Raw genomic sequence first — 72089 nt, 5'->3', positions numbered from 1 at the left:
TGGAATAATCGATTACAACCTATCAGATTCTCCCATGCTTTACTAACACTTAGCATTTTCGACAGCTTTCAAATACAGTAAACTATATTAATCTTTAATCTTTTTACACATAACACGACCAAATCACATTTTCTTTCACACTTGACCAAGTGGTGCTACACTTTAAGGGCACCACAAGCGCATGGCACAACATAGAAGAGCCACCTCCACAGGACAAGACTCCGCAGTCCATCTGCATCTTAAGGATAAAGGACACTCTTTCGAGTGAAAATCATTTTTGTTTTTTTTAACATATATTTCTAGTTAAAGGAATTTAAGAGGCTTATCCCTCAAAACTGTAAATACAAAAAAGTTGCATAAAATAGTTTCCCACCACAGGAAATTTAGTTTGAGTGTCTTCATAGTTTTATTTTTGAAATACACCAATTTTTATACACTGCAGGAAAAACGAAAATGAATATTATAATGCAAATTTGCAAAAAAACAGCATATGTATCAAAAATAAACTATTTCCAACAGTGCAATTTGAGTCCTAAGCATCCCAGAAAGTATTCAGAAAAGCATAAAGTTAAACATAACTTTTAAAAATACCAGTACAGGCTTATAAGGTAAAAAACTACATTTCCGCGAAAATGACGTCACTTCCGGTTTCGGGCAGGTCGTGGCGGACATGCGATAGTTGTGTTATGAACAGCTGATCGGATCGGCAAAGCGTGGAATATTATGTTTTTGTTGCTGCAAGCGCTTTTTATGCGATTTTTTGGTGTATGTGGAAGGAAACTGTGACCTAGGACAAGCTGATGGTATAAGATGTAAGTACAACTCCTCCGGTTTCATATGCAAAAAGATTATTGCGCTAGCTTATGTGGTTCCGGTTCTACAGGGGTGCAACGATACTCGTATCGATATTGAACCGTTCGATACAGTGCTTTCGGTTCGGTACGCATATGTATGAACAATACAAAATTTGAATTTATTTTATCAACTTTCCTTCTGACGATGCTGTCTGTGTTGAGCGCTCAGTGGATCTGCGCTCGACAGTGCAGCCTAGGCGGAGTAGTCGAACGCAGATTCACTGAGCGCAGGGCAAGCTAGCGAGACAGAAGCTAAGCTCTCCTTGAAACATGGCAAATTGAACCTCCCCCACCCTCATTCAGATCTGGCGTTTGGAACTATTTTGGTTTTCATGTGATGTATGACCCTGAAGGTAAGCGCTCATGGACTAAAGTAAAACAGTATGTTGGATGTGCCATGCAATGCTCAATTACATGGGTGGGAACTAGTGCGTTAGCGCAGTTAACTCGTTAACGTGTTGGCCGTCCAGCCCCACGCACGGGGCGATCCGCGGTAGCTCGTTAACGGAGATTTGCCGTGTTGTGGCGTTAAGGTCATTTCAACGAGATTAACCTGAAAGCACTAGTGGGAACACAACGAATATGACTGCACATTTACGCCGACATCATCCTAGTGCAAAGACCAAAACAACAAGCATGCTACTAACTTTAGCCGTCATTTAGACAGCCGTTAGCACAGGATTCTCCTTATGCTGCTGAGAATATAGCCCAGAAGAAGCGGATAGTATAGCTTTTATTTTGGAAAGAGCCATTTCTCTGTAATAAACTCTCTTTTCCAAAGATGAGTGATTCCTCAATCAGATACAGGGCTCGCAATATCTCTAGCCCGACGTCCCGGGGCTAGTGATTTTTTCAGTCGGGCTACCAAAATCTATCTCTGCCGTGCCCGTCGGGCTATTGTAGGAAGGAAAAATATATGTCAATGCTTTTGCATTCTTTCGGAAATGTAGCTGGGTAATTATGTCATTGGCATCGGTGAGCCACTGTCAATATGTGACATATTGAAATCGCGTTTGAATTTGCGCTTGTTTTTTTGCTTTCACTTTGCAATCGCGCGAACTGTGTATAGAGAGCGACAGCACTGATCTGTGAGTGATGATAATTTGTGCACCAATTCCTCTGACATCGTCTTATTAATTGTTAGCTTACTATGCAAACATGACAAGTGAAATCTCCCGCAGCTTAAACATGTGAGAGGTTGATCGCGCAGAGAATCGCTGAGCTTATGTGAGTGCGTGTGTAAAAGCATTTCAGTTCTGCTGAGCCAAATAAGACAGGTCAGGGTGAAGAAGTGACAGCCAAAGAAAAGCTTACCACAAAACGGAAAAGTTATGACAAATCAGACTATAAGGCAAAAAGAAAGTGCAGCTTTATGGTTTCATGGACAAAATAATTTCTGTGGCTGCAATATGATGAGCTAAATAACCAGGGCTGCACATAAGTGGTGCGCAGGTGCACATTCGCTGTCAAAATAAAAAACGCGCACAAGATAAGAAGTTGCAATGCGTGTTTGCGTACATAAGATTTTCAGGAGGAGGACAGACATTTGTTTAGAACTCTTAAAGATGTCGAAGAAGCTCCTTTAAGCAATTACTGTGATGTTCCTCCACCTCCAAACAAATGTCAGAAGGAGTCCGAACCACAAAAGAAGCAGGTGGTTGCAGGAGGTGAGCTGGCTTCAAACAAATGATGAACGCACAGAGATGTGGTGCAGAATGTGCCGTGAAAATTTAATAAATGACAAATTAAAAAGGCATGAACATTTTTTTTTGTATCGAAAAAATATCGAACCATGACACCAAAGTATCGAACCGAACCGTGAATTTTGTGTATCGTTGCACCCCTAATAAACACACTAAAGCTTGATACAAGGATACAGGAGGAGCTCAAGGAGAGAACAATCATCAGCTTCTAATTCTGAATCGGTATTTCGTTTGAATGACCAGAAGCATACCAGGAAGTAGGTGTACTGAATTTTTCCCTTTAAATAATTTTATAGCCATTATTACACCTTTTAATTTTTCACATACGACGGCTCCAAACAAACCAAATCTGTCAAAGTTGTACGATGAAAAATCTTGTAAAAAATCCAGATCAAATATGCGGCTCCTCTGCTGTCCATTAGTCTGAGACCTTCTAGGAAGCTCACTGTGCCTTGTTTTTGTCATTGTGTAACTATTTCTGAATTTCTGCTGTGCCGAAGCTCAAAATTCCAACTGGAACTAAAATGACTTATTTTCTTCCTTATCTATTTTTGTAGCTTGTAAACATCTTTCTCACAGGTTAAAGACAAACAGATGGTTGGTGTTGCAAGTATTTTTCAGTGCAGTATTAATTAAAGCTTATAGCAGCTGATGCAACAGATTCACACTGACCTGCAATTAAGGAGAACACTTGAGAGTTTGGAGAGCTGGGGATATAGCAGCCTAACAAAGTGCTGCCAACTGCCATTAGAAATCCATCCCTCTCACTGGGATTTGTACTCATTAAAAGTTGCTTTGTGACATTTTGATTTAGATGGTTTTTTTCGCTCTTGTCTGTGTGCTTGTGTTTTTCTGGTGCTTGTGAAGTTCTCCTAAATGTGACGTTGGAGTAAGTCGACGAGCAAAATGTAAACACGAGAGGCTGGGTTTACCAGGTTATATACGGCCACGGTCTTTATGAACATAATGGCATGTTAAGTTAATAATAATCCGTCCTCTTTTTCGCTTGTCCAGAAGTGTGCAACAACTAACACGGGAAAAAGTACAGGTCAGTAGTCCATCACCAGGCAAATGCAGACAAACAACCACAAATCACAATGTCAAATTCAAAGAAGGGACAGAAGACATACAGTTTCCAACCAGGAGACCCACATCTACAACCTGGAGCTTTGAGGTGACAGGGAAGGAAGCTCACACGGGGAAGGAAGAAGAAAAGAAAAATCCATACAGCACCTGCAACGCAGAAATATAAAAAAATGTACAGATACGTGAGAGTCTGTGTATGTGTCTTTGTCATGAAATCTTCTTGAAAATGAGGGTGTGAAGCTTCAATATCGCCCCCTGGAGCTACAGGCAGACAGAGCTATATCCAGGAGTTCCCTAAAGAGTACCAAAGACATAAGGCAGGGGTGTCGAACTCCAGGCCTCGAGGGCCGTGTCCTGCAGGTTTTAGATCTCACCCTGGGTCAACACACCTGAATCAAATGATTAGTTTATTACCAGGCCTCTGGAGAACTTCAAAACATGTTGAGGAGATAATTTAGCCATTTAAATCAGCTGGACACGTCTAAAACCTGCAGGACACCGGCCCTCGAGGCCTGGAGTTTGGCACCTGTGACCTAAGGCCTCACATCTGGGCAACAACTGCTTGTCCATTCCAGGTGGAGTCACTGCATGTAGTGAACTGTAATGACTAGTTTAGTGTAATTAAAAAGGAGGGGCAGGTCGCCGCACAGCACAGCCAGCAAAGCCACATGATCACATTATAAAATCTGCTGGAAAACCATCGGGACCAGAGGTTTCACTGTTTGGGAGATGCTGCAGGTTCATGACATTCAGACAATGAAAGAGGTGAACTCAGAGCCTCAGGCTGTTCATTTAGTTTTGGTAGATTTATATTGCTAAATTCTTCAGTGGCTGCTTTACATGAATTAATCTGTGATGCGTATACAGCTTCATCATAAAACTCTCTAAAAATAATTTTTTATTTGTTGTGGGTCATGATTAATGTTTCCAGTTGAATCCTTAATAAAATTAATAGAAAACAAAACTTTTTGCCACGTTTGAAGTTCTCCAAAAACAGCCTTTATAGCAGAAATTCTTATTAAAGATTTAATTGAACTCCAGTTTCAGTTTTCTCAGTGTGTTAATTATATGTTCGTCTGGTGAGGCAGCACACACAACTTCTAATGGTGGATTTTTTTATTTTACTTCTAAAACAAGCATTTTTTCATTAGCTTTTTTCTTATGTGAACAGTAAGACATTATTTTGTCCTAAATTATCAACTTTCCTGTTTCCCAAAGAATACATGTGAAATCAGTGGGGTGCCATGTTCCCTCAGTGAGCTGTCATACTCGTGAGTTTGAGGAAGTGAACACCCCTACTTGTAATTTAAAACAACAACTTCTTTTCAAGTTCTATTAACATCTAACTGTCCCAGCTGCTGTGTATAATCATCACAATTCTTTCTTGTAAATTACGTTTGTGTTTAAATCCTCTGACAGTTTTTAATTTCTCTCTTACTATTCGCTTGTTGTTCATTTATCTCAGTAGTCACCGCTAACAGCTCCCTGTTAATGTGTTCTCCTGCACCACCCTAAAAGAAAAATCACTCTTAGTTTCAGTTTTTTGGTGTTTAGCTGAAGAAAACAATCATTACACCAAGTAAAAAAGACATCCACACATGCACCATACTTTGTTCCTTCATCTATGATCAAACCAACAATTACAGTATCACCAAGCTATTACATGAAAAAGAGCAAACTGGAGCCACTTCCATTTGCATGCAAATGGAAGTGGCTCCAGTTTGCACTGAGCTGAGAACATTGTGCAATACCACTGACATCACGTGCAATGAACAGATTTAATGCCTGTATTTTGATATTTTCGGTATGGGAGCATTTATTGGGACTTCACATTTCTTTCTACATTTCTTTACATTAGGACCATGCCACTTAATCCAGTCAGCCAAGCTGGTTTTTTATCTTTTAATCTGTCTAAAAATTTGACTTAGTCAGGGTCAAGCTGTTCCCAAATATAACTCACACTGAATTCTGTGTTTCAGTCTCCTATAAAAAGCAATCAATCCAAAGATCAAATGATCCTGTAAATAAGTTGCTTTCCCTGCCCCATCCTTGTGGACAAGTTCCTGCCATCCCTGTCTTAGGTTATCTTTCATTATTATTTTTTTGTACACTTTTTTTAATCCCCAGTAGGGAAATCACTCTCTCCATTTAACCCATTCGCTCAGTAGGGACAGTACCTTACTCAGGGTACCAAACGGCTACCTCAGGGCAAACACTCGCTATCCCCCCCCCCCCCCCCCCCCTTATTATACTCTCTATTTTCCTGCTTATGCTTATATTTACACCTAACAACAATTAATTCATGGTTTTTAATTTGGAATTGTGATTTCTTTTTATATAACATTATCAACACAAAACTTTTCTTAATACATTTCTACAGTTCTAATTTCATCCAAATTCCTAACAGTCCACTGAATCATCATTCCAATAATTGCACCTTACACTGTAAATTCCAGTACCTTACATAAATAAGTTAACTTGGCGAGGAACAATACAAGATTTTTAATAGTTTGTGTTAATTATACAGTGAAATTTTTAATGAGTGCTTACTGACTGTTAAGTGAAGACAGTTGTTTTACCAGTGGGAGGAAGTAATGCGCTAAACTATGCCTAGTCAGATGAAAAGAAGATGCTTAGTTATTTGGAAAGATGTGGATTTTAACCTTTTCTGAAGACCCTTTTTTTCCAAAAACAGTAGGGTGAGTAATTGAACTAGGAAGAAGTGGGATTCCCTCCGTTTCTCAGCTGATAAATAAAGTTTATTAAAGAATTAAACCCCACTCCAGGAGACTGATTCCAGAGTTCAAGCCATCGAGGTGATCCCGACTATATGTTCCTGTCAGCCCTGTCAGCCAAATGCTGGCCCTTCTTCAGTTCAGTTCAGTTCAGTTAATTTTTATTTCAAACATTTCAAACATGTGCCTTCACAATCATTACAAAATATCATTCCATTATTTGTTTGAAAAGGAGTAGGCTGAAGTATTTACTTATTTGTCCCTACCCCCTCAAGTTTTACCTCTCATTCATTTAATTTTTTTTTGTCTTAAATTAAACAAACAACATATGAAACATATGAAGTAAAACCACCAGAGAGGTGAAATTATATGTCCCAGCCACTAGCATCAGTCCACCATGGCCACCACTGCCCAACACATACTGCACATGTCCCTATGATGCTTCGTAGAAAGGTTGAGGCTTTTCCGAGTGGAAGAAAGGGTTGTTTCCCTGCACCTTCAGTCCAGGAAATGTGTCCTGACTGTCATCTGCACGTATGCACCAAGTGACAGTTCAGACTGCCCAGCCTCCTTGGAGTCGCTCAAGTGTTCTCCATCTGGTGACTTAGTGGTCCTACTGGGAGACTTATGTGGGCAATGACAGTGATACCTGGAGGGGCCTGAATGGCAGGAGCAGCCTGCCTGATCTGAACCTGAGTAGTGTTTGTTATTGGTTACGGGAGTCACAGTCTGTCCACAACAAAGGTGTGGATGCAAGGGAGTTGTTGCATGTCATGATGATAACCGCTGAACTAGATGATAGACACCAGTGTGTATCCTGTAGGAGGTGCTGTGGGAGTATGCGGTGTCTGTTGAGGTGGTCTGAGCATCTGACTAGGACACCTCCTGGGTGAGGGCGAGGGACATCTGTGATCCTCTGCTTAGGTTCTTGCCCGCATGATTACCCCTAACGCTCCCGGATAAGTGGAAGTAAATTAATAATTGGATTGTCATTAGTTATTATTATCTCTTCCGCAGCGTGCCTTTGTCCTGTTTTTCTCCCATCACCTCTAACCAGTTCATCCATAATATACATCCCCGTACTTTGCACTAAACCTTTATATTTATTTTCATCTAGTTACCTTTAAAAATGACTCGATGAAAGGAGCTTTTTATTTATCTCTATGAAAGCTCTCAGTTCACATATTCAATTTAACTCAGTTTCATTTATTCAGAACCAAATCACAACAACAGTGCCTCAAAGTGCTTTATATTGTAAAGACCCAACAGTAATACAAAAAAACACAGAAAATGTCAATGATCATATGACCCTCTGTGAGCAAGCGCTTTGGGAAGGAAACAGTGGGAAGGAAAAACCCCTTTCTAACCAGTGATGGTAAATTTGATTCTTTTACTGAATCGAGTTTTAATGAGTCACTCACCAAAGTGAATCGGGTTTTTTGAGTCATTTGATTCACTGAGTCAGTCGACCAGAGAGTGCAAAAAATGTACATTTTCACTCAAACTTAATTTGTTTCTCTTTTCATGTAAATCTCACTGCTAAGATGAGTGATTAAAAAAAAACAACTATTTTATAGAGCAAAAAAGAGCAAAAACATTTCTAAAATTAAGCAATTTCCTATCAAAATTGCTTAATAAACATTTATTTTGTTCATTTTTATTTTATTGGTATTTGCAGTCAGAATTATTGTCTAAAGGCGAAGAAAGATGCCCAACGGATTTACTTTACCAAATAGACCATCCCAGTCTTGCCATAATGGTCTATTTAATCACCTTTTATTGTTTATTTTATTTTATTTTCACTTGCTAAATATGGGACAGACTTGACTGGGGAAAAGAAAGGGGAGAAAGAAAGAGGGAAATAAAAACAGTGGGGAAGAGGGACGGGGATGAAGGGCAAAAAAAAACAACAACAACAACAACAAAATAAGCAGACAAAAAATACATATATCAATCACCTGGATCACCTGTTGAGAAATTTAAAAAAAGGAAAAGCAAGCAGAAGAAAAAAAAAAAGAGCAAGATAATAAACAACTCACAATGATCTATAACATCGTTACTATTTATAACAGCGCACAGTGTGCTTTGAGGTAGGAGCCAAAAAGGGTGTAGTTTGTGTGTGTGGGCACCCGTGTGTACACCTGTGAGCATGGACGCGCTTGTTTTTAAAAGGTTCCTTCATGTAATGATCTGCTAGAGCAGGGGTCGGCAACCTTTCTGATGACGAGTACCATCTAAAATTTCCTCAGAAGTCAAAGTGCCATATGATTGCATTAGCAATAATTTGAATAACGCTCTATATTAACAGTTACACACTATATAGAACCACTTTATAGAATTATAATTGTTCGCAGATGTTGGCAGCTGTCAGCGAATAGTTATCAGCTACTTTGAAACAAAAAAAAAAAAGACTTTTTATCCATAACAGCAAATGAACTGTACAACAGAAAATGCAAATGCTATTTATGGTCTCCTCACAACAGTGATAAGAAAAATAAACTGGGCCAATATGGCATGTTTGTTAATACACATGTTAATATGATCTCTGGTCTCACACTCCCACGAGTGTCCAGCATTCAGACGGCTACCTGAGAACACTCATGTGAGAGAAAATCTGCTCACACAGATATGTAGACATACATATACCAACAAGACAGCGTACATCACTGTCACAACAGTGTTTGTTTTCATTCAAAGGCTCTATGGCTTTAATACCTGGTGGGCCGGTCTCTAGTCAAAATGCCCGGGCCGATTTTTTGTCCCAGTCCAGCCCTGGGCATGACACGCAGTGAATTAATCTGAGAAGGTGCATTAAAAAAAAAATAAATGGCCGGTCCAGCGGTGCACATCGCAAATTAGCTCGCATAGACACATTAGTTGTGCTGCTTCTTAATGACAGTATCTTAGCTAACAACCCCAACTACCAGATTCAACTTGTAATTGGCTAAAAATAACTATATTAAAATAGCTTCAGGAGCTGTCCACTCAGCGCAGCATCAGCACCACAGAAATACACGGATACATCCGTAGACTCGAGACAGAATTCACAAGGCGTTTTCGGGACTTTCAGGTGTATGGACCAATGTTTTCTTTTCTGATTAAACCAGAAATCTTTAATGAGCAGCTGGGTTTGTCTCGCATTAACTGCCGGAGTTAAGGCTAGTTAATGCGACATCAAATTGCGGCTGATAGAACTGAAAAGCTCGACTCTGTGGGGTCAAAGTTTGCAGAACTACGAACGGAGCTGGAATCCATAGCTGTGCGTGGAGCTGCATTTCCACCTGCTGGACGTCACTACCTGACAAGTTTAACTGTCTTCAGAACATTGCAGAGGCCTTATTGACAGTATTTGGCTCTACATGTCTGTGTGAGCAGATTTTCTCTCACATGAGTCCTCAGGTAGCCTCTGAATGCTGGACACTCGGAGACCTGTGTCTGAGAGGGAGACCAGAGATCACATTAACATGTGTGTCTCTGTATTAACAAACATGCCATATTGGCTCAGTTTATTTGTCCTATCATTGTTGTGAGGAGGCCATAGATAGCATTTGCATTTTCTGTTGTACAGTTCATTTGCTGTTATGGATAAAAAGTTTCTTTTTTTTTGTTCCGAAATAGCTGATAACTATTCACTGATAGCTGCCAACATCTGCCAACAAATATAATTCTATAAAGTGGTTCTATATAGTGTGAAACTGTTAATATAGAGTGTTATTCAATTTATTGCTAATGCAATCATACAGCACACTGACTTCTGAGGAAATTTTAGATGCACTCGTCATCAGAAAGGTTGCCGACCCATGTCTTACAGTTTGTTTCAGTCTTTCCTAAATTACTCCAAATGTCCCTGTGTCCTCCTTTTCCTTTCCCTAGGTAAAGCTACCAGCCTTTTTCTCAAGACTCATATGATTTGCACACAGTGGTGTTTCAGTTGCAGGACCAGACTTCAAGTTCTTGTCATGGATCGCTGTGTGGCAGGCAGGAGGAGGACCCAAATTGCAAAACTCACAGACTCGGGGATGAACTCAAAAATCACAGCTTTAATGCTGGAGAGGCAGAACGTAGGAAATACAAAACTAAACTGGGAAAACTAAATACAAAGCTCGCCAAGGAACAGGGAGGAACACACACAACATGAGGGAGAACGCGACACAGAACTGAGGGAGACGCAGACATAAATACACAGAGGGTTAACGAGGGAAGTGGGAGCACACGGGGAACACAGGTGACACTGATAATCATAACAAGACACAGCAGGAGTGAACACCACACTGGCGGGAGACGGGCAAAGTAAAACAGGAAGTACAGAGGTTCAGACAGGAGGAGAGAGAGCACGGGGAAAACACAGACATAACGGGCTGGGGAAAACATAGAATAAACACAAAGAGAGACGAGGGCTCACAAATACACAGAGGGGCACACAGGGGGTGAGAGTCACGAAGGGAAAACACTTAGGGAACAACACACCAGGGCAACTCAGGAAACATGGCCTAAATAAGGAACAAAATACAAAAATACATGAAAACTAAGAATACTGGGCCCACATGGCCCAGGACCATGACAGTTCTTGATATTTAGCGATCTTAAAATTATTAATAAACTAATGGATTAATAATTAATCCATTCTAGTGTAAATAAACAAATTTCCCACGTGTGGGACTAATAAAGGTTATCTTATCTTATCTTAGCTTTCACAGGTTACTCCAGCCCTTTAAATCTAACAGACTCTTGAGGCCTATTTTTCAGGTCCCAAAAATGAACCCAGTTAATTACCAAGTGCACCGACTAAGAAAGGCGCTGCAATAACAGGTGTGGCTGGTAGGACTGGTGCGGCAAGCCTACTCAGGCTGTTCTTATCAGAGGTGGCAGGGAGACACCTAGACTGTGAGGTAGTTAGAACTGGGGGACCCCTCTCATGCACATTGGCTCCATCTGAACTCTGCATTGCCTGCTAGGTAACACTCATAGGATCAAAGATTAGGACTTAAATGTGTTAAATACATATTTTCTCATCTAAATGTCCACTGAAATGTGAGCCAGGGGGCGGTAATGCGCCTTAACATTGGTTGCCAACCAAGAAGAAGAAGAAGCTGTGAGCCAGGAGGGAGGGGGTGTCACTACCCGATCCGTACCGGAAACCCGATCGGTACCCTGCATGCGCAAATCTTACGTCACTTCCTCTCTTTGCCAACATTGCGACATTCAATATATTTGAATGATACGGTTAGCGCCCAGTTAGCTCCTAGCATTTCTCAACAGCTCTGCCTCATTTTCGACTGCCCGGGACATTTAAACAATGGATAATCCGTATCCACAACAAATTTTTGCTTTTCTCCTCAACAGAGAGCGTCCCCCGATTGAACAACAGCGCCGTAAAATAAGAAGAATGGCGCCTAATTACAGACTTAATAATATTGACTTAGCAATGTGTCACGTGAAGATTCAGCAGCCAGATGAAGTGTTTACTGACAATTGACAGTGATAGCGGACATCATCATCACTATTCCAACAATCCTCTCCTCACAGACAAGCATAAGCACACTCGACTATCACTAAATCAGATTTAACACACGTTTGTAATGACGATAATTCAGTTTATAATAGGGTTTATTCGCTCGGTCAGCAGGTGGCGTTGTCCTCGTACACTGGGGAGTAAACTGCCGTTAAACGAACAGAAGAAGAAGAAAACATCTGCACATGCGCGGTACGGATCGGGTAGACCCGATTTGTACGGTCCGACTTTGCACATGCGCAGTAAGGATCGGAGAGTCCTGATCCGTAACTTTCTTTTTATTTTTTGTTATTGTCTACATTGTACTGAAATGCTTCATTATTGCAAACATTTTAAGATATACTTGTTATTCTTAACATCTTAACAGATACTCTGACCCATAACTATCGTAAAACGCTACGACCGGAAGTAGAAACCTTTCGCGCATGTGGGGTACCGATCGGGTTTCCGGTACGGATCGGGTAGTGACAGGGAGTGAGTGAGTGATTTGTTTGTTCGCTCTATGATTCAGCACAGGAGGGAGGGGGTTAGTGAGTCCTGAGTGATTCGTTCGCTCTACGATTCAGCACAGGAGGGAGGGGGTCAGCGAGTCCTGAGTGAGTAGCTCAAATGTGCTGTTAGCATGTTAGCAGAGCGATGCTACTGTGAACCGAGGAGCTATTGTCTTGATGTGAGCTTCTACTCAGGGTTTTTTCTTCCAGTTCAGAGCAGAAATGTTTTTGATAAGAAACTGGCTGTTGTGTTTTCCTCCACAATTGTAATTATAAGCTAGATACATTGCTGCTAACAGCAACAGGGATGAGTCAGTGAGTCAGTTGGGCTTGTGAATCATGATTCATGAGTCAGTAAAGTGATTCTCGAGTACTGAACTCGATTCGTGCATCACTACTTCTAACCTTGGACAGAGCCAGGCTCAGGGAGGGGCGGCAATCTGCCGTGACCGGTTGGGATTAGGGGAGGAAGACATGCTGCGGAAGAGAGCCAGAGATTAATAATAACTCATAATTAAAAACAGTAATACATATAGTGATTATTAATATAGCATACATTATCTAGTGCAAGAGGCAAATGGTTTATGCCTTTTTTGTTTTAACTAAGATTACCTAATTAAAATTTACAGTGCTAACAGGTTTTAACCTGCTGTTACAGGTCTCACATGCCTTTGCAAACTTAAACATTTTCAGTTTTAAAAGAAAAATAAAACATAACGCTTTCAAGAAATGTTGTTTTAATTAAAAGTAACACAAATTAACATACAAATTAACAGAAATATAAATTATATTTTGTTACTAGAAGACCCTTCCCTTTTAGGTCAAACTGTCGTGGTTTGAGGTGTCACAGACAGATTCCATGAATTAAAGATGATCTTCCATGAACAACAAAACAAAATTAAGATGACAGGGCTGGGTCAGGTGAGCCTGAATCCTGCCTTAGTTATACAACAGTAGGCCTGGGCTGATGGGTGTTTCCCATGATGCACTGACAGGCAAGAGACAGAAGACTCAAAAAGTAACTAAACAGGGAACCAATGAACACAGTAATACTTTGAAGGCAGCAAAAACTAAAAAGGAAATATATATTCTATGCACTTTGTTAGAGTATTTATTATTGTACTGCTGTCAATATAGTTTTTAACGTACAGCTCAAACAACTCACCGATTCAGTAACTTCTTTTTAAGCTTTTAATTTATTCCTTATGCTATGACCTTATGTGAAAAAGACTTCGATGAAAAACGTGTCACTGTAAAAAAATGAACCATGATCTATCTAAAAAATATTTATGAATCTCAACTAAACAAGGTCTGAACGTAAACACACAATAAGACTGTATACTTGACTATTGTAATGCAGTTTTTAAAAAGAAATGAATATGTACAAGTCTCACGTTTTTTATGTTCAGATGTAGGTGACCGAATCAAACAATGCCAATGATTTAACATGCCAGGATTAAATCCCCTTTCCACATTCAGTTATGTCATTTAACTTAAACATTTAATATTTAATAATATAACAAATAATTACAAATTTGAAGAGTGAAGAATGTTGTGAATTCAGTTGTTAATATTTGCTATAGTAGATTCCTGCATATCAGATTTAGAAATGATAACATCCTCCTCTGTCACACCAACCTTGTGCATGTTCTCTATCATTACATCTATGAGCCTCCTCTGAGGACTTCCTCTTTTCCTTCTGTCTGGCAGCTCCATCTTCAACACATCCAATAAATCCACTATCCCTCCTCTGCACATGTCCAATCCATCTGAGCCTCACCTATCTCAATTTGTCTCCAAAATGCTCAGCCTGAGATGTACCTCTGATATACTCATTTCTAATCCTGTCCATGCTGGTCACTCCCAAAGAAAATATTAACGTCTTCACCTCTACCTCCTGTCATTTCCACCATCTACAAACCATATATCATACGAGGTGTAGCTGATACCCATCTGTCACAAATCACTCCAGCGTTCATCTCCACCCACTCCACCCTACCTGCACTCTCTTCTGCTTTGATGATGGACTGAAGAGTGCCGTCTTCAGTGCAGTATGCCTTTTACCTACATCTGTAAATCTCTGTACACAGAAGGAGGCAACTCTGTTACAGTGACTGAGATCAGCAGCAAAGTATCAGAGACAAATATGTGATAATGACTTGACTCTCTAATGTGCTCTAACTTGTGAAAAATGGTCACACTTTCACGGAGGGTTGTGGCTCCTCTTTATCACTTCACATTGCAGTAAGTAATGGGCACTGATAGCTACAAAGCCAGCAATCTATGCATGTATTTTCTTCAGATTTGCTCTTTATAGAGGCATCATAGGCACACAGACAGAATATTTCTTCGATTTGGAACAGGAGGTGGTTACCATTAATGATGGATGGAAAGTGAAACAAACGCATGCACATGCAGGGCACTTGAATCCACATTCACTGGACCCATTAATAAGATGATTGGGATTCAAAAATCATGCAGCTCTTTAGTCTTTATTTTGCGGCTCCGGGTGGTTTGGGAAAATAAATTAGAAGTATTTAGCTGAAGTGAATTTTATTTGTGTTTAGTTCTTTTTTTCACTTGTAGTTCTAAATTGGAAGATTATTGGGATTTTGAAATATAAAAATAAAATTATATCTTATTATTTTTTCATCGCTCAAAATAAGCGGCACACTCGCGGAAGCCGGTGTACCCGCCGAAACGCCGTGCATTTATCGAGACTTTCAACCCCAGCTAGGCCAATTATGGATCTTCGGATCCACATTATGTCAGCAGCTGTTCCCCACCGTGAACTAAACAAAAACAAACATAAAAGCAAACACCGCTCACGCCTCGGATGACAGCAGACACTGTGCGCAGAGGTTCGGGACCATAAGTCTTATTGTAAACATATCACGGCAGACCCGACGATGTTTGCATGAACACGCTTTTCAGCATCTCTTTATTGACCACTGTTCACACACGGTTGCTGTACGCACACAGCCGGCTGTAGCTCTTCAGCCCGACACAGACCAACACAACAGCAGAGAGAGCACAGATTTTAAGGTGATGAGGTGTGATTGCGGGTGCCGGTCAGGTGCGTCCGCCTCCCCTGCAGCGGCGCTGCAGACCACGCCCTGCCACACACATTAACCAGGTAAAATACATATTTCGGCAGAATTTTGCAAATATCTATTTTTTTTTAGCAGCATAGTGCTTTTTTTTCAATTATTTTTTAAAAGTCAGGTCAAGGCTCCAAAAGCCCAAAGGCGATATAAGTGTGGTGGCTCACAACAGTTTTTGTTTGCTGGATCATTTTAGTTCAGCTGGGTGTCTTTCCTTTTGTTATATTTCTTTAAGAGTTCAAAATGTGTTAATTACATAAATAAAATGTAATTTTCTCTGTAGCACTTCATGGATTTCATAAGCAACACACTTTAGTTGCTCTGTCGATTCTTTTAAAAAGCAGTTAAAAACTTTTCTTTTCAAACAAGCCTTTTGTTGATCTACGTATTTTATAATCTTTCCATTCTTTACATTTGATCTTTTACATTGTGTATAATGCCTATTTATTGTATTGTTTATTTTAATATTTGTGTACAGCGCTTTGTGACTGCCTGTCTATGAAAAGCGCTTAATAAATAAACTTTACTTACTTACGTTAGTTGTTCACACAAAGCATAAAGGTAAAAAAAATAAAAAATAAAAATAAAAAAAACACCCAGCACGCCCCTGCGGGCGGTTTATCCTTCAAGCTCGGGTCCTCTACCAGAGGCCTGGGAGGTTGAGGGTCCTGCGCAGTATCTTAGCTGTTCCCAGGACTGCGCTCTTCTGGACAGAGATCTCCGATGTTGTTCCCAGGATCTGCTGGAGCCACTCGCCTATCTTGGGAGTCACCGCACCTAGTGCTCCGATTACCACGGGGACCACCGTTACCTTCACCCTCCACATCCTCTCGAGCTCTTCTCTGAGCCCTTGGTATTTCTCCAGCTTCTCGTGTTCCTTCTTCCTGATATTGCTGTCATTCGGAACCGCTACATCGATCACTACGGCTGTCTTCTTCTGTTTGTCTACCACCACTATGTCCGGTTGGTTAGCCACCACCATTTTGTCCGTCTGTATCTGGAAGTCCCACAGGATCTTAGCTCGGTCATTCTCCACCACCCTTGGGGGCATCTCCCATTTTGACCTCGGGACTTCCAGGTTATACTCCGCACAGATGTTCCTGTACACTATGCCGGCCACTTGGTTATGGCGTTCCATGTATGCCTTGCCTGCTAGCATCTTGCACCCTGCTGTTATGTGCTGGATTGTCTCTGGGGCATCTTTACACAGCCTGCACCTGGGGTCTTGCCTGGTGTGATAGACCCCAGCCTCTATGGATCTTGTGCTCAGAGCTTGTTCTTGTGCTGCCATGATTAGTGCCTCTGTGCTGTCTTTCAGTCCAGCTTTGTCCAGCCACTGGTAGGATTTCTGGATATCAGCCACCTCCTCTATCTGCCGGTGGTACATACCGTGCAGGGCTCTGTCCTTCCATGATGGTTCCTCGTCTCCCTCCTCTTTCTTGGGTTTCTGCTGCCTGAGGTATTCACTGAGCACTCAGTCAGTTGGGGCCATCTTCCCAATGTATTCTTGGATGTTCGTTGTCTCATCCTGGACTGTGGTGCTGACACTCACCAGTCCCTGGCCCCCTTCCTTCCGCTTAGCGTACAGCCTCAGGGTGCTGGACTTGGGGTGAAACCCTCCATGCATGGTAAGGAGCTTTCTTGTCTTTATGTCAGTGGCTTCTATCTCCTCCTTTGGCCAGCCTATTACCCCAGCAGGGTACCTGATCACGGGCAGGGCGTACGTGTTGATGGCCCGGATCTTGTTCTTACCATTCAGCTGACTCCTCAGGACTTGCCTGACCCTCTGCAGGTACTTGGTGGTTGCAGCTTTTCTAGCGGCCTCTTCATGGTTCCCATTTGCCTGCGGGATCCCCAAGTACTTGTAACTGTCCTCTATGTCTGCAATGTTGCCTTCTGGTAGTTCAATCCCCTCAGTTCTGACTACCTTCCCTCTCTTTGTTACCATCCGACTACACTTCTCCAGTCCGAACGACATTCCAATGTCATTGCTGTATAGCCTGGTAGTGTGGATCAGTGAATCGATGTCTCGTTCACTCTTGGCATACAGCTTGATGTCATCCATGTACAGGAGGTGGCTGACAACTGCTCCGTTCCGTAGTCTGTATCCGTAGCCAGTCTTGTTAATGATCTCACTGAGGGGGTTCAGGCCTATGCAGAACAGCAGTGGGGACAGAGCATCTCCTTGGTAGATCCCGCACTTGATGGTGACTTGTGCTATGGGCTTGGAGTTGGCCTCTAGTGTTGTACGCCACATCCCTATTGAGTTCCTGATGAAGGCTCTTAGGGTCCCATTGATCTTGTACAATTCTAGGCATTCCAGTATCCAGCTGTGGGGCATTGAGTCATAGGCCTTCTTGTAATCAATCCAGGCAGTGCACAGGTTGGTCAGTCTGGTCTTGCAGTCTCGGCTGATTGTTCTGTCTACCAGTAGCTGGTGTTTTGCGCCTCTGGTATTCTTGCCAATTCCTTTCTGTGTCCCGCTCATGTATTGACCCATGTGCCTGTTCATCTTAGCCGATATGATGCCTGACAGGAGCTTCCATGTAGTACTGAGGCAGGTTATTGGTCGGTAGTTGGAGGGGACCGGTCCCTTCTTGGGGTCCTTGGGGATCAGGACCGTCCGGCCTTCAGTTAGCCATTCCGGGTGTCTCTCGTTAACTAGCAGCTGGTTCATTTGTGCTGCCAGACGCTCGTGGAGTGCAGTTAGCTTCTTCAGCCAGTAGGCGTGAACCATGTCGGGCCCTGGTGCTGTCCAACTCTTCATACTGGAGACCCTTTCTTGGATATCTGCCACTGTGATGGTTACTGGACCCTGTTCAGGGAGGTCGCTGTGGTCTGCCCTCAGATCCAATAGCCACTGAGCATTGCCGTTATGGGTTGCATCCTTCTCCCATATGCTCTTCCAGTATTGCTCCGTCTCCAGCCTTGGTGGTGCTGTTCTCTTATTGTTCCCTTGCCACTGAGAGTACACCTTTGCTGGTTCTGTGGAGAACAGCTGGTTTATTCTCCTGCCTTCTATCTCTCTGGTGTACCTCCTCAAGCGGCTGGCCAAGGCTGTGAGTCTTTGCTTGGCAGTTTCCAAGGCCTCAGGTATGGACAGCTTGCTGTATTTCTTAGGCACCTTATTTGTCGCACCTTTCTGCAACTCCGTTAGTTGGCTAACCTCTCTCCGTGCTACTTTGATCTTGCCCTCTAGCCTCATTCTCCATGGAGGGTACTGCCCCTTGTGGCTGTTCAACTTGTAGCCAAGCATCTCACTGATCACTGCTGCCGTATTGTAGATCAGCTTGTTAGTGTCGGTAATCGTGGTTGTAGGTATTGCCCGTAGTGCTGCATTAACATCATCTAGCAGACCTTCTGAGGGTACTTCACGTAATCTTGGTAACCGGCTACGGGGTATCCAGGTTTCAAGCTTGGCCATGATCCTATTTTTCAGGTCAGTTCCTCTCGCACTCAACAATCCTTCTCCTATCACACTTGGGGCTATGTACCCAATCTCGGGTGGGGGTGATGATATCTCCCCCCTGACCTGGCGTCCTGACTCCTCCTTGCCGTAGCATTTGTGTTGTACCTCGTCAATCTCTAGCTGTGAGAGTAGTCCCTTCTTTCGAATGTTGGAACACTGAGCTACTAGTTGTTTCGCCGTCATTGTGGATGTTGGGTATCGAAGAATCCATAGGTCCCTCATCCTATTCATGTAGCCCCTTCCGCCGGGGTTACTTGCGTAGTAGCATTCCAACAACGCCCTGTTTTCGTCCCTTGCCCACCGATGCCTTCTTGTTCCAGTAGCCCACTTTTCGTCAGGGTGCCCTGGTTCCTCAACACCTGACGCGGACCTTGTTGATCCGGGCGACGTCCGAGCCGGCATGCCTTCATATTTATCTGTCTCGCTCATGTCTGCGGTAGGCTTGCTTAGCATAGGGGGTCTAGCCTTAGGACCCTTACTGGATACAGACGCCCCAGGCAGGAATCGAACTTGCGATCCTCTGTTCCAAAGGCGTGTAGTCTAACCACTACGCTATCCAGCTGCTATGGGTATATATATATATATATATATATATATATATATATACACACACACACATATTAGGGGTGCAACGATACACAAAATTCACGGTTCGGTTCGGTTCGATACTTTGGTGTCACGGTTCGATATTTTTTCGATACAAAATAAAATGTTCATGCCTTTTTAATTTGTCATTTATTAAAATTATAAATATATATTTTAACTCAAAAGTACAGTTTTAAAATTTAACCCTAACCCTTGTGCGTGTTTTTTATTTTGACAGCGAATGTGCACCTGCGGACCACTTATGTGCAGCCCTGGTTATTTAGCTCGTCATATTGCAGCCACAGAAATTATTTTGTCCATGAAACCATAAAGCTGCACTTTCTTTTTGCCTTATAGTCTGATTTGACAAAGATACTTCCGGTTGAGTGAACGCTGGCGCGACTGGCTGCCGCTACTCACCGGCCGCCACTCACCACTATCGCTAACGTTAACGCTACTGGACTCTGGACTTTTGGACTTCTGTCCTACTCCTGTTTCTAAGGCCCACCGGTGTCCCTGCCCGGCTGTTCCTGTCCATGATGTGGCCTTTCAGGATCTATGTACTCTCAGTGTGGGTCTGGATCCTTATGTCATCGATCTACCGACTCGGCACTGGACTTCATCAATATACAGCTGATGAGCTCCTCCGGCTCCGCTTCTCTTTAGCTGCTCCGCCATTGGCTGCTCTTCATTTCCACACGGACATTGCCTTCCTCCCTCGCCGAAAGTACGTACATCGAGGCTCCCGTCGGTATTTCCATCAGGATAATTCCAAACCAATTCAGTCCTTCTGGTCCACCTCTGGTCGCTCTCAACGGAACCCCTGCAGGTCTATTGACCACAATGTTCTGACTGGTCTGCCTAGGTCGGCTAACACTCTCATCCAGTCCGACAGTATTCCTGTCAACTTCGGCCTGCTTAATATCCGTTCGCTTACGAACAAAGGACATCTCATCCAGGATCTCCTAACAGACCGTAAGTTTGACTTTTTCTGCTTGACTGAGACATGGCAACAGCCCAATGACTTTTCGCAACTCAACGACTCCACCCCCCCGGGGTTTGTTTACACCTGCCAACCTCGCGAGTCCGGCCGTGGTGGTGGCCTCGCGATAATCTATCGCGAGAACTGGAAAGTCTCGCCGCTGTCCGCCCCTACGTACAGCTCCTTTGAATCTGCTGTTTGTCAACTTTCAGGACCTACCCCAACTGTAATAGCTGTCATCTACCGCCCCCCCAAAATTTAATTCTGTTTTTATCAGTGACTTTGCCGATCTGCTGACCAATCTAGCTACTGTCTCCCCTAATATAATATTGCTGGGTGACTTTAACGTTCACGTGGACAACTGCGACCATCCTCTTACCAAGGACCTTCTATCCTGCCTTGATAGCTTCAGCCTTAAACAATACATAAACTTCCCTACCCACATTAAGGGCCACACTTTGGACTTAGTCTGCTGTTCTGGACTTACCCCTCCATCTGTACAGCTGACGAACTGCCAATTTCGGACCATCTACTTCTCTCCTTTAATGTTCACATGACCCTCTCTGTAATTAACAACCCCCGTATTATCTCTTTCCGGAATATTAAGAATATAAATCTTGATATCCTTTCCTCTGCTTTTTCTAGCTGCTTGTCTTCTAACAACTTAGCTATTCAAGAGGACCTGGTACTTTTTTATAATCATAGCCTTAGTAGTATTTTAAATTCCCTGGCTCCACAAAAAACCAGAACTGTACTTTTTTCTCGCTCTGCACCCTGGTACACCCCTGAACTCCGGCTACTGAAAGCTAAAGGCCGACAGCTTGAACGCCTCTATAAGAAAACTGGCCTTACTATTCATAAGGATATGTTTAATAACCACGTTCTGTTTTACCAGGAATGTATTAGTCAAACCAAATCTGCTTATTACTCTGCTATTGTCTGCTCAAGTAAGAACTCTACCAAGACCCTTTTCTCACTATTCAATTCTTTTAACAGGCCACCTGATTCTCTCCCTGCTCATCTCTATTCATCTAACTTCTGTGATGCTCTAATGCTATTCTTTATTGATAAAATTCATAAAATACACTTAGACCTGGACCCTAATGCTCAATGTAGCTTCTCTGTCCTAACTCCTCCCCCTTCTCACTTCCTCTCTGTTTTTCAACTTCCATCCTTAGCTGATATTGCTGATCTCATCCATAAATCAAAGCCTTCTACCTGCCAGCTCGATCCTATCCCCACTGTCCTCGTCAAAGCCTGCTTACTCCCTCTCCTTCCCCTCATATCTGCTATTATTCACTCTTCACTCACCACTGGAACTGTTCCTGCTTCCTTCAAAGTTGCTGCTATTACCCCAATTCTGAAAAAAACTGGTCTAGATCCCAACAACTTTAATAATTTTCGTCCTATCTCCAATCTACCATTTCTCTCAAAAATCCTTGAAAAAATAGTTGCTTCACAAGTCCATCTTCACCTAACTGATAATAACCTTTACGAACAGTTCCAGTCCAGCTTTCGTCCTTTACATAGCACTGAAACTGCTCTTATAAAAATAACAAACGACCTTCTTATAGCAGCTGATTCTGGTCTCCTCTCCATCCTTATCCTTCTTGATCTGAGTGCAGCTTTTGACACCATCTCTCATCCCATTCTCCTTAACAGATTAGCTTCTATTGGTCTCTCTCACACTCCACTAGCCTGGTTTAAATCATACCTATCTGACCGCACTCAGTTCATTCAATTAAAATCCTTCACTTCTCAGCTTTCTCCTTTATCCACTGGGGTGCCCCAGGGATCTGTCCTCGGGCCCCTTCTTTTCATCATCTACCTTCTTCCACTCGGACATATTTTTCGTAAATATAATATTCAGTTCCACTGCTACGCCGATGACACCCAGCTCTATCTCGCTACCAAACCTGACTCTACTCTTCCTCCACCCTCCCTCATCCTCTGTCTAGCTGAACTTAATTCTTGGTTCTCCTCCAACTTTCTTAAACTCAACAGCAATAAATCGGAACTTCTTCTGGTTGGCACCAAACGACTGCTATCCAGAATTAACAACTTCTCTCTCACCATCAATAACTCGCTGGTCCCTATCTCTCCTTCTGTGAAAAGCTTGGGTGTCATTCTCGATAGCACATTATCCTTTAACTCGCATATCAATAATATTACACGTGCAGCATATTTCCAACTCCGTAACATTAATCGCCTCCGCCCCTTCCTCACACCTCACGCAACTGCCATTCTCATCCATAATCTTGTTATCTCTAGAATTGACTACTGCAACTCATTATTATTTGGCCTCACACAAAAATCTATCAACAAGCTCCAACTTGTCCAGAACTCTGCTGCCCGTATTATTACTAGGACTTCTTCTACCCACCACATCTCCCCAATCCTGAAGCAACTTCACTGGCTCCCGGTCAAATTTCGCATCCATTTTAAAATAATTCTGTATACATTCAAGGCTATTCATTCTCTCTGACTTATTACAGATGAAGCTCCCATCCGGCTGCCTCAGATCTTCATCTTCTCTTTCTCTCTCTGTTCCCTCTGCTCGTCTGATCACAATGGGAGAGAGGGCCTTTAGTTGCTCTGCCCCTCGACTTTGGAATTCCCTACCCCCGGACCTCAGAAATATTAGCTCATTCTCTCTTTTTAAGTCCACCCTTAAAACTCATCTGTTTAAAATTGCCTATTCTTAAATTTCTGTATGTTTTAACTTTTATCTTCTATTTTTATCATTGTGTATATTTCCAGTTTTTATCTGTTGTACAGTGTCCTTGGGTGCTTTGAAAGGCGCTATTTAAATAAAATGTATTATTATTATTATTATTATTATTATTATTATTATTATTTGTCATAACTTCTCCGTTTTGTGGTAAGCTTTTCTTTGGCTGTCACTTCTTCACCCTGACCTGTCTTATTTGGCTCAGCAGAACTAAAATATATATCCTGCTGCTTTTACACGGACTCACATAAGCTCAGCGATTCTCTGCACGATCAACCTCTCACATGTTTAAGCTGCGGGAGATTTCACTTGTCATGTTTGCGTAGTAAGCTAACGATTGATAAGACGATGTCAGAGGAATTGGTGCACAAATTATCATCACTCACAGATCAGTGCTGTCGCTCTCTATACACAGTTCGCACGATTGCAAAGTGAAAGCAAAAAAACAAGCGCAAATTCAAACACGATTTCAATATGTCACATATTGTCACTTCCGGCGCCCCCCGTGTGCGGCAGCCTGTTACAGCAGCTCTGCTCATTCTGAGTTTCTTTCTTTCTTATCTTTTTTCTCGTAATTTTTTTGTAACTAACGTATTAGTAATTAGACTCTGCAACCATGTTCTACCGTTTTGTGCTAGTCCTGGTCGTTTTTCTCAGTTTATTTCTACTTTTTTCACCCGTGTCTGGGGACCCAGAGCAGAGATCCTTTGTTTACAGTAAGGATCAGCTGTTAGCGCTGCGTCCTGCAGCGGTACTGCCGGCGGACAGACCCGATATTCCCAGCGAGCTGAGGAGGAAAAGACGGGGGTGTCGTGCTGGGAAGGAGCGCCGTCGCCCGAGAAGGAGACGTTATCGACCATCTCTTCCTTCTGTAATTATTGGAAACGTAAGATCTTTGTCCAATAAGATGGATGAGCTCATGTCACTAACCTGGTCACAGAGGGAGTACCGGCAATGTAGCATCATGATGCTAACGGAGTCGTGGCTAACATCGCTAACTCCAGACACAAGCGTGACACTACCGGGATTCCAGCTGCTGCGAGCGGACAGGACCAGAGACAGCGGTAAGAGGAAAGGAGGGGGACTGGCAGTTTTTGTGAACGACAGATGGTGTAACCCTGGGCACATCACTGTAAAAGAGCAACTCTGCAGCAGAGACATTGAGCTGTTAGCCATTAGCATGCGTCCGTACTACCTGCCCCGGGAGTTCTCGCATGTTATCGCGATAACAGCGTATGTCCCCCCTCGGCCAATGCGGATGCAGCCTGTGACTCTCTCCACTCTGTGGTCAGCAGACTGCAAACACAATCACCGAGAGCCCTTCTCATAATATCAGGGGACTTCAATCATGCCTCACTGGACTCCACACTGCCCACCTTCACCCAGTATGTGACCTGCCCAACCAGAGTCAATAAAACACTGGACTTACTGTATGCCAATGCAGAAGAGGCATACAGTTCATCACCTCTCCCTCCCCTGGGCAGATCTGATCACAACCTGGTGCACCTTGTCCCTGTGTATGAGCCCTTAGTGCGCAGGGAGCCACCAGCCACCCGCACAGTACAGAGATGGTCAGAGGAGAGCGAGGAGGCTCTTAAGGATTGTTTTGAGTCGACTGTGTGGGAGGTGATTTGTGATGACCACGGAGAGGACATCGACAGCCTTACTATATGCATTACTGACTATATAAACTTCTGTGTGGATAACACTGTACCTACCAGGACTGTACGGTGTTTCTCCAACAACAAACCTTGGATTACCCCAGAAATTAAAACCGTCCTCAAGCAGAAGAGGAGGGCCTTCAAATCCAGAGACAAAGAGGAGTTGAAAAGGGTGCAGAGAGAGCTGAGGGGACTGATAAGGAATGGGAAGGAGAGCTACAGGCAGAAGATGGAGAACCAGCTTCAACAAAACAACGTTGGTGAAGTCTGGAGAGGCCTCAGAACCATCTCGGGCCACAAACAGCAGAACTCTCTGCCTGGGAGGGATGTGAGGTGGGCAAATGAACTGAATCATTTCTTCAACAGATTTGATTCAGCCATGAGGCAGTCTACAACATCGGCTGCAGACTCACCCACCCCCACTGCTGCTGTTCCACCTCAGACACTTCACACCTCCTCTATTCACCCTGCTCACTCCCCCCCACCCCCAACTGCAGCATCCAATACACACTCAACACAAGGCTCCAGCCTGTCTCTCTCAACCACCCAGGTTAGGAGAGAACTGAGGAGGATTAATGGCAAGAAGGCAGCGGGTCCAGATGGCATCAGCTCGAGGGTCGTCAGGTCCTGCGCGGACCAACTGTGTGGGGTGATGGAGCACCTCTTCAACCTGAGCCTGAGGTTGGGAAGAGTCCCACAGCTCTGGAAAACCTCCTGTGTTGTACCAGTGCCAAAGACTTCACGCCCCAAGGACCTCAACAGCTACAGGCCGGTGGCTCTGACATCCCACCTGATGAAGACCCTGGAGCGGTTGGTCCTGGCTCAGCTTCGGCGCCTAATAAGCTCATCACTGGACCCACTTCAGTTTGCCTACCAGCCTGGCATTGGAGCGGATGATGCCGTCATTCACCTCCTACATCTTTCCCTCGCTCACCTGGAGACCGCTGGAAGCACTGTGAGAATCATGTTCTTTGATTTCTCCAGTGCCTTCAACACTATTCTTCCCTCGGTTCTAAAGGACAAGCTGGTGAACTCTGGAGTGGACCATCACCTCACTACCTGGATCCTGGACTACCTCACCGACCGACCACAGTATGTGAGGACTCAGGGCTGTGTGTCGGACAGGGTCGTCTGCAGTACGGGGGCCCCACAGGGAACGGTTCTGGCTCCGTTCCTCTTCACCATCTACACTGCAGACTTCTCCCACAATTCCACCCAGTGCTTCCTGCAGAAGTTCTCTGATGACTCTGCAATAGTCGGCCTCATTACTGATGGGGACGACAAGGAGTACAGAGGTCTGACCCAAGACTTTGTGGACTGGTGCCAGCTGAACTACCTCCAGATCAACGCTAGTAAAACCAAGGAACTGGTGGTAGACTTCCGCAGGCACAAGCATTCTCCACTGCAACCACTGAACATCCAAGGTATGGACATTGAGGCTGTGGACAGCTACAGGTACCTTGGTGTTCATCTGAACAATAGACTGGACTGGACTCATAACTCAGACGCCCTCTACAGGAAAGGGCAGAGCAGGCTGTACCTGCTGCGGAGACTCAGGTCGTTTGGAGTGGAGGGCCCACTCCTGAAGACCTTCTATGACTCTGTTGTGGCTTCTGCTATCTTTTATGGCGTGGTCTGCTGGGGCGGCAGCATCTCTGCTGGGGACAGGAAGAGACTGAACAGGGTGATCCGAAGAGCCAGCTCTGTTCTAGGATGCCCTCTGGACCCAGTGGAGGTGGTGAGTGACAGGAGAACGGCGGCTAAGCTGTCATCCCTGATGGACAACATCTCCCACCCCATGCAGCAGACTGTGACAGCACTGAGCAGCTCCTTCAGTGGGAGACTGCGGCACCCACGGTGTGGGATGGAGAGATTTCGCAGGTCTTTCCTCCCCACTGCTGTCAGACTCCATAATAAAGACTTTAACTGATCAAGCACACACATCCATACATATGCAATAATACTAAGTGCAATAATCCTTTCTGTCGTCGTTGTATTTTTACTCAGTTGTATATAGTATTTGTATTTGTATTCTATTTTTATCTTATTGTATATTTATTTTATTTTATTCTACTGTATATAGTATTTTATTTTATTCTATTCTGTACAGTTGTGTACTGTATTTATTCTTATTGTATTCTAATTTTTGCCTCATAACTTTTGCACTGTCCACTCCTGCTGTGACAAAACAAATTTCCCACGTGTGGGACTAATAAAGGTTATCTTATCTTATCTTATCTTATATTGACAGTGGCTCACCGATGCCAATGACATAATTACCCAGCTACATTTCTGAAAGAATGCAAAAGCATTGACATATATTTTTCCTTCCTACAATAGCCCGACGGGCAGGGAAGAGATAGATTTTGGTAGCCCGACTGAAAAAATCGCTAGCCCCAGGACGTCGGGCTAGCGATATTGCAAGCCCTGTATCTGATTGAGGAATCACTCATCTTTGGAAAAGAGAGTTTATTACAGAGAAATGGCTCTTTCCAAAATAAAAGCTATACTATCCGCTTCTTCTGGGCTATATTCTCAGCAGCATAAGGAGAATCATGTGCTAACAGCTGTCTAAATGACTCGGCTAAAGTTAGTAGCATGCTTGTTGTTTTTGTTTTTGCACTAGGATGATGTCGGCGTAAATGTGCAGTCATATTCATTGTGTTCCCACTAGTGCTTTCAGGTTAATCTCGTTGAAATGACCTTAACGCCACAACACGGCAAATCTCCGTTAACGAGCTACCGCCGATCGCCCCGTGCATGGGGCTAGACGGCCAACACGTTAACGAGCTAACTGCGCTAACACACTAGTTCCCACCCATGTAATTGAGCATTGCGTGGCACATCCAACATACTGTTTTACTTTAGTCCATGACGCGCTTACCTTCAGGGTCATACGTCACATGAAAAACAAAATAATTCCAAACGCCAGATCTGAATGAGGGTGGGGGAGGTCCATGTTGCAAGGAGAGCTTAACTTCTGTCTTGCTAGCTTGCCCTGCGCTCTTCCTTCTGATTATGCTGTGTGTGTTGAGCGCTCAGTGGATCTGCGCTCGACAGTGCAGCCTAGGCGGAGTAGTCGAACGCAGATTCACTGAGCGCTCAACACAGACAGCATCGTCAGAAGGAAAGTTGATAAAATAAATTAAAAATTTTGTATTGTTCGATACATATGCGTACCGAACCGAAAGCACTGTATCGAACGGTTCAATATCGATACGAATATCGTTGCACCCCTAATATATATATATATATATATATATTAAAAAAAAAACACCCAGCACGCCCCTGCGGGCGGTTTATCCTTCAAGCTCGGGTCCTCTACCAGAGGCCTGGGAGCTTGAGGGTCCTGCGCAGTATCTTAGCTGTTCCCAGGACTGCGCTCTTCTGGACAGAGATCTCCGATGTTGTTCCCGGGATCTGCTGGAGCCACTCGCCTAGCTTGGGAGTCACCGCACCTAGTGCTCCGATTACCACGGGGACCACCGTTACCTTCACCCTCCACATCCTCTCGAGCTCTTCTCTGAGCCCTTGGTATTTCTCCAGCTTCTCGTGTTCCTTCTTCCTGATATTGCTGTCATTCGGAACCGCTACATCGATCACTACGGCCGTCTTCTTCTGTTTATCTACCACCACTATGTCCGGTTGGTTAGCCACCACCATTTTGTCCGTCTGTATCTGGAAGTCCCACAGGATCTTAGCTCGGTCATTCTCCACCACCCTTGGGGGCATCTCCCATTTTGACCTCGGGACTTCCAGGTTATACTCGGCACAGATGTTCCTGTACACTATGCCGGCCACTTGGTTATGGCGTTCCATGTATGCCTTTCCTGCTAGCATCTTGCACCCTGCTGTTATGTCCTGGATTGTCTCTGGGGCATCTTTACACAGCCTGCACCTGGGGTCTTGCCTGGTGTGATAGACCCCAGCCTCTATGGATCTTGTGCTCAGAGCTTGTTCTTGTGCTGCCATGATTAGTGCCTCTGTGCTGTCTTTCAGTCCAGCTTTGTCCAGCCACTGGTAGGATTTCTGGATATCAGCCACCTCCTCTATCTGCCGGTGGTACATACCGTGCAGGGGCCTGTCCTTCCATGATGGTTCCTCATCTCCCTCCTCTTTCTTGGGTTTCTGCTGCCTGAGGTATTCACTGAGCACTCAGTCAGTTGGGGCCATCTTCCCAATGTATTCTTGGATGTTCGTTGTCTCATCCTGGACTGTGGTGCTGACACTCACCAGTCCCCGGCCCCCTTCCTTCCGCTTAGCGTACAGCCTCAGGGTGCTGGACTTGGGGTGAAACCCTCCATGCATGGTAAGGAGCTTTCTTGTCTTTATGTCAGTGGCTTCTATCTCCTCCTTTGGCCAGCCTATTACCCCAGCAGGGTACCTGATCATGGGCAGGGTGTACGTGTTGATGGCCCGGATCTTGTTCTTACCGTTCAGCTGACTCCTCAGGACTTGCCTGACCCTCTGCAGGTACTTGGTGGTTGCAGCTTTTCTAGCGGCCTCTTCATGGTTCCCATTTGCCTGCGGGATCCCCAAGTACTTGTAACTGTCCTCTATGTCTGCAATGTTGCCTTCTGGTAGTTCAATCCCCTCAGTTCTGACTACCTTCCCTCTCTTTGTTACCATCCGGCTACACTTCTCCAGTCCGAACGACATTCCAATGTCATTGCTGTATAGCCTGGTAGTGTGGATCAGTGAATCGATGTCTCGTTCACTCTTGGCATACAGCTTGATGTCATCCATGTACAGGAGGTGGCTGACAACTGCTCCGTTCCGTAGTCTGTATCCGTAGCCAGTCTTGTTAATGATCTCACTGAGGGGGTTCAGGCCTATGCAGAACAGCAGTGGGGACAGAGCATCTCCTTGGTAGATCCCGCACCTGATGGTGACTTGTGCTATGGGCTTGGAGTTGGCCTCTAGTGTTGTACGCCACATCCCCATTGAGTTCCTGATGAAGGCTCTTAGGGTCCCATTGATCTTGTACAATTCTAGGCATTCCAGTATCCAGCTGTGGGGCATTGAGTCATAGGCCTTCTTGTAATCAATCCAGGCAGTGAACAGGTTGGTCAGTCTGGTCTTGCAGTCTCGGCTGATTGTTCTGTCTACCAGTAGCTGGTGTTTTGCGCCTCTGGTATTCTTGCCAATTCCTTTCTGTGTCCCGCTCATGTATTGACCCACATATATATATATATATATATATATATATATATATATATATATATATATACAGTGCTATCTTCATTTTAGATGTCAGTGTTTTCTTTTGCGTGGAAACCGGGTCCAAGTGGCTCTTTGGGTGTTAAAGGTTGCAGACCCCTGGTCTAGCTAAAGATCTGGATATGGGGTTTAGCCCTGCAGAAAATCAGTGGGGACAGAGCTTCTCCTTGGTAAATCATCAGCTTAATAGTTAATGGATCATCTTGAAATTGGTGTCTAGTGTTGTTTGCCATATCCCAGTTGAATTCTGGGTGAAGGCTCTTAGGGTCCTGTTGATCTTGTACAGTTTTAGGCATCCCAGGATCCATGTGCTATGCATTGAGTCAAGACTGTCTGGCCTTCGGTTAGCCATTCTATGTATCTTATACACTGTTAGGTGGTTCATTCGTGCTGCCATGGCGCGCAGTTAGCTTCTTTAGCTAGTTGGTGTGGATTATGTCAGAGTGGTGACATGTCAGGGTGTTGCTATCCAGCTCTTCATATTTGAGACTCTTTCCTTGGATATACCAGATGGTTACTGGCAAGGTTACCATAGTTAACTGAAACAAAAAAACCCTAAAACTTAAAAAACACTCATGTAAGACCTCTTTCAATACTTGGGATACAGATTTGAATGCTTACCTGGGTGCTGGACCAATAGCTAAGGTTCAACTACTAGAGCAAATTGGATGACTAATAAAACGCTCTGAGAACTTGGTTAGATTAACTTGTATTCACAAATGAATAATCTCATATACATACAATGAAAACAATAGCATTACATGAAAGGAAAAATTGGGCCCAAATCAGGGAAAATAATAAACAAAACACTCCCTCGGGCGATTTTGCTCAGTCTCTCTAGTGTCAGGCCACACCTTGAAGTGCGAGTCCAGCAATAAGGCTTCTCCTTGCAGGATACGCAAAGGAGAAATGAGGTGCAATTCTGTCCTACCACGTAAGTAGACTCTGTACAGTTCAAGGCTCGTCCAAAGAATTTAGTTTTGTTTTCCGACCAATCATCTCAAGGACTCATGGAGGGGTACATCCGAAAAAACCTGACCTGTATAACAGAATCAGAGTAACTTTCAGAAATCTCCACTTAGACATCCATACATATATTTTTTCCTATATTTTCTACATACATTCTAGCAAAGTTGCAGTTTCTGCCTCTCCAGTGTACAGAAAGAAAGACAAAATATCCCCAAACACTGACAATGATTATTTCTTACTAAAGTAAACAACAAAATGGGCTCTCCTGGAGCTTCAAAATGTTGATGGTGCAGCGTCATAGCACAAAAAAATCCCCACCACCTTTTCTTTAAACTGCATTCACTTCACAATAAATACAACTAGAGGTTTGATACACAAACATACAATCTCTACAGCATACATTTAACCTGCAGTCTTTACATACAGTGTTATAGGAAGCTAACAAAATCTAATATAAGGTTTGATCTTCACAATTGTACATTTACAACCACAGGCTAATAGCAATGGCCGCGATAGCTGTTAGCATGTCATCGTTGATCGCTTAACATCACAATATTCTTACTCAGAACAAGTTAACTCACCCAGAAGAATCCCAGCAATAGCAAAACTCCTCTCCAATTAAGAACAGTACCCAGACAGTTTATTTCCTCTATACAATCCGGATAAAGAAAGCCAACCATGTTTCACACTTGGAAAACCAAAGTTTTTTTCCTCTCCCTTTTTCCTGATCTCAGTAGCACCCCCCCCCCCCCCCCCCCCCAATATACTTCAAAGACCATCTGGACATCATAAACACCTGCTATTTAATTATTTCTCATCAAAACAATTTTACTTAATAAAGCTTAATAATGAACACAACTTTTCAACCTCACTCATAACATACTCAAACCATTAGTAACTCTCTGAGGTTACACTCACACTGTGAAACAGTAAAACTAACAAATGTTTTTGTGAACTTCAAAAGCTAACTAAAATAAAATACAAGTTAAGAGCAAACATCCTTATTTTTTGTATCTATTACGTTGGCAAAAACATTATTCCAGCTATTGAAAGACATGTTTATTGTCTGTCACACTATAGCTTAACTGCATTGGAAATGTTTTTTTTTGTTTTGTTTTTTGGTCTTTTTATTTTTCATTTTGTTTTTATAATACCTGCCCTTATTTTCCTAAATCTTACCTTCACATATGCCTTCACATAGTAATTCAAAAGACTAAAACGAACACTGGTACTACTAAAAACTAAACTAAAACTAAACATCTGCAAAAGAAATTCAACTCTGGAAATGAACTGAAACTAAACTGAATTAAAAAGTCAAAACATAAAAAATAAATAAATGAAAACCACTTAGAAAATAAAAAAATATATTATAACTCTGGTTACTGGACCCTGTTCTGCAGTTCTGATACTATCCCTCCATGTTACCCTGATCTTGGTCTCTAGTCTCCTACTCCATGAATCTTACTGCTCCTTGTGGCTGCTTATCTTTCTCTGGTATAGATCTGCTGGCTTGTTTTAGTTATGGCCTGTAATGCCGCATTCACATCTTCTTGTAGACTTTCACATAGTCTTGGTAGTCAGCCAAGGACGGTCCAGGTTTCCAGGTCAGCCATGATGTTTTGCACAGGTCAGCTGCTCTTGCATTCAACACATCAGTTGTTCTTGTGGCTTGGTACCAAATCTCGTGGGTGGAGATGATATTTCCCCCCTGACCTAACGTCCTGGCTCGCCCTTGCCCTAGCATATGTGTTCTACCTCACCAGTCATTTGCTGTAATAGCAGTTGCTTATTCCTAATCACGCAGCTAGCTGCTCAGTGTTCCGTGATTAGGGAGTAAAGTTTTATTCTTCATTTTCTCTGTTCAATTAAATGTTATTCCTGGTCCATAAAGACATGGACGGGCGAGTTTGTTGTGAAGGAACTTGATTGCCCTGCAAAGGGTCCCGACCTTCAATCAATAGAATACTTTTGGTAAGAAATTGGAGCAGACAATGCAAGCCAGGTCTTTTTGTCCAACATCAGTGTTTCACTTCTGAGAAAACTGTAAAAAAAAAATTCTCATAAACACTTCAGGAAACCCTGTGCACACACACTAACACATCCTCCAACCACACACGCCCATATTTTGCTCAATTGCGGTTTATTTCACACCTCAAACATTTAGTAAACAATTAAGCAAATACAAGTAATCTGCAATAAATTACAGGTAGTAATAAAATAAACGACTAACTCTTTTACGCTGCGTCCGCACCTACACGGGTATTTTTGAAAACGCAGCTGTTTCGTCCACGTGTTTCGAATCACCGAAAACTGAGCTTTTTTAAAACTCTTTTTTGCGTTTACGTGTGGACGAGGAATACAGAGTTCGTCATGCAGCGTCAAAGGTATGAGCCTTTTTTCACGTCACGCTGTGGCCACATTATTGTTTACATGACATGAATCGCAGAATGGCAGGTAGAGACAAAATACTGTTAATCTGACTGTCTGCAGGTTTTACACGCAGTTACTGTCCCTCCATTTACAAAGGCAGAGGCGTCACGGTGGGATTATTTTACTGTAGCTGTTTTTTTCCTGTGTAATAATATTCAACATTGCTATGAATACATTTTTCAAAAAATGCCTCTCTGTGCAAAATGGGTCTAAAAACATAAACAACTGTGGGATCCTGTTTGTCTGTGATTTGAACCGAGGGAACAAATCGTGGCAGGATCAGCCTGATGTTATTTGTATCCAGCTGTAACTTTACTGTATAAAGAGCAAACATCTCCAACATGTCAGTTAGTCATTACAACAAGTGTTTGTGAAAAATCAAGAATGTGAATGGCCCAGCGCTGCTCCCGACGCAGGGAAAACCAATCCTGCAGGGAGACCTACCTCGGCACTTGTGCAGGTGAAGCCAAAGGGAAGATTTGCTTCACCATATTTTCTAGTCTTTGGCTTAGAATGAAGTTGGTTTGGAAACATATTCAGCGATGCTTCATCTCCTGCTTTGCGTTTCTGTGGGCGCCCGTGCTAGCAGTGTACAAGCGTTTTGTTTTTTTCCTTTTCATACCGCCCCCCCCCTCCCCTGCAATGGCTCTGCGCCCCCCCTAGGGGGTGGGCCCCACACTTTGGGAAGGTCTGGTCTAAGGTTTTGTCCATTTTTAGTTGCATGCAATTTTGTTTCACTAATAAAGGTTCAGTAAGAAAGATTTATAATCACTCATCTGCTCCTTTCCTGGGTGTTCAGCTGCTAATTTGTTCATCACATCACTATCACTTTCCCATGTTGTTGATCTCAATACTGACATCATTACTATAATCGAATCATCTTCTTGCTTGCTTTCTTTAAGCCAATCAGCCACCATTCTGTGTGGTTTAAATCAGTGCTCTCCATCATTCTCCCTTTCAGACTCTTTTGTGAACCCTCCGTCTGGCTGACAAAAGTGCCTCAGAGCTCTATCCAAGCTTCCATCTTCTTCTTCACCACGACCAAAGTCTAGACTCGTGTCCTGAATCCTATCTCTGATGGGATCTGTTCTGCCATGATGGGTCGTCAGAATCTAATCGCCAAACACATTAATTTCTCTAGCTTAGTAAATCTTGTTAATTCTTCCAAATGAGCCCTCCATATTGAACTATAATATCTAGAAGCTGATTAGCGCATGTGCAGGTCTAATGGCACACTTGTACAAGTGTTACTCTACCAATCTTTGTCTTTAGTTCTCATCTTGTCAGACAAGCTCTCATCCACTTTACCACCCGCATGTTGTTCCCTTCCCAACGTGGCTCTAGGATTGTACAACCAAAGATGATCTAATAGTCATAAAGAACGTGTATTAGACAATAAATATGATCAATAATAGTGCAATAAATAATTTAAAAGAACATTATGAAAAAGCCTAAAAAACCTTTTTAAAATTTGCAGTTGCTGTAGATTAAAGTTTTAATTTGCACCCCTCACTACCGGGTGTATCCTAAAATGCGTTGAATTGTACAAGATTAATCAGGACTATAAGAATCATCAGGAATTTGATGTGGCGAACAACACTAGAGGCCAACTTCAAGCCAACTGCACATGTCAAGATGCCCCATCTCCACAGCTGTCTGCAGTCAGCACAGTAAAGATGATCAATAACAGTGTCATTAATATTTTAAAAGAAAATTTTAGCCTAAAAAACATGCAGTTGCTGTAGATTTAAGCTCAGGGTGTAGCCCACCTCTTGCCCTTTACTTGCTGGGATATGCCCCCCGCTCCAGAGCCTCTTGAGAATAAGTGGACGAAGACGGATGGCTGGATGGCTGGATGGATGAATGGCATTGCCTGTGTGGTCAGATTTGTTCCTTTAAAATCTGTTGTCACACAAATTCTGTTAATGCTATGCGTACTGACAATTTAAAATATTACACTCTTATGATTCAAATCCAGCGGCAATAATTACAGCAAGCTGTCCGCTGCTATGCTTTTTTTCAATCGTTTGATTTAAAGGCAGTTTGTTAACACTTATATTCCTCAAAGTAACAAAAAAATCTGTACGCGCACACGTTTTCTCCACTTAGGATGGTAAAGGATGGCTCTCGTTTAGACTGCAGACAGTTATTAAGTCATAGCTTATGGAACACAATGTGGCCTGCATATTCAATATCTTCATTAAACAATTACTGTGCCTTTGTTAAATTGGCCGGCCAGATAATCTTATTAAGCCATTTGCCAGAGGCCTAATTCCATGAAAGGTGATACAGACTATTTTGAGGCATTGCTTGAGCTTTCATATCAGGACCTGGTATTGTGTTTGTAATAGCAAGGCAGTATTATTAAAAAGTAATGTGGGAGTTGAGATGATATTACATATAATGATTATGTATTCTTATTTCCTAATATAAGACTATGGAGACTCACAGGCCATGTTTAGTCATGCTGGCAGACGTTAAGCTTCTTCCACCTTCACATTGCTTCATTGTTGGATATACTACTGCATGGATACAATTCTTTTCTTGCCAATCAGTTTCACAAGTGTACTATTAGGAAACAGCATTTTTCTATTTTGAATTCAATTATATCTATTTAAAAAAGTTTCTAAATATCTACGAAAATGTGATTTATTTAACTATTCAGCAGCTCAACTTCAAAAAGTGAAGCCAACAGAAGCTTAGAATATGTTTTCAGAGCAACAAAATATATATTTTTGCCAAATCTTCACCAAAACATCACTTAGCGTAAACACTGAAATGAAAAGTTGTAAGTTTAATTTTTTTTTCACAAACCTGTGAATGTGCACAAAGTACAGGCAAGGCTTTTTCCAGTTGAGCATCACCTGTATGCTGCATAAACACTGAATTAAAACAAAAAGAAATGTGAAATTTCTGTGCCGTGAAGTCATCTCACAAGTGCTTTGCTGGGACAACTGTTTGTGATGAAAGGAATGACAAAAGACAAAGTCCCATCTTCACTTTATAGTGTAAAAAGATTTTGTAGTTATTCCATTAAAAGGATGCACCTTTATACTGATCTCCTTAACAAATACTGTAAGTTTGTCTTGTTGTCACAGCAATTAGTTAGTTTATTCTTAAATGTATTTTAATGCATTATGTTTGCCTTAAACACTTTCTATTGTACCATTAGATCAATGAAACGGTTTAATTCTTACATATATGCACATATTTCACTACTTTGGATGTATAGTTACAGCCACAGTCCTGAGGTCTTCACCCACTCAGCCAGTTGTATCTGTCTCTCTTCTTCATATTCTCTCGTTTCCCTCTGTGTGTGTGTTCTGTTATGTGTAACTGCTGAGCCGGGTCCTCCATCGCTTCACTGTGAATAAACACACAGTCACTTATCCGAGTCCTGCATCTTGAGTCCATCTGCACCATTAACGATGAAAGCTACCTCTCTTTGTGTGACCCAACCACAGAAAATATGGTTCAGCCAACCTTTGATAAGATTGTTATTACACATATTATTCCCTTGCAAATGTAATTTAATTTACAAACCCAGCAAAATAAGGAATGCATCCAGTCAATATTCACTAGATTTCAAGCTCAAATAATTAACAGACTTCTGTTGTGTCCATGAACTAACACAGTCACAATAAAAAGTTAACACATTAAACAGTTAAACATGAAAGATACTTCCGTGAATGTAAGATCATCAGATTAACTTGTCATGATCCTGGCAGTCTGGCTCTTTTTCCTTCTTTCTGTCCTCCTTTAGGTGGAGTAGTGAGCCCACTGTTCCTTACAGAGCTTCTGAGTATTCTGAGATTAGCCATCACAACTGATTCTCATCTCTCCATCACAGAGGAAAGTACAGTTAGTCGTTTTTTGAGGTGTTTAATAGAAAAACTTTAATGCTAGACTCATAAATGTACATTGTTTAGGTGAAATAGGTGAAATCAGGGAAGTAGCCAACTTTATTTATTACAATTATTATAGATGTTTTAAAGCTGTGAAACCCCTGACTACACACTTTATACACTTTTCTCAGACAGGCATGAACATTTTCACACTTTTCTCTCGTTTAAACTCTCAAAGTTCAAACCTTCGTAGAAAAATAAGTTCTGTATTATAGAATGAAACCAAAGAAACCCGCGGTTGCCTTTGACAGTGCAAAACGTTTTGTCGACATGTTTGTGTTTGTTGGGGAGAAAACTTACAAACACAGTCACACTGCTAGCGATCGGAGATTTATTTAAATTTGACAAGCTGAACACATTCTGTACTATACAGGAGACACAGCATGAGATTGACTGACAATGGTCTACAGCCAATCAGGACGCAGAACACAATGCACTGTTAAAAAAAAAAAAGCATGGAAAATTGAACAAAGAAAATCCGCGAAACAGCGAGTGAACCGCGTTATAGCGAGGGACCACTGTATATTTGTGTATGCATATATGTATGTACGCATATATATACATCCATCCATCCATCCATCCATCTTCATCCGCTTTGTCCGGGGCCGGGTCGCGGGGGCAGCAGCCTAAGCAAAGAGGCCCAGACCTCCCTCTCCCCAGCCACCTCCTCCAGCTTATCCGGGGGAATACCAAGGCGTTCCCAGGCCAGCCGAGAGATATAATCTCTCCAGCGTGTCCTGGGTCTGCCCCGGGGCCTCCTCCCGGTGGGACATGCCTGGAACACCTCACCCAGGAGGCGCCCAGGGGGCATCCTTGTCAGATGCCCGAACCACCTCAGCTGGCTCCTTTCGATGTGGAGCAGCAGCTGCTCTACTCTGAGCCCCTCCCAGATGGCCAAACTTCTCACCCTATCTCTAAGGGAGAGGCCAGCCACCCTTCGGAGGAAGCTCATTTCTGCCGCTTGTATCCGCGATCTCGTTCATTCGGTCACTACCCACAGCTCGTGGCCATAGGTGAGGGTAGGGATGTAGATCGACCGGTAAATTGAGAGCTTCGCTTTTACACTCAGCTCCCTCTTCACCACGACGGACCGGTGCAGCGTCCGCATTACTGCAGCTGCAGCCCCAATCCGTCTGTCGATCTCCGGCTCCCTTCTCCCATCACTCGCGAACAAGACCCCGAGATACTTGAACTCCTCCACTTGGGGCAGGAACTCATCCCCGACCCGGAGTGGGCACTCCACCCTTTTCCGGCTGAGAACCATGGCCTCAGATTTGGAGGTGCTGATCCTCATTCCCGCTGCTTCACACTCGGCTGCGAACCGTTCCAGTGCGAGCTGGAGGCCCTCACCCGATGAAGCCAACAGAACCACATCATCTGCAAAAATCAGAGATGAGATTCTGAGGCCACCAAAGCGAAAGCCCTCCGCCACTTGGCTGCGCCTAGAAATCCTGTCCATAAAAATTATGAACAGAACCGGAGACAAAGGGCAGCCCTGGCGGAGCCCATCACCCACCAGGAATGAGTCCGACTTATTGCCGGCAATGCGAACCAAGCTCTTGCAACGGTTGTATAGGGATCGAATGGCCCGTAGCAATGGGCCAGACACCCCATATTCCCGCAACACCTCCCACAGGACACCCCGAGGGACACGGTCGAATGCCTTCTCCAAGTCCACAAAACACATGTAGACTGGTTGGGCAAACTCCCATGCACCCTCAAGTATCCTGGAGAGGATAAAGAGCTGGTCCAGTGTTCCGCGACCAGGACGAAAACCGCATTGTTCCTCCTGTATCCGAGGTTCGACTAACGGACGAACTCTCCTTTCCAGCACCCTGGCATAGACTTTCCCAGGGAGGCTGAGGAGTGTGATCCCCCTGTAGTTGGAACACACCCTCCGGTCCCCTTTCTTAAAGATGGGGACCACCACCCCGGTCTGCCAGTCCACAGGTACTGCCCCTGATCTCCACGCAACATTGCAGAGGCGTGTCAACCAGGACAGCCCTACAACGTCCAGAGCCTTCAGGAATCTCTTCGAGGCAGTCCGAAAGTCTTTTTCCATGGCCTCTCCGAACTCCTCCCACACCCGAGTTTTTGCTTCAGCCACTGCCCGAGCCGCATTCCGCTTGGCCTGTCGATACCTGTCGGCTGCCTCCGGAGTCCCACAGGCTAACCAAGCCCGATAGTTCTCCTTCTTCAGCCTGGTGGCTCCCTTCACCTCTGGTGTCCACCATTTGGTTCGGGGATTACCACCACGGCAGGCACCAACCACCTTGCGGCCGCAGCTCAATGCAGCAGCTTCGGCAATGGAGACGCTGAACATGGTCCATTCGGACTCAATGTCCCCAGTCTCCCTTGGAATGCTGTTGAAGCTCTGCCGGAGGTGTGCGTTGAAGATCTCGCGGACTGGGGCCTCTGCTAGACGTTCCCAGCACACCCTCACTACGCGTTTAGGTGCACCAGGTCTGTCCAGCGTCCTCCCCCGCCACCTGATCCAACTCACCACCAGGTGGTGATCAGTTGACAGCTCAGCCCCTCTCTTTACCCGAGTGTCCAGAACATATGGTCGCAGGTCTGCTGATACGATTACAAAATCGATCATCGACCTACGGCCTAGAGTGTCCTGGTGCCACGTGCACTTATGGACACTCTTATGTTCGAACAGGGTGTTCGTTATGGCCAAACTGTGATTAGCACAGAAGTCCAATAACAGAGCACCGCTCGGGTTCAGATCAGGGAGGCCGTTCCTCCCAATCACGCCCCTCCAGGTCTCGCTGTCGCTACCCACGTGAGCATTGAAGTCTCCCAGCAGGACAACAGAGTCTCCAGGTGGAGCACCCTCCAGCACCCCCCCCCCAGGGACTCTAAGAAGGCGGGGTACTCTGAACTGCCACTCGGCGCATAAGCGCAGATGACAGTCAGGACCCGTTCCCCGACCCTAAGGCGCAGGGAGCAAACCCTCTCGTCCACCGGGAAAAACCCCAACGCACCGGCAGCAAGCCGAGGGGATATTAGGATACCCACCCCAGCCCGCCGCCTCTCACCAGGGGCAACTCCAGACTGAGACAGAGTCCAGCCCCTCTCCAGGAGACTGGTTCCAGAGCCCAAGCCATGTGTAGAGGTGAGCCCGACTATATCTAGCCGGTACCTCTCAACCTCACGCACTAACTCAGGCTCCTTCCCCACCAGAGAGGTGACATTCCATGTCCCTATTGCCAGTCTTGGCAGCCGGGGGTCAGTCCGCCAGGGCCTCCGCTCCTGGCCGCCACCCGGCACACAATGCACCCGACCCCTATGGCGCCTCCTGCGGGTGGTGGGCCTGCGGGAGGATGGTCCCATGTCTCCTCTTCGGGCTGTGCCCGGCCGGGCCCCATGGACTAAGGCCCGGCCACCAGACGCTCGCCCTCGGGCACCCTCCCCGGGCCTGGCTCCAGGGCAGGGCCCCGGTAACCCTATCCCGGGCAGGGTAAACTGTTCCCTCGGTTTCCTTTTCATAAGGGTCTTATGAATCGCTCTTTGTCTGGTCCCTCACCCAGGGCCAATTTGCCATGGGAGACCCTACCAGGGGGCAAAAGCCCCCAGACAACATAGCCCCTGGGATCCCTGTGACACACAAACCCCTCCACCACGATAAGGTAGCGATTCAAGGAGGGGATATATATACATATATATATATACATCTATAGGTATATACACACATACAGGCAGTGCTGGGAAGGTTACTTTTAAAATGTATTCCACTACAGATTACATGCCCCAAAATGTATTTTGTGACGTATTACGTTACGTTACTCAATGACAGTAACGTATTCTGAATACTTTGGATTACCTATTATATTATCATGCTTTTTACAACTACATGAATGTACTATTGCTGTGTGAATTATTACTTTTGCTGAAGGTTACTCTCCATACCAACACCAACTAGATGTTTAAATCTTAATATAAATGAATAACAGTAGGTGGACATTAGGTAAGGCTGCACTTTTTGCAGCGATCTCGTATAGAAACTATTCCTCGCGTATATAAAACAGGTCCACGGCTCCGAAGTGTAGTAAAGGGACCTCTGGCTAATACGTCGGGTTCGTGTCGGGCTCATAGCTGAAAACTGGATTTACTTTGTTGTCTGGGTCAACTTTGCTAGCGAGAGACAGAGAGAGGCGTTGAAAGGCTGCTGCAACGGAGCTTATTGTTTCAGAGGAAAACACGAACATGGTGTACAGTCGAGTCTTAATAGCTTACTTACAACTGGGCTCGTCAGGCACTCTTCTTGGCTGCAGTGGTTATTATTATATTTACATGCTTCCAGCTCCCGTTTCTGTTCGGTGACAAGTCTTACTTTTCGACTCTCCTTTTTCTCCCTCCCTCGCTCACAAACACATAACGGGTATGGCAGTCCATTCTCCCTGCAGCACGGACTACACTGCACATAGCCCCAAAAATCACAACGTGCTTCACAGAAAAGCTAAAACATAAAAACAAAAACCAACCAAAAGCAAGTTTAAAAAGATGAGTTTTTAGCTGTTTTTTTAAAAGAAATCACTGAGTCCACAGATCTCAAAGAAAGGGAGTTCCACAGTCTGGGGGCCACAGTTAAAAACAATCTATCGCCTTTCGTTTTCAGCCTTGTATGATGGACAACCAGCAAGCCCTGATCACATGAACTCAGGGACCTGCTGGGGTTGTAAGGATGTAAAAGATCTCTGATATAGGTTGGTGCTTGTCCATGCAGAGCCCTGAATTTCAAAGTCAAAATCTTAAAGTGGATTCTGAATTTTATGGGGAGCCAGTGCAACTGGATCAGCAGTGAGAGTATATCATGTTACACCGCTCTCACAGTATATCTGCTCAGTACACAGTTCATTCTCTATGTTTTTTTTAAATATATGTATTAACGAATATAGTGATGTCATACAAAGGAACGCAGCAGAAACAAATGGCCCAGTTAAATCAGTTCACATGTACCTACCTGACACTGTGACAAGTAATCAGATATCTACGGTGGTCCTGAGAGGCCAAACGGACTGCAACTTCAGAAAACACCAGTAATATGAAAAACACTGCAAAAGCACACAAAACACAACGGAAATAGGAAAAACGACAACGGAAATAGAAAAAAAGAACAACAAATAGGAAAAACGAAAACACAAATAGGAAAAAACACAACAGAAGTTTTTCTGGGGAGACAATAACCCGACGGACCAGTTGCGGGAAGCAAAATAAGACCCCACTTAACTACCAGTTGTCAGGTGACCATTTTGGCAGCAACATGAACAGCGCCACTGAAACTTTTAAGCCATCGGAGTATTCATTTCTCTTTAATTCGCATGACATCGAGCTGTATATCAAAAAAATAAATAGGTTAAATATTACCGAGCCCTATAATGCTCCCGCTTTTCAAAAGTATTTCAGTGTCCCAGATCTATGCAGGATATATAACATACCCAGCCAACATTTATATGTGGGGCCCATATGGTTTGGAAATGGGCTGAAAAATGGGCCCCATATAGAATTGTCCGCGGGTTCCGTAATGGCCCCATGTTAAATGCCCATATAGGTGTTATGTTAGGAAAATTTGGAACCTAAATGGGCCCCAACTGGGCAAAGTACACAGAGACCCACCCGGGCCCCATCTTTCAAGTTTTTTGTGGGTACCATGTGGGCACCACATAGGCTAAAAAGTGGGCTTTAAGTGGAATTGTCTGCGGGTTCCATAATGGCCCCATTTTATAAGCTCATCATGGTGTCATATTGGTAAAATCTGGGAACTAAATGGGCCCCAACTGGGCAAAGTACACAGAAACCCACCTAGGCCCCATTTTTCAAGTTCTTAGTGGGTACAACATGAGGAAAACACGAGCTAAAATTTGGAATGGCATTATCAGTAGTGATGGGATTTCCGGCTCTTCTTAGAGAACCGGCTCTTTCGGTTCAGCTCACTAAAAAGAGCCGGGTCTTTCGGCTCCAAACCGGCTCTTCGGGTTGTTTTGTTGCTTTAATTAATTTATTATTAACAATAATATAAAATTATGCACAAAAGAATTACTAACGTTAAAAAAAGTGGTTTTATTTATATATGTTTATATTTAAATATATGTGGTGGCCCCTAGAGACAAAGCACGTACAAACTCCAAAAAGCACATACTGTTAGGATGCCTGGGTGGTTGACCCAGGGTTTTTGAGTTTATTATATTATTTATAATTTCTAGTCTTTGGGTTTTTGTTAGAGTCATGTCTTATGGTTTGTCTCTGTGTAATCCTTAGTTGCTGTCTCCCCTGTCCGCTATATCCCCGTGTCCATTCAGTGTCTGTGTCTGCCCTGGTCCCACGTCTCTGTTCCCTCTGTAGTAGTGCCTGCATGTGAGCCTGTCTTTTGTTCAGTCTGTGTTATGTGTTTCCTGTTTTACTTTGAAGGTCTCTGTCTTATCTCAGTGTGTTCAGTTTATGCTTCCTTGTCTCGTCAGTTCTGATTTGCCCCAGCTGTGTTTCCCTCCTGTTGTCCATTCCCTGATTGCTCCCTCTATGTATTTAAGCCCTGTGTTTCAGTTTGTCATTGTCGCGATCTACCCTTATCTAGCCGTGTGTGTTTTGTCTGCCTGTGTAAGTTATTTGGATTCTTACTTTTGTTCTGTTTGAGTTCAGCATTAAAGCTGTTTGAGTTTACGTTTGTCTCTGGAGTCTGCACTTTGGGTCCTTTTCCTGCCTGCGCACAGCCGTTACATAACACATACAAACTCCAAAACACATTTCTAGCATGAACTGAACTTCCAAAACAGAGCTACCTAGATCACTTAAAATACACAATTGAAAGCATGAAAGCATATGTGTATTGTTGGTGTATTTATACACAAGCATTCATATATATACTCAAATAATAAATAAAAGAAATGTTCATTTACCTGTTACTACCACACACCAAATCTGGTCGTTGGTACTTGCTGGCTTGTGTAGCCACTAGGTAACAAAAGTTCAACACTGCCCCCTAGCATCCTGGAGTGTTTTGAGTTTTTATGTGCTTCGGAGTTTTTACATGTTTTGGAGTTTGTACGTGGTTCAGGGTTCGTACGTGATTTGAAGTTTGTACGTGCTTTGTCTGTAGGGACCACCGTAAATATACTTTTATTTATTCACTCCACATAAAATGTAACAAATAAATCATATAATACAAAAATCAACTATTCACATTTCAACTTTTAACTATTTAAATTTTCAGCTTTTTCCTTTTACAAATTTAAAGTGAAACAACACAAAACACTGCAAACCACAACACAATTAAATATAAATTAAAATATGAAAACAAAAAGAAGATGCACATTCTCTGTCATATGGACCTGCATGAATAAACTTTCTGAATCCTTTATCATTTGCAACTGAAAATAGTTGTGGATGATTACTATACCTTTCTAATGTGACCTTGTTGTCCCTGGCTCTCTCTCTCTCCCTCCTGCTCTGTTCCTGTGCTACTGAATGTAACTACCGCCCCTCCCCCCTCTGCTCAGCGTAAAGCACAAGGCTCGCGTGCGAGTGAAGCGGGAAAAAGTGCGAGAGAGAGAGAGAGGAAAAAACAAAAACCCCACGGCTCGCGATAAGGAGCCGGCTCGCGTCGTTCACGTCAAAGACCCGGCTCTAAGAGCCATTTGTTCACGACCGACCCTTCACTAGTTATCAGTGGGTTCTGTAGTTGCATCTTATTTCTTGTTTGAATTGGCTAATTTCTGGCACTGGGTGGGTCCCATGTAGAAAAACAGCCACAAAATCAATTTAACAGACAGCCATTACGGGTTCTGTGACACAAACACACCAAATATATTAAAGCTGACTGCAAACAGAAACATCAGGAGGGGACACAAAACACATTTTTTCACATTTATTTTGTCCAACAACTGTGGGTTTAAGTAACTGTATTCCAAGGAGTGTGAACTTAAAAAACTAGAAATGTCAAACTATTCAAATTGCTTAGAGAGTTGGAACTGTAGCAACATGGGAAAAAAGGAGAAGGGAAACTCAAAACCTTGTCTTGAATCAGCAGGGGTGTCTTTTTTTTACAGTGCAGTTAGTCTATTTTGTCCTCTTGCAGCCCTCAGTCCTTCTCTGTCTCTAGCTCCAGTGAACCACTTGGAGAGAGCTTTCTCTGCTTCTTGCAGGTTGACTTTTGCAGTCAAAGAATTCTTCTTCAGTGCTTCTGCAAAAATGAAGAAGAAAAATGGATAAGCCAAAGTAAAGTTAACCTTAGCTTACTTCCTTGGTGATGATTTACAAAGAACAATGTTTATTTCACTTTCTTGCCTCAAATATATAAGATGGCACAATAACCAATCTCACTTACACTTTCAAACACTTTATTTAAAAAATTCAAGTGTCTCAAGTGAAACTAACTTACCATACACAACATTAAAGAGGCGCAAATCTCGGAACTTTTTTTTCCCATGTCATCATCCTTCTTGTAGCATCATCTACACTTGTTCCCCCTATATCTGCTACCATGGCAACCAGAGGGGAACATACAAAAAGGACAGATTAGATACTGGCATCTGGGTAGGATGCCTCCCTGGTGAGGTGTTTTGGGCACATCCCACCTGGAAGAGACCCAGAGGAACACCCAGGACATGCTAGAGGGACTATGTTTCTCAGCTGGCCTGGGAATGCCTTGGGATTCCGCTGGAGGAGCAGGGCCAAGTGACTGGAGAGAGCGAAGTCTGGGCCTCTCTACTTAGTACCGGATTGGGTCGCAGGGGGGAGCAGCCTAAGCTTAAGATAATGGACCAGGAATGAAGGATAAATGGATGCTTTACATATTACTTAATGTTAATTGTGTGGTGATAAAAAAAAAAAATGGTAGTAACACAAGCTAAACTGTTAAAAATTGAATTTAAGTTCCTTAATAGGGCTGAGTATCGTCACTGATTTCTAGAGTCGATTCGACTCCAATTCACAAGGTCCCGAATCGATTTGGGACCTTTCTGTTCGTAAGTGAAAGGGGAAAAAAATGACAGCACTGTAAATGCAGAAAACAGATTTTTAGATGGGAAACGGTTCTTGAAGTACACTGAGAGAGATTGAGAGAGAGACAGCGAGCTCTGCGTGAAGTGTGATTTTTATTGTGGTGGAAAACCAAAACAGCAAAAGTAAGAGGGAATTCATGACTATGTTCATGTGAAGCGAAATTTTCAGTGTAGTTTGGATCTTCTTTTGCTGCTGGTTCAGTCAATATTGTTTGGAGAAAGATAAAAACTGCAGCTTCAGAATCTAGCACAAAAAACACAAAGTGCCGTCGGCTGAGAAAGGCCACATCTCACTGATTCTGATCCGTCGGTGGGTCCGCGCTTTGTGTTTACATCTTTGTGCAGAATGCGTGTGCCTGCTCTCATTTACTTTCTCCAAACTAAAATAGGTTTTAATTGATAAATCGATAATCAAAACCCACCCCTATTCCTTACCCCTTTATCATTTACCCATAATGTTAAGCACCTGGAATTATTTTGTTGTTTTAGCTGTAAAAGTGTCGTAAAATCAGCTGTGAGTGTGTGTGCTTTTATCCTTTTTTTCAGGATTACTTCTACTTTCCACATCTGGTAGTTTTTTCTCTCTACTGTATACTATAAGAGTGTAATCAGGGAGTAATAACAGAATAGGGAAAAAAACAAACTTGAAATTTTACCGTTTTTTAAAACTGAAAAAGGCACTCAGAATGTACATGAATAAAAGATTTAGAATAGGCAATTTGATTTATTAACTGTAAAACAGAACAAAAACTATTTTGTGACCTTTGCCCCTGTGGTTTGTTTTTGGGCATCTCTTTTCTTCTAAATAAGTCCAGGCGTGTTGGGCCCCTAGAGCTCTGGTTCGAAGAGACAGGTTGGAAAAACCTGTCACCGGCAACGGGTTGGGGGCTAAAGGGTTAAAATAAATAGGAACTGGCCAAAATTTGTATAAACTATCATAGCAGAACAACAATAAGAAATCTGGGGGGCGCTAGCGAGCGCGATGGAGTGAACACGCTTACTTCAGAGCCTCTGCACATTCCAGCTTAATTTGCATCAAAAATAGGCACTTAAGTTACCAATCTGCTTTCAAAGACAAGCTTAAACTTTTAAACAAAGTTCCTACGGATTTAAATCCAAGAAAGTCGCTTTTATGGCGGCAAATCTGCAGAAATACAAATACGAGGCTTCGTCGACAGCTAAGACCAGTGCAGCTGCGGGCAAAAGTTGTGACAACACCGCTAGCCAAACACCGAAGTCGGCACCGATAGCTAAAATGGATGTGGCAGACCTCAAGATGGATATTCTTACCTCCTTGCGACAAGATATCGCCGCCGTCATCCAGCAGGAAATCAGGTCTGCTCTGGCTGACAGCTTTGATTCGTTGAAAAGGGATATCCAAGACGTGAAGGCAGAAATCAATAGCAACACTACCACTATTCGAGCCGAGCTGGACCAGGTGAGAGCTAACATAAAATCTGTCGAATCGGTCTGACGAAATGGTGGCCGTACAAGACACGATGGAGCCCCTCACAAAAGAGGTGAAAGCCCTTAAATACAAATGTGAAGACCTCGAGGGACGTATGAGAAGGGGAAACATCCGGATTATCGGTGTGACTGAAACTCAGGGTTCCAGCTCTCCGGCGGCGGTCTCTGCGCTCCTCAAAGAGGTGTTTCAGCTTGACAGAGAAGTCCGCGTGGAAAGATCTCATCGTAGCCTGACTCAACGGAGACCCGGGGATACTCCGCGCCCTATCATTGCTAAATTAAACAGCGAAGGAGACGCGGCGGACATCCTCAGGGGATGCGCGCAGAGGAAAACTACTCTTCAAAGGAAACCCAATTGCCATATTCCCCGACTACACGGCCAGCGTGGCGAAAGCCAGGGCGGCTTTCACTGACGTGAGGAAGATACTCCACGATAGGCCGGGAGTCCGCTTTGGCACCATGTACCCTGCCAGATTCCGTGTCTCTTACAACAACGTTGAAAAGGAGTTTGTGGATGCTGCCAAAGCCATGGATTATGTCAAGGAAAATACTCTCTCCAGCAGATGGTGATCTATAACTATCTTATCTTCTCTCCCAAGGTGGAAGGTAACTCAGAGTTCTCTATGTCAGTAAGCTACATTACTGTGCCTGGTCGTTACTACGTTGTGCAGGGCCTGAGTTCCAATAGTGTTTTAGCAGACAGTACTGAGATTTATTAGTGTTACTGAGACTGCTCGCCCAGCAATTTTCCCCGAACTAAAGTTCATCATTCCATATGAAGACATCTAAACTTGAGTTAGCTGCGCTCGGGGTCCATTTGACTTTCTGTCCTGCTGTTGTTACCCCAGTTCTGGTCCCTTGTTTTCCCGGGGATCTTTTGATGGGTAAAAAACTTGTACAATGTAGTTTATATATTAGTTTCTGGTTTGTTGGTTTGATGGTTCTTTCTGTATTGTCCTATGCTAAGCAAAACTTTGGGTCATCATGGAGTCCAAAATTACTTGTGCCTCTTGGATATCTTTCAAACGTAACCCTAAACAGTCAAGATAGATTTGCTTAAAGTCATAAGCTATAATGTCAATGGCCTCCACAGCCCTATTAAAAGGAAAAAAATTCTAGGCCAGTTAAAAAGTTTCAATTGTCATATAGCTTTTCTGCAGGAGATGCATTTATCTGACATTGAGCGTGACAAGCTAAAAAGGTCGTGAGCACAGCAAGTGTTTTATTCATCTCAGAAGTCTGGCAGGAAAAGAGGTGTGACTATCCTAGTACATAGACAGATAAACTTCACCCCACTCACTACATATAGAGACCCACATGGAAGGTACATTGTGGTCAATGGCTCTGTTGATGGAGTACTGGTTTCCCTCATCAATATCTATGCCCCCAATGAGGATGAGCCAAATTTCATACATACAATTTCTAATTTAGTACTTCAAAAGTGTTCTGGTGTTTTATTGCTAGGAGGGGATTTTAATTGTGTCTTGTCACGTTATTTGGATAAACAACCAAGTTCTAAAAGCCATGCATCGCAAATGAGAAAAGCTCTAAAACATTTAACAACTGAACTGGGACTAATTGATGTCTGGAGAAATAGGTTTCCTAGAGTCAGAGATTATACTTTTTACTCGCATAGACATGCATCTTATTCCAGTATAGATTTCTTTTTTACTTCTAAAACAGAAGAGCATAGAATTGACAATATTGAAATCTTACCAATTACACTATCTGACCATGCACCGTTATCACTCTCATGGGACTTAGGATTGACACCAAGACTAAAACTTTGGCGATTAAATGCCTCACTCCTAAATGATAGCCAGTTTTGTGAGTTCATACATGCTGAACTAAATACTTACTTGGAGTTGAACACAACTCCGGAGATATCGCCTTTAACTCTCTGGGACTGCGCCAAGGCATACATTAGAGGTCGCATAATATCATTTGCAAGTGCCAGGAAAAAAAGAAAAGAGGCTAGGCGGTGTGAATTGGAGGCCAAAATAAGATACCTAGAGCAACAACACAAAAAAGCACAGACAGCCACTTTGCTTTCCGATCTTAAAATGTTACGTAGTGAGCTTGATAGTTTATTAAACGAGAAAATTGAGGGCAATTTAAGATTCATTAAACAAAAGTACTATGAACAGGGTAGTAGGGCTAGTAGATTGCTTGCAATAAGACTCAGGAAACAGCAAACTCGTAGTATGGTCCAAAAGTTGAAGTCAGATCAGACCCTAATTACTAAACCAAATCAAATTGCAAGTTGCTTTGCCAATTTTTTCGAGTCATTATATAAAAATTCAGATACATGTAAAGATGACAATACACTATCTGATTTCTTAGAAAAGATCAATTTAAAAACACTGCCAGAATCTGTAGCAAAGGAGTTAGATGAACCAATTCAGGAACAAGAAATTTTGCAGGTGATTTCAAACCTTAAAACTAAAAAAAAGTCCTGGCCCTGATGGTTTTATTAACGAATTCTATAAAAAACTTAAGGACAAAGTCGCACCCTTATTACTGAAAGCTTACCACTGCGCTCTGGAGACTGGGACTATGGCGCCGTCCTGGAACGATGCTACAATTGTCGTAATCCATAAAGAGGGCAAGGACCCCACAAACTGTCAATCATACAGGCCAGTCTCATTACTTAATACTGATTCACGCATTCTCACCACGATTTTAGCCAAAAGAGTTAGTAAAATTATTACACAGGTTATAAATCCAGATCAAACGGGGTTCATTGCAGGAAGGCACTATGGGGACAATGTTCGTAGATTGTTGAACTTAATGTCCTTGTACAAGACCAAACAAGAAGAAACAATGATTCTGTCTCTTGATGCGCAAAAAGCATTCGACAGGGTTTCCTGGCAGTACTTGGGCCATACACTTGAAAGATTCAAATTTGGCCCAAACTTAATTAAGTGGATACAGATTCTTTATTCCAACCCAATGGCGGCTGTACGGGTAAATGGAACATTATCAGCCAGATTTCCGCTGGAACGTGGGTGTAGACAAGGATGCCCACTGTCGCCCCTGCTGTTCGATATAAGAATAGAATAGAATAGAATAGAATAGAATTCAATATAAGTATTGAGACTCTGGCGCAGTTGATTAGAGATCAATATGAAATTAGAGATCAACATGAAATTCAGGGCCTTTCAATTAATGGAGAACAGCATAAATTGTCCATCTATGCAGACGATGTACTTTTATACATTTCAAATCCTGCAGTCAGTGTACTTCATTTAAAAGAAATTATTAGTACATACGGTTACCTCTCTGGTTAGAAAGTTAATATTGACAAAACATTGGCAATGGATATAGGAGGAAACATTTCACAAACATTTAAGGAGCGATGTGGCTTTAAATGGCCAAACGAAGGTATCAAGTATTTAGGAATTCAGATTCCTCACTCATTATCAGACTTGTTTAAAGTAAATTATGAAGTTATAGTTGCAAAAATAAAAAAAGATTTAGAGAGATGGACAGTCCTGCCTCTGTCTTTCTTGGGTCGGATCGAGAGTATACGTATGAATGTATTGCCAAGACTTCTAGACCTTTTTCAAATGCTGCCTATTAACATTCCCAACTCTACATTTGATAATTTAGATAAACTTTTTTCCAAATTTATATGGCAAAGCAAACGCCCAAGGATCAAGTTCCAAACATTAAAACTGTCAAAACTGCAGGGGGGATTGGCTGTTCCAAATCTGAAATATTATTTCTGGGCAGCTCAGATGAGACCCCTGACTGTATGGGTGCGGGATTTATCTGAAACTCAGTGGCTAAACATCGAGAAGACAATGTGCGAAAGATCATTGGAATCCCTGCTTTTTTCTAACATTTCAATTAAAAATTTGCATATGGGGGAATGGACAAGGGTCACACTAAAGATTTGGCGTAGAATCAAACATTCATTTGGTCTTCCAAAAGAAATTTCAATTTTATCAAGCCTCTCCTCCCTGCAGGGTTTTTCTCCTATTGTGGAAGACCCTGGCTTCAGAGCATGGTCAAATAGCGGGCTTTATAAACTATGTCATGTTGTGAGGAATGGGCACCTGAGCTCATTTGGACAGTTGAGAGGTCAGTTTCGGCTTCCTTCTTCCGACTTTTTTAGGTTTCTGCAGCTAAGAAGCTTTTTGACAAAACATAAAGAATGGAGGCAAGTTTTGGAGCCCTCACCCATTGAGGAAATATTTCTAAAAATATTTCAAAGTAATTCCTCCCCAAAATTAATCACTAATTTTTATAACGCATTTATGAGTTTCAATACAAATGCAACTTTGGATATTAAGGCAAGGTGGGAAGCTGAGACTGGCACTCAAATTTCAGAGGACACCTGGGAAGAGGTGTTCGGCGAAGCCCATCTTGTGACTAATTCTGGGCTGTGGAGAGAATTTAAATGGAAGGTGGTCATGAGATATTTTAGAACCCCAGAGATAATGGCCAAAATGAAGCCTACAAATCCTGACACCTGTTGGCGAAATTGTGGTACTTATTTAGGAACCCATTCACATATATTCTGGTCATGCCCAAAACTCTGCTCATTTTGGAATGACATATTTAAAGTTCTCAACACAGTTTTCCAACAACCATTAACAAAGACCAACAGTTAGCCATTTTAGGAGTATTACCAAATGGTTTTGTGGGAAACAATAAAAAGTATCTCTTAAGAATCTTGCTTACAGCAGCACTAAAGTGTATTACTATTAAATGGCTGAATCTTGACCCACCTTCATATAATATGTGGCTTGATAAAGTGAGAGAAATTTACCAGATGGAGGAAATAACATACGCTCTGCGGATTCAGAGAGAGTTGTTTACTGAGCGTTGGCGACCCATACATGCTTTACTGTTTCAATAATTTAGCATAGGTCTGTTTCGTTTTGTTCATTTATGGCTAGATTTGTCACGTTATTTAATGTTACATAAAGTTTTTGTTTTTGTTTTGTTTTTGTTGTTGTGTGTTTGTTTGCTTGCTTGGGTTTTGTTTTGCTTTCCAGTTTTGTTTTGTGCTTCCTAATTGCAGTTCTCATTTTGATCTACATTTCTGCATTGCGGTTTCTGTAACTGTCCTACTTGTGAACATTGACAAGTACAAGTTACAATGTTGTAAATTATAATAAAACTTGAGCTTAAAAAAAATAAATAAATAAAATAAGAAATCTATCCGTTATCAAAATCAATCATTAGAATAAAAAAAATGTAACTTTCTGGAAGGTAAACATCTGGTATAAAAGTAACATCTCAGAAAAAAAACATCATAGCAACAGAAAAACATGGTAGCAGATGTGATGGTCTCTGGCTTGCTTTGCTGCCTCAGGACCAGTAAGACTTGCTGTGTTAAATGAAACCAATTATGCTGTATGCCAAAACAAATCATGAAGGAGAATGTCTTTCAGAAAATATATCAAAGAATGTTTTCTGACTACTGTATAAAGAACAGTGGCTTAATATTAATATAGCAGACATGAGACTGGAGTCCTCCAGTTTTCCATTAAGAGCCTCAACATCGTCTTGGGTTTTAAGAGGTAAAACAACCCCTTCAGGGACCTCCGTAACTGAACCATTTTTCTGCTTCAGCAAGGCAATTAGCATCTTGCTATGAACCAGTTGAGTCTCCTTCACTTCCTCTAAAATGGCAAGGACTTTCGAGAACATGGCTTTACAAGCGGGGCTGGCGACGCTCCGAGCAGCGGGGCTGGCGACTACACTATTGTTTTTTCCAGAGGGTCGCTTAAGGAGTTGTTCTGGAGGCGTGGGTGGAAGTTCTTCATCTGAATCAGAAGGCTCACTTGATTCAGTGTGGCTGCTCAGTTGATTCTTCATCAGTTTAACACTTGGCCTAGAAAGGTTAAGCACAGAACATTTATGACACTGTTTCAGAAGGAAATAAACTTCATCTTGTTTGTATGCTAGTACCACTTACTTTCTTTTTCTTATGCCATTCTCATTGTCCGTCAAGTCTGATGAATACTCTGCTTGATGCAACTTGGCCCTGGCATTTGCATAAGTTGCTATAACATAAATTGTACAGAATACCACATGTAAGATACAATGTAAAGAAGAAATAAATCTGCAAAAACAATAACAATGAAAAAATGGTTTCCAGTAATACAGGGCCATACATTTACAAAACCCTCCAAGTAAAATAAAATGTGCATGTATAAACTTTTAAAGAAAAGGAAATACAGATGTAGTGTACAAATAAAGTCAAACTTACCTGCATTTCCCATGACACGGACATTGTAGAGTATCCAGTTGCTGGTTGGTGGTGTTCCTTCTTTTACAGCCTTTGTCACATTCACCAATGAGGCAGGAGGCCACCAGCATCATTTTCTCTCTGTGTCATGGAACCACTCTGATGGAACGATGTCTACCTTCTTGCAGCCATCAGAGTCAACTTCATCCACAAACTCGACCACACTGAATGAAGACATCCTGTAAACGCCATTAAGTTACATGCTGTGTAGCTGAGGCAAAGCTACAAATGTGCTACGAAAAGGTAACAAAATAATTGGTTTTGTAAATTTAGTTACAGGAGCACTAGCAAGATGACCTGAAAGTTTTGACAGCAAATGTACACCCAGAGATGTTGAATCAATAGGGTAGTTAAAAAACGCTGTTCCAGTCTCAAACAGTTCATACAAAACATGTATTTCTCCGATGAACAGCACAATGTTCCGCACAACTGCAACTTTGCCTTCAAGATCAAAACAATTTGTTCCATTGGAGGTGGAGATTATTTGATTTCCATGTCAGTACAGTCCACTCAGTCCGTGTCTTGATTCCCACACACAGCCAAGATGCGATTCTTGACGTAGTCTTTAGCAGCCGTCGGATTGGTGAATATTTCCTCACCAAGAGGGGAAGAAATCCTTAGCTTCGCTGGATATAGCATCCCGAATCTCACAGCCCGACATCCGCGCAGTAGATCTTTAGCTTCTTTAAAGGCCCCCCGTCTCTTCGCGACTGCAGATGGCAGGTTGGGGAAAATTAGGATTCTGTCTCCATTATGCGTCAGGGGACTGTTTAACGCGGCCCTGCAAAGTACCTCCTCCTTTTCTTGAAAGTAGTGAAATTTGACAATAAGTGGCCTGGGTCTCTGGTCTCTCACAGGGACAGGCTGGAGGCTGCGATGTGCCCGATCCAGTGTCGCAGCGGTATCCAGAGCCAAAACCTCCTTTAGTAGCTGGGCCACAGAGGTGACAGGGCGCGTCCCAGTCTCAAAGTGCTCCCTCACGCCAAGTATTCGAATGTTGCATCTGCGCTGTCTCCCCTCAAGGTCTTCGGTCTTGTCCAAAAGAGCTGACACAACTTCTTTCAGATCGTGAACTTGCTTCTCCAAGTCCACAACCCGGTCCGAATACGTGTTTGCATCTTCTTCCAGGCTAGTTAGCCGGCTATGGTGGTCAGTGAAGGTAGTAGCTAGAGCATCAATCTTAGCACAAAGTTCAGTCCGCACTTCATCTGTTTGGTCAGAAACATTGCTGCGAAGCGAATCGATCAGCTCATTAAGAGCTTGGCACTTGGTCTCGACTTTTGCTTCCAGCGTAGAAATTTTGGCGACTACGTTCTTCTCCGAGTTAGCTATGGCAGCCATTAGCGCGGCCGTGTCCGGGGATGTAGCATTGCTATCAGTTGCCTTGGCTCCATCAGTCTTTCTGGTGTTTTTGGATCCTGACATTGTTGCAAAGTTCCCTTAGGTGATGCGCACGTTTGCAGTGATAACTCAGCTGACGACAGATAACGCGCTAGTGCCCAATTTGAAAAAATAGCGTATCCCCACAGAGCAACTCAGCCACGTGTCTTTTCATGTCGCTGCTCCTACGTCACCCCTCGGAAAATTGTTTTATCACTCATCCAGGTGACTTCTCCAGTGTCACGGATGAGTGATGAATGTATCTCCCACTGGAAACCATTGTGTCCAGTTAAAGTCCATCGACTTTTTTAAGGAGAGTTGTTAGATGCTGTGCTCATGAGGACAATGGGTTTTAACTTGCAGCACAACACAAAGCTGCCATACTGGATCAACGATCAAAACACGTAATTGAGCAGAATTAAGTCAAAATGTAGTATCCTCATATGACACATCACACATGACCCAGCATTGTTCTAAGAATGCAAACTTTCTTATTGGAAGTTTCCACAGCTGCCAAAAAGGGCCAGATTTCTGGCTGGTCTTAATGGGTGGTCGTTGCTCTCTCGTTTTCTCTGGAATTGCTGCACGGAGGATGAAACACCCATGATAAGCGCGGAGGTGTGTGTCTTTGTCAGAAATCAGCCATCCTCAGCTTCCAGGTTAGGAAAAGTGGAACCAGAAGATATTCATGCATCTCTCCACAGCTGCTGATAAATTCTACAAAAAACAAAGTTTGTTAAAAAACATTTGCAGGTGAATCACCGCTGATTTATCACTGACATCCATTTACTCAAAAAATACTGAAAAGTGGATAACTAGAATATATAGTTTATAATTTCAACAATGTACTGTACAAAATTGAACTTTATATGACAAACGTGGTGCTTGTGGAATTTTTAACAAGGACCCTACAAAACTTTGCAGTACTCATGCTGCCAAACTTTTGATGGCTAGGTGTGCAGTTCCTGCTTTAAATGCATTCACTGTTAAGATTAAGAAATCTAAGTGATAAGAGGCCAGAAATGTTTGAACTCGCTTGAAGTCCAGGTGCTGGTTTTCCAGTGTGTGCGTCTGATGGCCCAAAGCTGCCTCAGAGCCGTAACACCATCCATGGCTGCAGCATGGAACAGATGTGGGTGTGTCCTCATCTCCCAGAGGAGTCCAAATCATCATCAAACAGCCCTACAGACACAAAAACGTGAAAATATAAACAACCAGACTATCAGCAGTGATTTAACTACTTTAAGACCTCTGTGAAAATCATTTACAGTATATATCACAGAATTTAAGGCCTTTAAAATCACAGAGCACACAGAGAAAAGTACTAAACTGAATCAATTTCAGCTTTCGTTTTTCATGATGTATATTGTATTAATAATTACATTTCATTATCTGTGTCTTTACCACACATTTGCCACACAGGTGTAGATACTGTAGGTTCAGTGAATGTTTGTGAATGTTCAGTGAATTGCACTGATTAGAATATACTGGACATTCAAAGCTAAGATTCAGCGCACTGTGTTAGAGGCTGGGATTTGATGAATTCATCATATATACAACCTTTGATCATCGTTTATGTCCAGTTGAGAATGAATCTGTGCACTCACATATTAAATGAACTGAAATCAGTAGTGTGATCTCCAGTCTTGATATAAGGAATGAGAGAACTGACAGCTGTTATTTTAGTCAGCCTGTCTCAGTTGTTTTAACTCTTAAGTATCACAAAGTAATGTGGTAACATCTGGACTGACGAGTTTACTGTCAGCATTTTAATCGCTAGTTTAAAGGCTGTAGGCTGCAGCATTTGCTCTAACACTGTATGAATGTAACAGGACTCAGTGCTGGTTCTAATAGTCTGAGCTGCTTCCAGCTTTATTTGTGAAGAGCACAGCAGCTTACAAAACACGTAGCTAGCTCATACAGCTGCGACGTAAAATTTTCATAAGCTAAGATGATCTTAAAATAACGGGGCTACGTGTGGTGATGCTAGCGTTAGCAATGTTACCACCTCTTTCTTTCTCCCAGTCAAGTCTGTCCCGTATTCAGTAAGTGAAAATAAAATAAACAATAAAAGGTGAATCAAATGGACCATTACGGCAAGGCTGGGATGGTCAATTTGGTAAAGTAAATCCGTTGGGCATCTTTCTTTGCCTTTAGACAACAATTCTGATGGCAAAAGAGCCAAACGGGACAGGCAAAAAAAAAAAAAAAAAAAGCAATGTTACCACCTTACCTTCACAGGTGGTCAAACTGAGTAAACAGGCACTCAGTCAGAGGTTGGGCTCTCCGTTTGGCTGCAGGGTCCCTTCATTCTTCACATATCCGTGTCGAGCCGAGTGTAAATCCTGAGGCTGAACCGCCTTTGTACAAGCATACACGCTTCTTAGCAGGGCGAAGCTATGAGCTAGAAAAATCCAGGCAGACAGCCTGTGTCTGACCAACCAATCAGAGAGCTCCTTACATCCCAGGAAGTTTCTAATTTGAATAGCAGCAGGATTTTTAAAATGAAGTTGTTAATCCAACAGCCAATCCAAAATTAATCCCTGAGCGAACAGGAACGGGAAATGGATTTTGAAATGCAGTTTATTAAAGTGGAATTCGAAAATGATTTTTGAAATGAAGATTTAAAAAGCATTTTAAAAATCAGTTTATTAAATTAGAATTCAAAAATGAATTTACACATGCAGATTTTATTCTACAATTCATTATTTAAGCACAGAATTCTTTATTTCAATGCGCGTGGCTCTTGTGGTCCTCCATAGCAATCAACTCTGTTTCTCTAGAAATATTTCTAAACAATCTATGATGCAAACAGTCTTCTCAAAGCTGCTGTTCCGAAATGCATATAGCACAGATTGTCTCTGTCAGGCTACAACACTAGACTTGGCACCAGTCTACAATGCATCACACCGATACAGTGTTTGAAAAGCCTTGAAACAGTGGTTGAGTCAATTTTGAAATTAAAAACCAAAAAGTCAAAGGACAAGTTCATTCCAAGCTTCATTAACATTAACAAGTACTGCTGAAAACATGTTAAACACGGTTTATTCAGTGTAGTGTTATTTGTTTTTTCTTTCAGCAACACATTTTCAGTCCTCAGAGCTTGGCATTCTTGCTCAAGAGATTGGAGGCGTTTAACACATGTTTCAGTGCTAATTAACAGAACATTCTCATGGAGAACAGGCAGGACATCATTTCCAGGTTCTTCATTGATGGAGTCCTTCAAATGCTGTGAGATGGAAGTTTGGTCTGCAGTAGGATTATTGCTGTTATCTTGGGGATAATAGCTTGGTTGACTGGTTAAAACACAAAAGAAGTATATAGAGAGGTGTTAAGATATAAACCGCATTTTTGTTAATCATTCTATTCCTACAGTATACTACTACAGTACATGATACCACTTTTCTGCACAATTGGTTCTAAGTTTAGCTTGTGCTAAACTTAGAACCAATTGTGCAGAAACGTTTTGGTTTATAATTTTACCAAGTAGGATAAAGTGGGGCTGAAGATCTTTTACATACATTAATTTAAGTATGATAGTCAGAGTAAAAGACCAACATGCAACAGAACAACAAGTAGGTCCAACATATATTACAACAGTTAACTAGAGAAAGACTTTGATATTTTCACCTTGGGGGGGTGCCTTCTGCAGATAGCTTTATTTGCTCTATCCATTGTAGCTCTGCTTTCTGTCTTCTGTTGAACGGTGAGGGGCGATCGTGGCTCAAGAGTTGGGAGTTCGCCTTTAATCGGAAGGTTGCCGGTTCGAGCCCCAGCTTGGACAGTCTCGGTCGTTGTGCCCTTGGGCAAGACACTTCACCCATTGCCTACTGGTGGTGGTCAGAGGGCCCGGTGGCGCCAGTGTCCAGCAGCCTTGCCTCTGTCAGTGCGCCCCTAAAAAATGCAGAGACAACATGTACCCTACAATGTAGCTGCCATCACCAGTGTGTGAATGGGTGGATGACTGGTTGTGTAAAGCGCTTTGGGGTCCTTAGGGACTAGTAAAGTGCTATACAAATACAGGCCATTTACCATTTGAACACATCCAGTCTCATTTTTTTCTCCTCTTCTCTGGAAATGGAACATAGTTGAAAATAGATGGAATAAAGTCCAGACTCAATGGATTATTGCTCTTTCTGACTAGAAAATAAACAAACATTTCAGTATTTCTACTTTACAGCTTGCTAACTTAGAAAGCACGACAGAAAGCCCACGATGCATGCAACTATGTGGTTTTGCACTCATCAGAAACTACAATGATAGTCTAGTAAATAATGAAATATTTATGTTGGAAAGTGTATATCTTGTATGAAATGATCGCTGCACAAACGGAAACCGACGGCTGGAGGGTCCCATTTTTCAGTCTTGTTTTGCTTACTCCTGGCTCGTTTAATGGTGCTAATCAATTTAGCTCGATTTTGGGAATGCGGTAAAACGACGTACCTTTCTTTTTTCCTCGTCTATTTGCACAACCTGGGGCGCGTTATCAACCATGTGTAGCAGCACGAGGTGGAAATAAAGTAAATACTCTTCAGTTTAAAAGACAACGCCACCCTGGGAATTTCACCCAGAGAATACTGGAAGTAACACTAATCACCAAGAAGGCACTTAGGTTTATTATACTCAGTACAGAGACGAGGTTCAATGATAAAACAGTTTGACAATTTATTAATTATTTAAAACAACATATAAAAGCACAATCATAAAGATCAATGTACAAATATGCTTAAAAAAAAAGATATTCAGAGCCGAGGCTTACCAGTGGAGGGGCAGGGATGCCACGCACAAAACCCCCAAAAAAGAAAAGAAAACACACCAATACACAAGTGCAGCACACTATCACACACTCACACTAATAAACTAAAAGAAGACAGGTGTGTAACACTCAAAAGTTCCCACCACCAAGGCGCCCCCAGTGTCCTCCACGTCAGCCCTCTGCATCTGAATAAAAGAAAAAATGAAAATTATAATATATTACAACAAAACTAATATGCAGCGCTGGGGTATAACCCAACTGCAGGACCACACTGGCGATCTGCAGCTAGAAAAAGGGCCTCCCACCAGTGGCGTAACAAAAATCCAAACTACAAATCAAAACAACATTCAATCTAGATAAAACTTTAAAATCTGGAGCAGACGGAATCGCCATATTGCTCCAACTTGCCGTCTGCCCAACTATAAGTTAATCATCCATTCAATCAATGTGCAGGCCAGCCGACTCCCGTAGCCGGCATACATATGGTCGCTGTCCACGCCGCTGTCCACTTTAAAAGGCTGGCAGCAGCAGGAAAAGAAACCTCGCAACAGGAACAGACGGTAAAAGCAAAGCAGCAGCACTTCAGTTAGTGTAGCATTCTGTAAAACTAAGGCCCACACTTCGGAGTAAACAGCGTCATGAATCATGAACGGAGTGGCTCATAGGAGGCTTCTACAGCTATGACCAGCCGTTATGGAGGCTTCAGAAGGGTAACCCGCAAATGATCTCTGCAACACCAAGGGAAGTCAGGTGACCAAAAAGGAGATCACAGGTAAGCGATCCAGGACTGCTCAAATGGCCACTATTTATACTAGCGCCCCCCTAATGCGCCAGGCCGAAAGTGGGTTGAACTGAGGAATAACATTCATCCTGCCACACATGGTTAGCCTCCGTTACCGCGACAGTCAGCCAATTGCTGCCAAAAGGGGGTGGGGGAGTGGGTTTGGGGAAGACCTGTGTGACGTCATCTCCCGGAGCTCTGGGAGACACTTAAAAGAAGTGGAGGATCTATCGGTTTTGTGAGGAAAGATGAGAGGTAAGTGTGTTAGCGTAAGTATTAGCCTAAAAATCTGTCATCAGTATTATATGAATCATGATAAAACACGCTACCATGTTTTTACTTCCTACAACTGGTCCGTCGGGTTATTGTCTCCCCAGAAACACTTCTGTTGTGTTTTTTCCTATTTGTGTTTTCGTTTTTCCTATTTCCATTGTGTTTTGTGTGCTTTTGCAGCGTTTTTCTTATTGCTGGTGTTTTCTGAAGTTGCAGTCCGTTTGGCCTCTCAGGGCCCCCGTAGATATCTCCAAAGGTTGATTCTGTTCATCTGGACGTAGCGTTTTCACTGGGAGAAACGTTTTGTCACTCATCCAAGTGAGTCTCAGCTGACTGCAGGTTTCCCCAATCTTATAAACAGTACATTTGCATAATGACTGAAACCAGCCCACTGAAGGAATAATTGGGCTGTGAGGTCAGTTCCTTCATCATGATTATGCAAATTCTCATGACCATTGATCAACAACCATTAATCAATGGCCATGAGTACCATTCACAGACAGTTGGGCAATGGTTGCAATCACAGCATTGCAAGATGGTGACAGATGTAACCTTAGGCCCCCTCCTTGATTCAGAGATGGTCTTTCCCTTTTCATGTAAATGGCCTCCTTGACTCCTTGACTTAAATGGCCTTCCTCTCCTCCATGCTGATGTTGGATGCTGGGGGCTTTGCATTGCTGAGACAGGCCGAAACCTTTGTCCGTAGTTGCTCTGCTTCCACTTCTGCAATGTTTTTGTGGCTGTGATCAGTTCCACTAGCGGGATTTGTCTCAGTGTGACAGCAAAATTCAACCCTTTTTAGCAAGGATGTCTTTCTCTGTTTGGGTGAGCCGTCTGTCAGACACATTTTTCATCCACTTATCCACATCCTCGTGTCGCATCCATCTCTCTTCTGGCTGTTGAGTACACTCTCCGTATTTTGCTGTAGTTTCTGACGTACAACAAGTAAGTCAAACTTCCTTTTTTGCCTGGTCCTAGACTTTTTGTGCTGTGCTAGACAAGCCTTCTCAATGAAGTCAACCAACTTTTTAAGAGAATTCTTATCTAGAAACATCGTAAGTCTCTGTCAGATCCGCTCATCTTGAGATTTTAGCACGTCGATGGTACGTGACATGCTCATTGGAGGCGATCAGACATCTCACCCCGAACCATGAGTGGACACTAAGTTTTGAAGGTGTTATTTTCAATTAGAACCTTTAGATTCAATGAAACACTGAACAACAAAACTGAGGGGCAATTTTCTTAATGCAAAAGAAGAATAAAAGTTAGAATAAAGTTAACAAAAACAACAATGGAAAATGATTTGGTTCTGATAAAACGGTTTTCTACTTTATCTGACCACTCAACATTAACATGCATTCACACTCCAATGGTCTTGAAGGATTTCATTAATGTTCTTGAGACAACAGGAGCTGTGCAGTTTTTCAAGTAAGGGAAGAGGACAGCGGACTATCCAATCTTCATCAAGACCCACGTGAAGCTTCTTGAGGCAGCCCGTTCTCACTCCCGAGGCGTAACATGCCGACGTTTTGTCATGTCGAGGAACATGAGGAACGCGAAAGGAGACCTTCCGCGTTGTTGTGGTACGCGCCGGGTTATGGATGAAATCCAGTGTAATGATGGTCCCGCGGTAATAGACGTTCCGGCCCTGTATTCCAGGCCTAAACCTAACCTTATCCCTAGCCCTAACCATAACCTTATTCCTGAGCTTAACCAGGACTTTAATGACATAAAATAGCATGTTTCCAAGCGATTTGAAGAAAAAGAGCGAGCATGTGTAGATTGAGTCCAGACGGTCCTCATATTTCCTCATTTTTCCGAGGTCGTCATTTAGGAACGTGGTGGGTAGCCGAAAACGTAATATGTTGACGATTTGTCACCTAGCGTAAAATGTTACGCTTTGGGAGTGAGAACGTGTTCCTGGAGGACACTGTGAAGAGCATCACCTTCCACCACATCCATTGGCTGGGAGATCAGCTGTTTTCATATTTAGTCACACACAGCTTTTCTCTAACATTATGGACTGTTCCTATCTCTTTTCACTCCCTCTCATCCCCAATCACTTCCCAATTATTTTTTTCTTTTTCTTCTGCTTCTGCACCCTCGATCTTTACACAATGATTATTTCATCTGCACGATTACGCACATACACACTCAGCATCAGCACATCCACTACAGCCTCACAGTGCACACAGACATATAGGACTCACACACAGGCATGCACATGCTCACTGATATAAGTTAATGTGCACACATATAATGACACAACACCAAGCACTACTTGGGTCTATGTATTGCACTCTTGTGGAGCCTCTCACCACACGTGTTTTTTTTACTCATTCTATTCACACTCTGAGCGTCACTCACAGCATTAAACATTGGCAACACACACACAACTATGGGTCCACTAAGATTTATCACATGGAATTTGCATGGAGCTGGTTCCAGAATGAGGTTAAAGATCTTTAATCAGTTTTTAAAAAAAACTACAGGTAGATGTTATCTTACTGAAAGAGAATCACAGACCTGCCACAACATGGGGGCGATCGTGGCTCAAGAGTTGGGAGTTCGCCTTGTAATCGGAAGGTTGCCGGTTCGAGCCCCGGCTTGGACAGTCTTGGTCGTTGTGTCCTTGGGCAAGACACTTCACCCGTTGCCTACTGGTGGTGGTCAGAGGGCCCGGTGGCGCCAGTGTCCGGAAGCCTCGCCTCTGTCAGTGCCCCCCGGGGTGGCTGTGGCTACAATGTAGCTTGCCATCACCAGTGTGTGAATGGGTGGATGACTGGTAGTGTAAAGTGCTTTGGGGTCCTTAGGGACTAGTAAAGCGCTATACAAATACAGGCCATTTACCATGCCATAGCTACAGATGAACTTAAAACACCTGAGTTTCTTAAAGTGTTTAATGTGTAAGCTTGCTATAAGTCTAGGCAAAGGTGAGTAGCAGTATTACAAAAAGTTATGTATTCTACAGAATATATTGCCCAAAGGTTGATGACCCCTCATTCTTGACTCTTTTTAAGTATACTCTAGATTGCTCACTTGTTCTTGGGGGTGACCTCAGCTCAGTATAGCTGGAACTAAGCGCAACTGGCAATCCACAAATATCGTTAAACAAACCATGAGCGACTGGCTCAGTCTGGGGCCTCCCTTGCTAGCAAGTAAAAGATGTTCGTCTTGTTTTTGTCGTTAACGAGAATAAGTTTCTGAACCAGTGGGGCTTGTGGAAACACAGACCCAACAATAGGGAATATACTTTCTTCTCAGATATCCATCACTCTTACTCTCACCCGGATCATCATTGGCACCAGAGCCAAAGGCCACTGCGCCCAGGCAGTAAACACTTTTATTGCGGGTCACAGAATGTTAACATGATTGTCTGTGAAGGTTCTCAGTCATCCAGGTCATCGTAGTCAAAGGAGCTTGCAAAGAAAAGCGTCTGGACTTCTTTAAGTTGCTGGAAGACGTTTCACCTCTCATCATGATTGGTTAACATGATTGGTAGAAAAAGTTGAGGGTGGCCTTATGTCTGGTATTGGTTTGTTTCTTCCTCTGCATCTCATCTCCTTATATGGAGATAAGCCTTCTGCAGAAAACACTCCTATTGCAATGAATTTGGTATTTTTTGGCCTTTGGACAACAACATGATTGCTACACTTCCAAACAAACAGAAAAAACACACTATTTGGTCACAATGTTTTGTGAATATTTTGTTTTAATCTTCTGGCAAGGACCTTGCCATAAAACAACATTCATGTATTTTAAGGTCTAACTTTAGAAGTGGAAATGGGTGGCAGCTGGATGAGGGCCTAGGATCGTTGCCTGGTTTAAGTACATTAATCCCATATACCCACATAGCAAAATTGGTATGGCCTGGATCTGGCCCACGCAATGTGCTTACACATGGCCCACATACCGCAAAGAATGACGGCCCTTTGGTGACCCCGATCTGGTTTGCCAGATGTGGCCAGCACATGGGCCAGCACAGGGCCAGTTGCAGACACACTGGTGGTCCCATGTGTGGGCTACCTCTGGAAAACCTTATCTGGGCCACCAAAAGGCCGTCATTCTTTGCGGTATGTGGGCCATGTGTAAGTTGTGTGCAGCCACAGGCCAGTTGCAGACACACTGGTGGCCCTGTGTTGGCCCAGAACAGTTTCAGCTCTGGCCCCAGATGTCACACTAATGTGTACCTTAATCAAGCAATGTAATAACAACATGTGCATAATAGTGCAAAAGTAACATGACAAAACTCTTTTGAGACAGTGAATAGATTGATTCTTATATAGCACTTTTCTACTCTCCCAGATTACTCAAAGTGCTCTATACAACATGCCACATTCACCTAATCAAACACTTTCTCTAAACTGAGTGCTTCCTAACTACATTCATACACATTCACACTCTTGACATGTAGACTGGAGGAGCCAGGGATCGAACCACTAACCTACCAATCAGTAGGGAACCTGCTCTACCTCCAGAGCTACAGCCTCCCAGTGGTAGACATGAGTAAACTCTAGGTTTTGGATAAAGTGTACACTCACAAACCTATCAAAGCTATATTTGAAATGTTGGCTACCATAGCAGTATAGTATTACAACATGGCATTTGGGTTTTCTAACTAAAATAGGAATTTATGAACATAAACAGTGCCATCATTGCCAGACCTGGCCCACATCTGGTTGACATACACTCTGCCATGACATAGGGTCAGTCAGAAGTGCCAGCTTGATGCCAGATCCAGGCTAGACCCGTTTTCTATGGGCCTGGGCCATGTAAAACACAACAAAAAGAAAACAACACAAAAAACACCTGAAGCCTTCGAAACTGCCCAGCAAAGACCTATAGCCTTGAATAGTCACTTGAGGAGGTATACTAGAAGAAGGTCTTATAGGTCGGACAGTCTTGATCCGCAAGGAGCCCCATAAGGGAATAGTCCCATCCAAATACCAGCCAATAACCTGCCTCAGCACCACATGGAAGCCATCATAGCAGCTAAGATGAACTGACAGGAACAACAGAGGGGCAAAACACCAGCTATTGGTAGATAGAACAGTCACTCGAGACTGTACGACAATACTGACCAACCTGTGTGGTCAAGATGCTAGCAGGCTGGGTATACATGGAGCCTAGTAAAGAGGAACACCTGTGCCAAGTATGGCCTGGAAGTCCCAAATTTCAAAATAGGACACCCCACCGAGGGTGGTTGAGAATGTCCGAGCTAAGATCCTGTGGGACTTCTGCATACAGACGGATAAACTGATAATAGCTAACCAAATGGAAATAGTATTGGTGGGCATGCAAAGTTAGACAGCCTGTAGCGATTCAGGTAAAACTGAGGTTATTGTACTCAGCCCTGAAAATCTTAGAAATATGGTATCTAAGCAGATTCTTCCTCTGGATGGCATTACCTTGGCCTCCAGTAACACTGTGAGGAACCTTGGAGTCATTTTTGAACAAGACATGTCCTTCAATGAACATATTAAACAGATATGTAGGACTGCGTTCTTCCATTTGTGCAACATCTCTAAAATTAGAAATATCCTGTCTCAGAGTGATGCTGAAAAACTAGTTCATGCATTTATTACTTCCAGGCTGGACGACTGTAATTCATTATTATCAGGAAGTCCTAAAAACTCCCTGAAAAGCCTTCAGTTAATCCAAAATGCTGCAGCAAGAGTCCTGACAGGGACTAGAAAGAGAGAGCAGATTTCTCCTGTATTGGCTTCCTGTTAAATCCAGAATCCAAAATCCTCCTTCTCACATACAAGCTCTTAAATAATCAGGCCCCATCTTATCTTTAATGACCTTGTAGTACCATATCACCCTATTAGAGCACTTCGCTCTCGCACTGCAGGCTTACTTGTTGTTCCTAGAGTATTTAAAAGTAGAATGGGAGGCAGAGCCTTCAGTTTTCAGGCCCCTCTTCTGTGGAACCAGCTTCCAGTTTGGATTCAGGAGACAGACACTATCTCTACTTTCAAGATTAGGCTTAAAACTTTCCTTTTTGCTAAAGCATATAGTTAGGGCTGGACCAGGTGACCCTGAATCCTCCCTTAGTGAGTGAAGAAATACTCTGGGAATCCCAGAGCCACAGCTGTAAAGCTGCTGGTCATGATGTCGGTTTGGATATGTGGTGAGAGGGAAACATGAAGAGGAAACCAGGAGATGTCCTTACTGAATCATCAGAGCTGAACAGGTGATGGAGAAACAGGTTTACCTTTTAGGTGACATGAATGAGTTGAAGTTATGAACTGTTTCTGAGAGACAAATAACACCAGGATCCTTTTCTAAGTAGCTGACAGCTGGTAACTGTGCAGGGGCGGATCTAGCAAAGTTTTGCCAGTGGGCCAGGTAGGGCATTAACAGGGAGAGGGGGGGCACAAAGAAATACTTTTCAGAGACACAGGTCTCCGAGTGTCCAGCATTCAGAGGCTACCTGAGGACTCATGTGAGAGAAAATCTGCTCACACAGACATGTAGAGCCAAATACTGTCAATAAGGCCTCTGCAATGTTCTGAAGACAGTTAAACTTGTCAGGTAGTGATGTCCAGCAGGTGAAAATGCAGCTCCATGAACACGCACAGCTATGGATTCCAGCTCCGTTCGTAGTTCTGCAAACTTTGACCCCACAGAGTCGAGCTTTTCAGTTCTATCAGCCGCAATTTGATATCGCATTAACTAGCCTTAACTCTGGCAGTTAATGCGAGACAAACCCAGCTGCTCATTAAAGCTTTCTGGTTTGATCAGAAAAGAAAACATTGGTCCATACACCTGAAAGTCCTGAAAACACATTGTGAATTCTGTCTCGAGTCTACGGATGTATCCGTGTATTTCCGTGGTGCCGATGCAGCGCTGAGCGGACAGCTCCTGAAGCATTTGAAGTGTCAGAATGTATAATGATAAGAAATAACTTGAATGTTAATTCATTAAATGGTTGTGAGACTAAATTTTTCCAGTTGTGTGTGGGATCAGGAATGCCTAGTTATGGCCAAACTATAGTTTGACAGGTAGTTAATAGGTCACGCCCACAGGGTGTTCAGTAACACGAGAACATGAGAACAGAGGTTTTCTCCTTGTTGCAGCTTTACTGCCCGCCCCCCCACAAGAGCTCTGGTGTCATTGTTTACAAGGAGCTCAGTCCTCTAATAAGACTTGACACTGTGTGGGCCAGCAGCCTTCATCGCTGCACAAATAACACTGAGTGTGCTGAGTGTGCTCTGTGTGTGTGTGTGTGTGCGTGTGTGCGCGCACGCACATGATCCAGCAAACAACAATGGCCATGAACACACACTGATGTGAGTTTTAGCTCTTTGACAGACCCATTCATCATAGCACAAGTTGTTGAATACAGTATACCCGCATTATCTGCTATTTTACCTTAAACCAGTTGAACCCCAGGAGGAAATGGTTTTTCTACCTGAACTTTGATTCTTTCTGTTCATGCAAATCTAGATACAACCATAAAAAAGACATTAAATGCCACAATGTGCTATTTAAACATGTAAATGTGTTCTGTGTTTAATAGTAGCAAATCACATTTTTGTGGCCTTTCAGTAGGCAGTCTGTGGGAAACAGCAGCCACAGACACATGGCTCTTAGAGAGATCCGTTTGCATAATCACTGTTGTCCTGTCCACTGACCTCACAGAAAGAGAGAGCACATCATCAGTGACTGAAATGCTAAGTCACTCCATCATACTGCTCAGCTTCCTGTTAACAAAGAGAGCCACACATATTAAGAAGAAAAGATGAGGGGGGGACTGCTGGCATTCATCTGGGTATGAGCAACATATGTGTTGTGCATTTTAATCAAACCAAGGTATGCCTTGTTACCACTGTTCTCTACTAAAAGTGTCAGCAAACCAATAAACGTGGGCTCATATTTGACACAAGCTTATTAACAGTTTAAAAAACATGAATTTCATTGTATTTATTGTAGTTTTGGATTTAAAGGAAACACCTGGGAGTAAATTGTAAATTAAAACAGGTTTTTGATACATCAAAAGAGAAAGCAGAGTGATAAGTAAGATGTGACTCTGCTGCACTGATGTATTACTTCCATAGTTTGTCATCAGTCAGTGCCTCTTTTCCATAAGTACGTACTTGATTCGACTTGATTCGGTTTTTAGGGTTCCAAGCAAACTGAGTCCATTCGAAAATGTGACATCAACGCTGCCGTGTGTGTGTGCTGCGTGCGTGGAGTTTGAATGTTCCCCCGTGTTTGTGCGGCTTCTCTCCGGGTACATCAGCTTCCTCCTACAGCCATGCAGTTAGTGAGCTTAGGTTAACTGCTGAGTCTAACTTGCTCATAGGTGTGAATGGCTGTCTCTCTTTTCAGACACACTTGACCAGGGCGTACCCTGCCTCTCACCCTATGGTAGCTGGGATAGGCTTGGATAAGTGAAAGAGAATGGATGATTGGATGGATGGGTGGTTACATCCAGTTCATTTCAATAATGATAGGATTTAATGATAGGATTTATAGGTGCGTTTGTTTCCAGACACAGCGAGGCAGCTGAAAGAAAATTAGTGGCCTTGATATGAACAAAAATCCTTCCACTGTACAAACCTGCAATCTGCCCTGTAGGTGGCACAGAAGAACACAAAACATGATTCTTTTTTCATTATGCAGTCTGTGTGATAATGGTGGTATTTATTAAGTCAAATTCAGACATCAGTCGTACACTCTTCTGATCTGTCTCATTAATACCAGATTTTTTAACTTCTATTAGAAAAGTAAAGTAAAAGCAGACTCAAAGTACCTCTGTGTGTGTGTATACGGACCAGTAACAAAAAGACCGATATTTTTCAATTGCTGCATAAATAACTTGCAACCAAGTTAGTAGTTACAGTACAAACCATTCACTCACTGTAACCATTAACTTGTTTTGCTCTATCCATTCATACAAGAGGCACTTGGGTGAGTGGCTTTCCTCACCCTGTCTCTGTTTCATCGAAGTGTTACTGAGATCAGGAAATGATGGGCTTTAAAGACACTTGACCCTGCAACAGGATGGAGGAACAGATGGACGAATGGATTCAGGTTGAGAAATACACGATTTCAGTTTTACAATTATTTTGATAACATGTTCTCCTTCCCCTGCAAATAAATCAGCACTCTTATCAACAATTATAACCCCACTGGGCAGAAAAAGTTTTTTTCAGCATTACATTTATGCCATTTTACACATACCTTTGTAAATTAACACCTATAAATACTGAGGCCAGCTACACATATATTTCACATATGTCAATGTGCATGCTGACCATAAAGCACTGGTTATGTTACGAAGCTATGAAGATGTATGCAGGACCGAGTAAGTCACTGAAGAATTTAATGAATAAGTAATTAGTTTAGTCAATTAATTTATATATTAATAATGAATAGCTATTTATATTTATAAATTATATCTTGATGCATGCTTAACCCTTTAAGACCTACCATAGAACCAAGTCTGCCAGAGCTTACTTTATATTTTTACATGTTGTAGTGCCATTTTTGGGAGCATTTCAAGTTGCTATACATCAATACAACTGTTATAGTCCATATTTTAATAATACGTATGCATTAAGTCCATATAACTACAATACAATAAACTACAAAACAATTGAAAATCGTTTTTGGTTTTTATACATATATTTCTACTTGGAGAAATTTAAGAGGCTTATCTTATCTTATCTTTTTGCAACAAAAAAGTTTCAAAAAATAGTTTACAACAACAGGAAATTTATTTTGAGTGTCTTCATAGTTTTATTTTTGAGATACACCAACTTTTATATACTGTAGGAAAAACGAAAAACAATCCTATGATGCAAATTTGCAAAGAAAACAGCATTTGCATCAAAATAAACTATTTCCAGCAGTGCAGTTCGATTTCTAAGCATCCCAGCAACTATTCAGAAAAGCATAAAGTCAAACATGACTTATAAAAACACCAGTAGTAGGCTTTTAAGGCCTACAAGTAAAAAAATGACATCACTTCCGGTTTCGGGCAGGAAATGGTGGACATGCGATCGTTAGCGCTGACCTCTGTTTCAATGTGGGAAGTGTTATGAACAGCTGATCGGATTGGCAAAGCGTGTTTCTGGAATATTATGTTTTTGTTCCTGCAAGGGCTTTTTATGCAATTTTTGCAAAGCTATATGTGGAAGGAAACCGTGACCTAGGACCAGCTGATGGCATAAGATGTAAGTACAACTCCTCCGGTTTCATATGCAAAAAAAAATTATTGCGCTAGCTTACGCAGCTCCGGTTCTACAAGGATTTAAAAGGGTTTAAAGGGTTAATCATCCAGGTAAGGAAATCCCCCAAAGTAATTTTTTTTTTTTATTTGGCCATCCTCTTAGCCAGAGGTTGTTTGGTTTCCCCGGTGCATAAATCAATCCTCCTGGGGGACCCGAAATGGCACAACACAGAAGAACTATCTCATCAGGCCAGGACTCTGCAGTCTATTCACACCTACAGGCCAGTGGACACTCTTTCAATGATGAGGATGTAACATCCTGGACAGGGAGGAACGCTGGTTTGAGCGCAGAGTCGAGGAGGCCATTTACGTGAAACGGGAAAGACCATCTCTGAATCGAGGAGGAGGCCTAAGGGTACATCTGTCACCAACTTAAAATGCTGTGATTGCAGCCATTCCCCAACTCTCTGTGAATGGTACTCATGGCCATTGATTAATGGTCATGACAATTTACTTATTACATATTAATGATCAATTAATGCATA

The 72089-nt window shown here is 42.9% G+C and overlaps 1 pseudogene; it reads left to right on the top strand.

The window, feature by feature from the left end:
* Window positions 1–20078: 20078 nt before the first annotated feature.
* LOC113029837 (uncharacterized) lies at window positions 20079–69764 on the top strand (annotated as a pseudogene).
* The last annotated feature ends 2325 nt before the right edge of the window (window positions 69765–72089 follow it).

This window comes from Astatotilapia calliptera, chromosome 9 (genome assembly GCF_900246225.1).
Source record: "Astatotilapia calliptera chromosome 9, fAstCal1.2, whole genome shotgun sequence".
NCBI classification, from domain to species: Eukaryota; Metazoa; Chordata; class Actinopteri; order Cichliformes; family Cichlidae; genus Astatotilapia; species Astatotilapia calliptera.
Note: the sequence above shows the minus strand (reverse complement) of the source record. Positions and strands in the feature narration are given on the sequence as shown.